Genomic DNA, 72,089 nt, shown 5'->3' on the forward strand with positions numbered 1-72,089 from the left:
GAAAAAAAGTTAAAGAAGCTCCCAAGATTAATACTTTGGTTTATTATTAACCCGTTTAACAATGTTGCCTACTTGAGAAAGAGCCTCTTGTCTTTTAGTAGAGAGCTTGGCCAAAGTGGTTGTGTAAAACTGTGAATGGCTCCAATGACAATTACAGAGAAATCAATTCATTTTTAGCAATAATTTTAATAACACAAAATCAATCATTGTATTTCTATTCACAATTTCACATTCAGAAATTTAAAGCAGCAATAGAATAACAAATTCATTTTTAGCAATAATTTCAATAACACAAAATCAATTATTTGATTTTCATTCACAATTTCATATTCAGAAATTAAAAAAAGCAACAACAAAGTAACAAATTCATTTTTAGTAATAATTTCAACAACACAATCAATTATTTAATTTTCATTCATAATTTCACATTCAAAAATTAGAAAAAAAAAGTAGCAACAGAGTAACAAAAAAATTTATTCAACAATTATTACTACAAAAAAAAGATTAATACCTAGGGCTAGAAGCTGGATCCTGGAAGGCTGAAACAGGACAGAGATGGCGGTGGTGTGGAAGTGGCTGGGGACAGTGGCTGGGAAGACAGTGGCCAACAGGTGGTGTGAAACAGAGCTGGTGCTGACGGGAAGTGGCTGCGCAACAGAGGCAGGAGGTGAGACCAGTAACACCCTAACTTTTAGCACCTCATGATCGTACTAAAAGCTCAGGCATTACTTACCTCTAAACCTTTTTATTCTATACTATTTTTATTTAATATTGAGCCTTCGCGAATTCGATATATGTGTTTCTTCTAAAAAATAAGCAAAAATATATAGTAATAGTGGATATGTGGTTGTAAGTGTGTATCTCAATTATCATCATGGTTCTGAAAATCGGATCGGACCGACCGGTCAAACTGGTTCAACCGAGAACCGACAGTAATAACGATCCGGTCCAGTGCTTATAACCGCTTGGAAAAGAACTGTTTGAAAACCGTTGAACCGGCCGGGAACCAGTCGGTTGGACCAGACCTGTAACCGGCTGATGAGCGGATAATTTATACGCTTTTTGGCATTGTTTTTAGGTAGTTTTTAGTAAGTTCAAGCTACTTTTAGGGATGTTTTCATTAGTTTTTATGCTAAATTCACATTTCTGGACTTTACTATGAGTTTGTGTGTTTTTCTGTGATTTCAGGTAATTTCTGGCTGAAATTGAGGGACTTGAGCAAAACTCTGAAAAAGGCTGACAAAAAGGACTGCTGATGCTGTTGGAATCTGACCTCCCTGCACTCAAAATGAATTTTCTAGAGCTACAGAACTTCAAATGGCGCGCTCTCAACGGCGTTGGAAAGTAGACATCCAGAGCTTTCCAGCAATATATAATAGTCCATACTTTATTCGGAAATTGACGATGTAACTTGGCGTTGAACGCCAAGTACATGCTGCTGTCTGGAGTTAAACGCCAGAAAAACGTCATGATCCGGAGTTGAACGCCCAAAACACGTCATAACTTGGAGTTCAACTCCAAGAAAAGCCTCAGCTCGTGGATAGATCAAGCTCAGCCCAAGCATACACCAAGTGGGCCCCGGAAGTGGATTTATGCATCAATTACTTACTCATGTAAACCCTAGGAGCTAGTTTATTATAAATAGAACTTTTTACTATCATAATCTCATCCTGGATTGTATTTTGAATCCTGTGATCACGTTTAGGGGGCTGGCCATTCGGCCATGCCTGAACCTTTCACTTATGTATTTTCAACAGTGGAGTTTTTGCACACCATAGATTAAGGGTGTGGAGCTCTGCTGTACCTCAAGTTTCAATACAATTACTATTACTTTCTATTCAATTCTCTTTTATTCTTATTCCAAGATATACGTTGCACAACACTTTGATAAATATGATGATCCGTGACACTCATCATCATTCTCACCTATGAACGCACGTGACTGACACCCACTTCCGTTCTACTTTAGGCCGGGCGCATATCTCTTAGATTCCCCAACAGAATCTTCGTGGTATAAGCTAGATAGATGGCGGCATTCACGGGAATCCGGAAAGTCTAACCTTGTCTGTGGTATTTCGAGTAGGATTCTGGTATTGAATGACTGTGACGAGCTTCAAACTCCTGAAGGCTGAGCGTTAGTGACAAACGCAAAAGAATCAATGGATTCTACTCCAACCTGATTGAGAACCGACAGATGATTAGCCGTGCTGTGACAGAGCATTTGGACCATTTTCACTGAGAGGATGGGATGTAGCTATCAGCAAGGGTGATGCCTCCAGACGATTAGCCGTGCAGTGATAGTGCATAGGACCATTTTCCCGAGAGGATTGAAAGTAGCCATTGATGATAGTGATGCCCTACATACAGCTTGCAATGGAAAGGAGTAAGAAGGATTGGAAGAGAAAGTAGTGAAGTAGAGTTTCAAGTGGAGCACAACATCTCCATACGCTTATCTGAAATTCCCATTCTTGATTTACATAAGTATTTCTATCCCTTTTATTTTCTTTTTATATTTGATTTTCTAAATTCCATAATTTTATCCTCCTAACTGAGATTTACAAGATGACCATAGCTTGCTTCATACCAACAATCTCTGTGGGATCGACCCTTACTCGCGTAAGGTTTATTACTTGGACGACCCAGTACACTTGCTGGTTAGTTGAACAGAGTTGTGACCACACATAGCAGAGAGCCACAAGAATAATTCCATATAAAATAAAGAATACAATATTGTGAGTATCACAATTTCGTCCACCACCGGCCGATTCATAAAAAATAACGCTGTTTTGTTTATTTGTAAAAAAAAAAAAACCCATAACCATTCGCGAACAACCCCCTTTCTTCCCCCAATCATTTGTGCAAGCCCTGGCCTATCTGAAGCAAAAGAAAACCCTAACCGTTCATTGCGCCGCCATTTGCCAGTCATCTCCGCGGCCCTCTTTCTCCTTCTCCGCAGTATCTCCCCCTTCTAGCTCGGCATGTCATCCATTCCCAGGTGACATCGCTGGTCGAGGCCTCCAGCTAGTGCGACGTGGTGTCGCCGTGGTGTCTTCGTCTTTCTGCTGTCAGTGGAAGGTTAGTGAAACTGTGATTTACTGATTTCTGTTGAATCTGTTACTCTGTTTCGGGGTTTTGAGGTTGAATTTGTGATTTTTGATTTCTTGGGTCTTTGTAATACTGCTGATTTATGATTTCTGTTATTTGTTATGGCACTGTGATTTCGTGATCACTGATCAATGTTTGTCACCATCTGTTGTAGTCAGGAGTTTGTCTCCTCGAGTCTTCGTGCATCGCAATTAGGGGAGTCCTCCAAGTCCTTCCCGACAGTGACCTTCATCACATTAACATGTTCATCTGAAATGTTTGTTTTACGGTTTTAAATGGCAAAGTGATGCGAAAAGTGGGTATGGAGGTTATGGGGTTGGGAGCCCTAAAGTTCACTGGATTCCTTAGAGAACAATGCAACAGAATAACATGAGTTTTCAATCAATGTACACTGTTCGAATGCTGAAACAAGTACTAAACTACTAAAATCATTTCTTTTTGTTTTTGCTTGAATTTTAGAAGAAAGAGCAATGTAATGTATTCCTATTTATGATTCCATAAGACCAAGATTAAATTAACAATTCAGGTGGAGTTGAGTTTTGTTTGAGTAATTAAATGTACGAAACAGGAATAGGATTGCTAATTTCTTTTGTGACTTTCATAGTTCTTTTTCCCTTGTTGTGCTGCTGCTGTTGTTATGCTGCTGTTTTATTATGGCACTGTGATTCTGCGATCACTGATCAGTGTTTTGAATTTGGAATTTCTGATTAGTGACTTGTTAAGCTGCTGTTGTTGTTATGCTGCTGTTTTGTTATGGCACTGTGATTGTGTGATCACTGATCAGTGTGTTGAATTTGAAATTTGTGATGAATGACTTGTTAAGCTGCTGTTGTTGTTATGCTGCTGTTTTGTTATGGCACTATTGTTGTTATGCTGCTGTTTTGTAATGGTTGTTGCTGAATGCTAAAAATGAAAATCAAATCAAATGCTGGTTGTTGCTGAATGAGTAGGGTAGCTACTTGCCAATGCCATATATAAATAAACTGATGAATGATGATGATGGTAGTGGAAGGAGAGTCAAAGTGTATAGGTAGTTGGTGATATGTTATGCTTTCTTATTCAATGACTACTTGTTATGTTGATACCTCAACTTGGAAACAACACTAGATCTCGTTTATGGCTTGCTTATCAAGAAAAATCTATTACTAAGAGAGCTCTCTTACAACAGATAAACACAACACTGCCTAAGATTAAACCGAAAAGGTCATCTTGCAAGGTTCAGGTTCATATTCAGTTAGCATAATACCACATAATACATTTTCTAACTGAACTAGCTCAACATTCTTTTGAAATTGATAATCTTTTGTCTCCTGACATTTCTAAATTAGAATCTGAGGTGTTAAGTGATCCTGTTAACCCTCAAAGTCAAAATTTAATATTTAGATATTTCTTTTTACTATTTAACTTTTGAGTTTGTATTTTGATAAGATCATATGAATTTGGTTGATGATTTTTTGTGTAATATTTTAAATTTGGAAGATATTTTAGGATGTTTATTTATAATTTATTTATTATTTTATTCTAAAATATTTTTTCTGGTTGAACCACCGGTTGGACCAGTGAACCAGTGACTAGAGCGGTTTGATAACTGGTCCAATTTTCAAAACCTTGATTATCATATGAGAAACAGTGACACTGGAGTGATATTTGAGTGTGATAATCTCATTCTGTTGCTCACTCTGCGAGTAAGTTTTTTGTCCGAGCTAAAGAGTCAGATATTGAGGAGCGTTTGTATTAGCGGGAGAAAAGAGATCAGAAGGGCATAGGTTGCTAGTACCGATAGAAAATGGAGTTTTTCGGTTTCGTCTATTTTGTCTCCATGGCAACGCGCATGTGCACCTCATGTTTGACATTAATGGGAGAATCATAGTAAAACACACAATAAGAAAGACACTGAGAACCGTCAAAATTACTGTCAAATTTAGCATCGACAATTACTGGCGAATTTTACGTTGGATACAAGGTAGTTTATATTTTTCGAAAATATTTACCGTCGAATTTTACATTTTGACACTAATTTTAACTGTGATTAGTGATCCAAAATATAATTTTGTTAGCACCACAGATACCAATAAATTTACCATCAATTTAGCCGACCGTAAATGAATTTAATGACAACTCTACCTATTTTAAATATCTCTAATAATGAGATATCAAAGCAACACTACTCCATTCAAACTCAAATCTCAAAGAGAGCTTGTGTTGATGCTCTTATGTGTTTTGGTGGTGCTTTGAGCCTTCAAACCATCTCTTATGTATAGAGAAGCCGAAACAATCTAAGCCACACACAAGAGCACTTGGTCATTAAAAATTATTATAAGCAAACATTAGTGGAGATGGATTTTTTCCTATATCCGGCCGACCGGCCCCACTCGGCTCTTTCTACTTAGATACTATCCATTCTATTTTTGTTTGTGAGTTCTAAATTATTGTATCCTAACCCACTTTCTTAAGTACATGCTCCGTCTCTATCATTCCTATAATAATTAAATAAAATTTTAAAATTTACATATATATTCATACAACGACATACGCATTATACACATTATTTTCTCACTGAAAGTAATTATTCCTAAATATCTGATCTGATAAATTTTAAGAGAGATGCAACGACACTCTTAATGCCAATTAATTCATAACCAGTGCGCAAACTAGAGCATCTACTATTTTAATATAATGTGTATTAATAATTGTAGAAAGCCTTAGATTCCTCATTCAATTTGTTGTATGGTTTGTTCATTATATTAAAGATATTAGTTATCAGGTATGTGTAATTACTTCTCTCAAAATTTTTAAGTTTGTATTATGTGATAATGATGCATACTAAGCTAACGGTAATCAATATCTACAATAAAATAATTAAACATAAATAATTTAATAATTTATTTTCAAAATTTATTATTAAATATTAAAAAATATTTTAATAAAGTATTTTTTACATTGAGAAGGTTCACAAATATTTTTTATAGTTAATAATTAAAAAGTAGTTCATAATTATTTTTTGTACTAACCTTCTATGTCAAAACAATGATCTTATCTAATTTTAATATTTAATAATTTTTAATATCAATAAAAATTTTGCTTTAATTTATCGATCAGGATTCTTTAAATTTTTTCTTAACATTTCTTCCCATTCCAAAGAGGATGACAGAATCAAATTGGGTCAGTCTCAAACTTTAAATTTGGTAACCTCCAAATCTAGAGTTCTTCATATTTGAAAGAGACAAATAGTAAAGAAGAGATAGAGAAAAACAAAATAAAAGGAGAATAAGGAAAAGAGGAGGGATAAAGTATATTTTGACTTTGAAATTTGTTAAAAATTTAAAAAAATATTTTTAAATTTTATTTTATTTTAATTTTGTCTAAAAAAATTTCAATTAGCATCAAATATATTCTCAACAGTTAAATTTTTAAAAGGGTAAAGTATATTTTTTGTCTTTAAAGTTTGATAAAATTTTCAAAAATACTCTTAAGTTTTATTTTGTTTCAATTTTATCCCAAAAGATTTCGATTTGTATCAAATATACTCTTAACGACTAATTTTTCAAAAAGTTTAAGACCAATTCAACAACAATTTCATAAGAACAACCCTTAACACAAGCAAATCAAGTATAATTTTCATACATTATTGTTAGATTGGTCTTAAATGTTTTGAAAATTTAGCCATCGAATGTATATTTAATGTAAATCGAAACTTTTTGAGACAAAATTGAAACCAAATAAAACTTAAAAAGTATACTTTATCCTTTTTAAAAAAATTAAGACCAATCTAATAATAATGCATAAAAATTATGCTTGATTTACTTATATTGAGAGTTGTTCTTATAAAATTATTTTTGAACTAGTCTTTAATTTATTAAAAAATTAATCATTAAGAGTTTATTTGATACAAATAAAAAAATTTTAAGATAAAATTAAAACAAAATAAAATTTAAAGCGATTTTTAAAACTTTAACCAAATTTCAAAAATAAAAAAATACTTCACCTAAAAAAAATAAAAGGAGAGGGCAAAACTGAGGGCGGAGGAAATGACAATCGCCGCCATCTCGAACGATCAAGGCATGGAGGAAGAGGGAGGGTTTTGTCACCAATGAAGAAGAAGATAGGTGGAGGAGGAGCGCCACGTCATTTCCAAACACGGGTCCAATCCCCACTTTGACGACATCACCACCACAATCAACAAACAACAATAGCACTATGCCTTCATAACTATAATTACAACAATTTCTGAATTAATTTTTTTTAATTTTGATCTGAATCTGAATTCAAGGGAGGTATGGAATTCAAGACGAGGGAGAAAGAAAAGAGGTGGATGTATGGGATCACGGTGAGGTGGAAATTGAGAGTAAATGCAAAAGAAAATATTCTAGAGACCGAAGCAAGATGGATTAGAAATATAAAAAGATTTTGTTAAGTAGAGAATATTTTTGTGAATAATGTGAACAATGAACTTTAAAATTGAACTAATAAAATAAAAATACACTACGCTCTTAAATTAATTACCTAAATTTTAATATTAGAATAACCATCCGCACACCTAATGAATTAAACATCCGATATATCTATTGTTTACATTGTTTAGTATTTTTATTATTTACCTATACTTTTCAAAATTTAATATATTTTTTATATAAAAAAAAATAAAAAATTAATAATTAGATATTTTTATTAACAAAATTAATTTTTATGAATATAATGTTAGTTAAATTTTTGTAATTAATTTTAGCAGTGTTCGAATTTTTTGTAATTAGAAATAATTATTTTGTCGATTTCTATAATTTTATCAAATTTTTAATTAAGTATTTATATTTTTTTAATTAGATTCTTATACCATATCCGATTTTGTAATTAAATTCATATTGTGATAAAAATATTAAAATTAACAGAATATTCTGTTAAACTATAAGAAATATTCAGCCAAATATTAGGTATATTCATTTTGTTTAACAGAATATTTTGTTAATTCTAACATTTTTATTATAATAGAAATTTAATTATAAAATTTAATATATTATGACAATAAAAAAATAATGTAAAAATTTAATAAAATTATAAGAATTTTAGAATAATTAAACCCTCAAATTATTTCTGACAAGTTGTAGTCTTAAAATATCTATGAACATGGATAATGTTAAAATAAATTATAAAATATGATGTGAGAAGTTAGTTGAATACAAATGTGTCAATATGTTGAAGTTATTGCCGAAGAAGTTGTTGGTTGGGGCATTGGATTTTTGGTAGGAGATTTCTCAAGGTAGTGGGAAATTGGATCGTTGGATGTGTATTTAGATAGTCTAGTTGATTTTGTTGGTTCTGTTTTTTGCGTGGTTCTCTGTTTGTAGGACCATGTGTTTAGCACTTGATAAATACATTTAATATTACACGTCAGTTTTAGTTGTAAGTAGATTTTTCATATCAAAATATATTGACTTCATTTTGGTATTACCTCAGTTATATGTTATCTCTATCTTTCAAGAACGTCAAACAAATAAACCAAATTAATTAATATGGTTTAACTATACAATAGAAAATATGAGAATTTAATTAGTAACTCTATTTTAATTTTGAAAGTTAGCTCAGATACTTAAAGTTGTCTCACAATCATTATCAAAACTATATCCTCAATTGATATGAAATTTATAATATGTCATGAAATAGTATCGTATTGATAATGAAAAAAAAATTAATAAACATATTAATAAAATAATAAAATAATATTTTAATTTTCTTTAATTAAATTTGTAACATTTATTATTTGGTATATATTCATTATCTTGATTCAAAGATAATTAGAATATTATTATTTTATCATTTTACTAATATTTTTATTTTAGATGAACTTATAAATCGATTAATAATTATGTCTCTAACATATCATTGATGCGAGAATTTTTTTTTAGATTTGTATAAATTTAACATAGATTTTTTTTAATTTGTCTTATACTGTATTTTTTTAAATCAACAAATATTAGACTTTAATACTATATTATAAAACTATTTTTCTAAAAAATAATATAAATAATTATATTTCTATGTATAAAATTTAGTAGATTACACCATAAAAAATTATAATCTAAACTAAAATCCCAATTGATCAAAACAAGCTATACATGAAGATTATTCTTGAAATTACAATATAATTGGATTTTGGCCTATTGTATATATCAAAAATGTTATTTGTATATACACCAAAAATAATTACTAAAATTAATTATATATAAATATATATCTTGTTTAAATTATTTTTAAAATATTTTATATTATATACATCTCCACAAATGACATATTAAGGTTTAAAAATTCAAACAAAAAAACCATCATTGGATCTCATCTCTACATATCTAACTACATCTAAGAAATTTTTTTTTCTAATAAGACAAAAGAAGATGAATATTCTTTCACAAAGGTTACCATAGCCCATAGGTGCTCTTGAATTATTAGTATGACGTCATAAATGATAGTGACACATAATCATACTATACCAAAGATTATATGTTTTGGGGTGGTTTTAATAAATCAATTTGAGGTAGGTCAACATAATTATATAAATGATGATATATCCAAAAGAGAAATTGAAATGATCCTCATCAGTTGCCAAAAATGACCAATAATCCTTTGTTCTTCCACAACACAGATTTTTGGGATCAAGATTCATCATACACTGCCTCCTTTGGGTTCCAACCAATGAAGGACAATGATTGTGTTGGTTTTGATGAACCATTTGAAGATTCTTTATCGTTTGACATGGTTGACTTCTCATCATCATCATCATCGGAATCAAAAACCCTAAAGAAGGAGAAGAAACACGAAGAACAAGAAGAGGAAGATGGTAAAAGAAGAGGAAGAAGAAGTTACATAGGAGTTCGAAAGAGGCCATGGGGAAAATTCGCAGCGGAAATTCGAGACACAACAAGGAATGGAAGAAGGGTTTGGCTTGGAACATTCGAGAGTGCTGAAGATGCTGCTTTGGCTTATGATCAAGCTGCATTCTCCATGAGAGGCTACTCTGCTCTTCTCAACTTTTCTTTCCAGAGGGTCAAAGATTCTTTGCAAGGAATCATCATGGATAATTCTGATTCCAACAACAAACACAAACCCTTTTCTTCTTCTTCACCTGCACTTGCACTCAAAGAGAGGAACTCCCTCCAAAGAAAATTGGCATCATGGTCCTCAAAGGCTAATAACAAGAACATCAAGAACAAAAACAAGGATTCATCATCATCATCATCATCATCTAAGGAATCTTCATCAACTACTACTACTACTAATAATAATAACAACAATAGTGGTGGTGTCATGGTTTTAGAAGATTTGGGAGTTGAATATCTTGAGTATCTACTAAGCATTTCAGAATCTCATCATCATCATCAAAACACAACAAGCCCTAGCTACTCCATACTACCACAAAAATGAAGTCTGTCTCATTCGCCAGGTGTGGTCGGCTACAATATCCAATCATATTTTAGTGTCTTTTATTTCACTCAATTTTCTTTTGTTTTTTCTCCTTTTTTTTGACAATTAGTATCTTATTTAATCTACTAAATTAGTAAAAATCTTAGAATAATTCAAAAATATTATAATATTTACAAGCTGGTATATTAAGTTCTAAAATATTAGAACAATTTTTGTTCTGTTATAAAATTTTATTATATATTGGATAAATTACGACTATAGCAATAAGTTAATTATAAAAAATTTCTAACAACTAAATAAAATAGACAATTTTTTATAATATTAAACAGATAAAAAAAATCAGAACTTGTTTTATGTAGTATTCATTAATTGTTACCAAAATTAATGAATACTAGATAAAGCAAGTTCTGAAACTATATTTTTGAATAAATAAATATAGAATTAGGGCATGCATGCCCAAAATTAGTTCCCTTCTATAATAGGTCCTTTCTTTCTTTGTTGATCCACTTAAGAAAGAAATGTTGTCAAATTATTGTTATAAGTTATATAAGAAACCTACCATTTGCTCTTCATCTTTATTAGTTGAACTCAAATTGTTCTCCAAAATTGGGTGGTTCCTCCTCTATATAGTTTGCTTTTGCATACATATAACTATCATGGTCTTAATAAACTGCAATTCACAGCAACAAATACAACCAAATTAGCCATAGTATTATTGTAGTGGTAACTGAGACAACTTTATTTTTTTGTAATTTTTTAATTAGGGTTGTAACTACAATCAAAGTCATCTAATATATTCTTGCTGAAGTGTATGTTCTTCATCTTACACAGACTTAGTTTGCTTTGAAAAAAAACTCAAGTCATTAGTCAACAAATGGTTTCAGCATGAAATTAAATCAACACAGAAAATACCAAAACTAACCTTCATCCCAAATAGAACACAGAAAAACAACAATATATGAAAAGTAACTCAAATTATATATTGCATGATATAGCATTTAGTAATTGGTTATGAGGCATATTGCATTATAAGCATTCAACAAGTATAATTAATTACTTACAAAGGCCTTAGGTTGAAGATGATGATGCTTCTACAAAAAACAATTCTCAACTTATAATGATTTATATACTTGCACAGAAAAATACCATACATTCAAAATTTTTGTCTAAGTTGTATCACATGTGATTATTTTTTGGAATTTAGAGATTATTGTAAGCATTTCAGAGTCTAATCAAAACACAACAAGCCCTAGCTATAACTGCATATACAATGATTAAACCATGTTATTGTGTTTGTGTTTCACTAAATTTTCTTTTCCTAATTTTTTGACACTATCAAAAATTCTGAACTGCAACAACAATTACAAGATTCAGTAACAAGTACTATCACTATTTTCATACCAGGATAATCACAATCCTGATTGCAACCAATTTAAAACCATCATGGTACAAACTATTAGAATTGAAATTAAATAGGTCTAACTCAGCTCTAAAAACTAGTTCATAGAACAAGAAGTGTTTTATATAATTATAAATTCTCTAAAAACCTTATGCTTAAGAGAACTTATAATACACTCTTTTTCGCTTAAAAATGATCATAAAAAACATGAACATTTACAAGTGAATAATCTAATAACATTAAATTGGATAAACTCTCACCAACACATTTATCAGCAATTACCAATAACCACACAGTCTTAAAACATGCACAACATATATATAAAGGATAAGAAAAATCCATGCTTTAAGAATAAGATATACAAATTAATATGAAAAAGTTTAGGGAGCTAACTACAACATAAGCCAATAATTCAAACTAATTCTTTTTATTTCTAGTTTCGTAAAAATTAGTATAATAAATTCTTTTTTTATAACAGACCTGTTTTTCAACTAATTGACTCTAGTTGGCTAGAGTTAATTCTCTAACAGAACCGTTATAATATCAAACACTTTCACAGTCACATATATACATATCAGCATAGAGTTAAGTAAGCAAATCAATAGAGCTTATAGTAGTTTAGTACCTTATGTATTTTATATTCCATCTCATCATATCTGGATTATCCCCTTCTTCACATCCTGTTTGTAATTAATCAAAAGGAAATGAGAGGATTTCACAGCCACAATAACCGAAAAAGCATTCAATATATGTGCAATATCAATCTCAGTAAATGATAGAAAACAACACACATCACTAATGACATTAACTTCATTAACCTATGCATGCAAAGAAAGCATTCTTTAGTTTCTTACTTTTGGGATAATAATGAGAAAAAGAGTGTTGGTTATGCTAGAATTCATTTTGAGATACAAAAATTATGGTAGCGTTTGGTAAAGAGACAGAGACTGAAAGACTGAGACTGAGAGACGGAGACTAAGAGACATAGACCGAAATAAATTTCAGTATTCTGTTTGGTGCAAAGTGAGAGATAGAAATTGAAACAAAAATAAAACTCTAATTTAATTTGTACAAAGAATAAAATTAGAATTAATTAATTGAAATAAGGATATTTTAGGTATAAAATGTTATTAAAATTTCAGTCTCCATCTTTAAAAATTTCAGTCTCCTGTGTTCCTACTTTTTGGAGGTATTGAAATACTAAAATTTTAGAGACAGAAACAGAAATTTTAGTACTAATTTCTGAGCCAACAAACATTATACTCTGTCTCATTCTTTCAGTTTCTGTCCCAATACCTCAAAACAAACACTACCTATTAGAACTCAGATATCCCAAAAACTAATTTGTGAGGTGAGAGATACTCACACTTCTAATTTTTTTTAGATGTCCTATCTTTCATGGACTTAAAACTTGTAATACATCTCAACAATATTGGATGGATTAAACCTTAACATCATATTAGAATTAAGATTAAGTGACACTAATTTAATTTTAAAAGTTAGTTCATAAAGTGAGAGATATCTCATATTTATAAATTATTTAAAGACCTTATTATATTCTTGAGAGATGTAAGACTTATAATAAAAGTATTTCATATATACTAAAATTCAATCATTAAATCAATTATTATAAATTTGTGTATATTTATATATATTTATTCAAACATTCTTTTAGCTATATAATCAATCACCAAAATAATTAAACATTCCATAATAAAAATATTCAACCGACAATAAATGAATAATTAAACTTGTTTATAATAATATATTAAATATGATTTCTACACATAATGGCTAACTAGTGACTAATTTTATGTATATATAACATAATTAATTCAGATAATATCTAGATGTGTTGTATAGTACACAATGAAAAGTACATATTAATAAACGAAGAATACAATCTAATCATAACTACAAAATCAATTCAATATCAAATTAAATCAACATAAAATCATAACAAAATATACTTTATCTCATGGCGATAGAATGTATTTCAAGGTTAATTAGGAACATGTGAATACTTAATTAAGAGACACTAGCTAGATTTATTTGATTATGAATTATGGGGGCTTTGAAATATAAGAGGTATACTTTGTAGTTTGGATATGAAGTAATCATTAATGGAGTATTCCATGAAAAAAATACTAATTCATCAATAACACAAGTTTTTTCATTTTATTTAACCACACCTCCATAATTTTTATTGAAAGTTTTGATAACATAAAATAACAAAGCAAAAACTTCACATAAACACAAATTAAATCAATAAATGCTTAATTGATGCCATGAACTAATTATTAACACCTACACATAGATGTAGCAAGCAAAGACATCATCACATTCAACACTGTTACCAATATACCTAAACGATTCAAATCAAATATATTCTCTAATTAAGAGCATCACCAATTTAATGATGATTAATTAATAATTAATCAATTAATTAACCATAGTTAATAATCGAGCACCATATATCCCATTTCCAGTACATGAATACAGAAAGAAAGACAATGCTATTTATTGATCCTTAAGCTTCCTCAAAACTTGAGTAGTGAGCTTGTTTAATTTATTAGGCCAAATTAAATTAAAAGGGTTGTGTATGATTATTGTTCTTCAAGAAATTAAATACTGCATAGCTATTACTCAAAATCCAAAATCTTAGAAATTAGACAACAATTAAAAAAACAACAATTCTTCTTGTCGGAGTCATAAACTTACATAACAAAAAAAAAACAAATAGAGAATTGGAATTTGAAAATCCAAATTCTAGTTCATATAACAAAATTGAAGTGAATTTACATATATACATAATAATTTATAAAATTATTAGGCACCATATATCTATCTAAAAATCATCATCCCTCTCCGGATTTGGATCCTCTAAAGTTTGAATTTCACTTTAGAGAGTAAAGTGTGATCTCTCACCATTGATTTCATATGTGGGACCAAGAATAAATATGAAAGAGAAACTATTTAAGGGTAGAAGATTACACTTTACTCTCTAAAGTGAAATTCAAACTTTAGAGGATCCAAATCCTCTGTCTCCACCCATAAATATCATACATTTTAATATATTTTAAGATCTATTATTCTTGTAAATGCCGTTTAATGCATGGAATTTGTACGGATTAATTCTCATTTGAATCAAATTCCAATAGGAGAATAATAATCCCCTCAGCTCACACACCGAAAAACACAATAAAGCCTTAATTTCCTTTCATTAATTATTAGTATATATATATAATACGAAACACTAAAATGACTTTGATTCTAAAATCACCCCATATATATATGATATAATAATAATAATATAATTCTCCACGGAAAATTAAAGGAAGAAAGAAAATCAAACCTACCTCATAATAATGTAATCCACCATTATTGCCGAGCAACTAATCTTGAAGAAGTAATAAAGGTACTTGGCAACACAAGTTAATTTGATTGTAGTGTTCATATCTACTATCTTATGAGTAGAAATGAAAAAAGGGAACTGAAGAGTGAAGAAGAAGAAGAAGAAGAGGGGTTTAATGTGCGAAACATAGGGTTTAACAAACATAGATCTAATTGAGAGAGAGAGAGAGAGAGAAAGAGAGTGAGAGTGTCAAAATCTATGACCACAAACGAACCGTATAATAATAATAATAATAATAATAATATGATTATTTATATGAGAATATGAAAACGAAATGATGCCTAATATACCACACACACCTAACTACTTTATCAATTATTATTATATTATTATATCTGCTATGGGGTTATTCAAATTTTTTTAAAATTAGTTTCCTTTTATTTTAAGGATTAATAATAAGAGTTTAAGTTATGTGATAAAAATAAAATGTGAAACTTTTTCTTAGTTTTAAAGTTCTAATATGAAAATCTAACATAATATGTGCTGAAAAATTATATTTTAGAGTTTCATCACTAGTCGTAGAAAATTATTTTAAACAAGAGGATGTTATGTCTTTTAAAAGGATTTGAATTTTCTAAAATTTGAATTTTATTTTAGAAAAAAAAGTATGACCTTCTATTCTTAAATAATTTCTCTTTTATATTTATTTTTGGTTCTACACATATTTAAGATTTAAGAATAGAAGTCATATTTTACTTTCTAAAATAAAATTCAACTTTAGAGGATCTAAATCCCCTTTAAAAATAAATAGTTTTGAGGGAAAATAAAGTTTATTTATTAAATACTGAAATTAAATGAGTGCTGTATCGAATTTTAAATTTAATAAATCAATTTTGTCAGTTTCATTTTTTAAATTTGAGCTAATTGGGTTAAGATTTCAATAGAAATTGAAGAGAATACGACAACGAAAGTAAAGGAAAGGGAAGCAAATGATCCACGTGTACAACCTGATAACTGTTTATTTATTTATTTATTTTCTTTAAGAGTTTGAAAACGTGAGTCAAAATATCGATATTATTTGTCCATCAAAAAAGAATTATTGATATTATTTTGAAAATGTTTATTTCAAACCGGAGTATCTAAATTATTATTAATTATTGATTAAACGATATAAACAGAATTTATTAATCAACTGTGTACTTTAGTCTTTAGCGTCCAATATTTACTATTTTTAAATTACTCGTCACTAATGAGTTTAAGAAATATATGGAAAGAAAACTCAATAAGTTTTTAAAAATTTGAAAAATGAAAAAATCAGTGATGTTTAATTTAATTTTAATTTATACACAAAAAATAAAACATTAATTCTTAAAATTTACCGATAAATTTTTAACAATGCATAAATAGACATATTCTACCAATTTTGATTAAATAATTATGAATTTAACTTTTATTCAATTTATTAAAAACTTAAAAGTTACATTTTTCATAGCTTTTAGTAAAATATATTTTTAAAACACATTTAAATTAATTTAATAGTACAGTTATTATATTATAGTAATTAAATAAAAACTGAAATTAAGATTTTAGTCCTAGATCTAAAGCAACTAGGTAAGGGTGACTCGATTCACTTTATAGGATTTTTTATGGACCAAAAAAAAAGAACTCACAGATCAATCATTTATACATAATATATATTGAGATATAAAATATATAAAATAATATATATATTTATATATAAATATATAGTGATTAATTTTTAGTGTATAATTTTTTTTTTAAGAATTGAAATCGAGACCATATGTTCAAATTGGAAAAACTAACTAATTTTCAAAATCCTCCAGGAGCAGGTGAGATTCTCAAGCTTCAAAATAAAGGCATTCTGTTATATGAACGAGTGGAGCAAAATTGCGAGGCATTCTGTTATAAAGGGTGATTTAGATACAATAGAACTATAATTATTTAGGTGTGGATTCAGCAAAAGGATTAATCTTTTTATTTATCTTGATGGCAATGCGAAATGGATAAATAAAGAGTTTTACTTTGTAGCTTATATATCGTGTTATTGCTGTGTGTTTTTTTTTAATTACAATATTAGTGTGAAACATATTTTGTTAAAAAACTGTGTTTATATAACCCTTTCTTAATTCAACTATACAATATGACGTTAAAGGTTGCTAATCATCAAGTGTTTTATTATCTGGATATATAATATTATCGAATGGACAATTTTAGTGTTAGATGTTATATATACTATGGGTGAATTCTATATTAAAATAATGATTGAAAAGAAAAACGAAATATAAATATTTTGATATATTTTGAATGGTAAAAATTCAATTACAGTTAATTTTACGTAAAATTGATAGTTGAGAGTTGTTAAATAATTTAATTGATTTATCTAAATTTTCATCTAACGATTTTTAATTATCAATTTCACATAAAGTTAACTGCACCTGAATTTTTACTATTTTAAATATGTTTGTATTCAATTTTCTCTCTTTATTTGGGTCAAGATTTAGTACAAATATCAAAAAAATAAATAAGTACTCATTTATTAAAAAGTCACGCAATTTTAAGCTCCTGACAATTTGAACATGGGAATTTAAGAACTTCAATTTTTTCACTCCTTTAAGATGAATCAAATGTGCGTAGGCTAAATTCAATTATTAAAATTAATTATTAATATAAATATATATTAAAAATAAATTAAATAATATATATTTATATATAAATATATAATAATTAATTTTAATAACTAGTTTTAATAATTAATCTTAATATATAAATAATATTTTTTTTAATATTCATCAGTTTTCTTACAAGGACATCGTTGAACCCACTCCTAAATGTGGGTTTCAAACATGGAATCACAATTTTGCATCATTGATAATATAACAAATTGTAAGAGTCTTCTGTAAAACTAAAGAAATTCGAGATTTCAAATTCCATACATTATAACTCAAATAATTAATAAATCAAACACCTAAATTCAATTCCTATATTACATAACATAAATTAACCATGCTAAGTATTCATTAAATTTAACGACTAAAATTAACCACAAATATAAAGTATACATTAAAAATAAGTTATATTACACATGTATTGATACATAAATACATAATAACTAAATTTAGTTATTAATTTTAATATATAAATAACATTTTAAAAAAAATAATTCACAAGCCATATAATTTGCAATTATGCTTATTCATAATTATTCTGATTACTGTATTTTTCACATAAAAAATACGGTAAATAAAAAAAATTTTTATATCTTTTATATAGAATCATTCATTACTTGAATCCTACAATTCTATTATATAAATTTAAGTAGTCTCTATTCTAAACATACAACAATTTAAATTAATATCAATTATATAAGTCTCAATTATATTAGACATTAAATTGAATTAAAATTTAATTGAGTTTAATCACAGTAAAGTTATTAGCTAAAGATACATACCTATATGGAGAGAAATCTACTGAACAAAAAATGATCATCAACGCAATTACTGAGTCCAACAATCTGGCATCCAATTAATTATATACGCATTAGTCATCTTTAAAAATTAAAATAACTAAATAATTAATAAATTATAATTTTTTAGATTCTAAAAAATCACACATACAAGATTTTCTTCTCAAATAACATTTATGGTAAACATATATAAAGTAAAAAGTAAAAGTAAACTTTTACTCAAAACCTTTTTTTTTTTTGACATTATATGGGTTGGGTCACAACCAGGACTAACCTTTTTAATCTAAGTTTTGATGGTGACTTATATATACATAATTTAATTTTCATGTATGTTAATATACAAATTTTTTTTAACAGACAATCAATCAATTAGATCATCAGTAAAAGTAAGTAATTATTAAATTTATTATTTAAAAATTTATTTAAATATATAAATCTGATTAAATGATATTAATATATTAAAATTAAACTCTTATATACATCTTGTGTACAAGAAATAAAATTAGAAGGGTTATAAATTTTTATGTTGAAAATTCTGCAGTTCAATATGTTCTAACAAATTTTAATATCCTTGGCCTTTAACTATGTTGAATGTCCTAGTCTATGTACTGTATTAGAAATTGTTTAGACGAGTTTTTAAATTGATTTTTTTAATTATATTTAAAAAAATTAAAAATAAAAGTAATTTGATCTTTGAATATTTTATTATGTAAAAGTATTTTTTATTTATTAGTTATATTTTAGTATATATAAAATTATTTTTTGTTTATTTATTATGTTAAAATATTTTTTTTAAATATTTTTTATTTTATTGTTATAAAATAATAACTAAATAAATGGACAACAAAAATAAATAAATAAATAAATAGTGCGCTTTATTGACATGGTTCTTCTGAGTTCTGACCTCATGGGATTTTAATATAATAAATTAAAATTAAAGTACTTTTGAGAAAACGCCAAATTCTCATTGGAATCCGTTCATTGGTTACAAGTCAGCAGGATTCATCAAATCCTTAACTTGGTTACACCTAAATTTTATAACTTTTGAGAAAATATCCATAACTTACAAAAAAAAATTATTACTTTTATTACAAAAAATCTAAAAAGATAAAAAAGTTGAATAATATAAAAAAAACAAGATGAGGGCGATAATAATAATAATAATAATGACTTTTTTAGAAAAAGAGATTATTTAATATTTGAGTAAATAAATAAATTATTTTGTATAACAAGAAAAAATCGTAGTTCTTCCATTAAATAAATAAGTAAAAAATATTAAAAATGAATATTTTTAATAAGAAAATTAAAAATTACTTAATATTAACTTAAATACAAAATAAATATAAAAATATTAATTACTTAATATTTTTCAATAAATAAATAATAGCAACTGATTTTTAAAAAAATGTGTTTAAATTTATCTGTTGACACAGCCACTAATTTATCAAAATAATCTTTATCTATACTTTTTTTATTAACAATAATAACTAAATATTCCATAAAAATGTCACAACAATATTTTTTTAAACATTTAATTGAGTGTAGAAAATAGGTCCTATTAACAAGTTTAAATTAGTGATCACAAATAAATTTAAATAAAGTATTACTTTTTTTATAACTTAATTATTATAAATGTTTTTCTAATGTGCGTGTACCATATATACTCATATTGAAAAGGCATACGGAGGAGGATTAAGCACCAAGTTTTTGGTCAACCGCTGTTTACTCTTGTTTAATAATGCAAGATTTCATTAATTTAATATAATATATATATAATATATTATGTGCTGAGATCATTAATTAATAATTAATAATTAGTTGTACTTCTTAACTCTGTACTCTTTTCTGGTAGAATGAAATAATTCCTATTTTAGAAACTACATATGCTTTTTATGGAACCCACGGCTGCTAACCAAGCATGGTATGCCCAAAACTAAACAGCATCATATTACAATATTTTATGGGAGCCCAATAAAATTTTATTTAATTTCTAATATGCATATTAGACACTTAAAACATAATAATAATAATAGAGGGACATGAAATGATAATTAGTACTTACATGTGTATATATATAAATTTCTGCTCTCCTCCTTCATGAGTGCAAGTTTTCTTCTTGAACCTTAACAAGTAAAAAATAAAAAATAAATAAAAAAATAAAATAAAAATAAATGATATAGTAAGTTATATAAAGAAGGAAGGATGAAAATAAACAAAATAAAATAATTTATAATCCAACCTTTTGTATTGTGATGATGTTCTTCAATTCCCATGCATGATAACTCACCAAGTGGAAAATAACAAAACTATTAGAGAGGAAATGAAGTGAAGTATAACTCACCAAGTGATACACACACATTTTCACCACTCAATTTCTTAATATAGCACCCACACTAAGACAAAAATGCAAGTTCAATTGACAAGTTTTTTTTATAAACATATAATAATAATAGTTAAAGTAGTAGCAGGTGTATCTAGTCACAAATACAAATGTGTGTAAGACTTGTGAAAAGTAACTGACAATAGGTGCATGCATTCATCCATGAACATTATTCCAAAGCTCAAATGCATTGATACATAGTAATAATTAGAGGCTGCTATGCTTCCATATATGTCCACATACATACACTTCTCTCAATCTCTCATAGCTAATAGTAGCGGATTAATTAGAATATAATTAATTAATTAATTAATTATAATGTTTAATTAAAGAGGTCTAGTTATGAATAGGTTGCACTTGTTAGTGAAGAAACATTGAACATTGTAAAGTTTGATAGTAGCATGCATGCATGTATCCATAAAATGAAACTCTCATTCATATAATGAATTGAGTGATATCATCATTTCATCTTTCTATTATGATACATTGGTTGAATTCTATTGCGCATAATAATAAAAATTTACAACTTGGGGCAATAGTACTATAGTAAGATTCGTGAATCTATCTTTTCAAAAATATTTTTGAACAATAATTTAATATGAAGAGCGCAAAGTTACTACTTTTAAATATTAAATATTAAATATAAATATACCAATTGGATGAAGTTCTTATTTCCTGGTTGGAGTTCATGCGCTGGAAAACCCAAGAAACACGGAGTTTGCTGACGTGGCAAGGAATAATGTTTTATAATAATAATACTGAAAAATTGCTGTGTATCTTTCAATATTTAATTATTTATCGTACAGCGACTCCTCTCCTCAGTCCTAGCTAGTACTTCATTAAATTCTTTTATATATATATTATACTCCAAATATTTTAATTTCACGTTAAACCTATAACTTTTGATTAATTGACTCATATATTTTTATCGAATAATTTAAATTTTTAAAATAAATAATTTTATAATATCTTTTTTGAAATATTGAATAATAAAATATTATTTTAATACTTCACGTTTTAATTATATTTAAATTTTATTTTAACGTTTAAAATATTTTATTTTTAATATTTTATTTTTATTTTTCGATTAACATTAAATTTTTTCCTTACAAAAATATCATTTTTCTTTCCATTATTATCATCTTATTTTTTAAGATTAAATTTTGATATAATTTTTTACAAATATTATTGAATAATAAGACTATGCAGCTCGTATAGCTAATTAGTTGTATCTTCAAATTAGTAGAATTGTTACGTAAGTTCATTAGAGTCTGAAGTTTGTAGAGGCTGCTAACTCATAACATTAAGTTAGTTAGAAAAGTGCTAAATAATTGTAGTCTAGCTTTTCTAGTATCTATAAAATATGAACTAATTATTTGCAAGTAAATGAGATTAACCATAATTACAACTTCATTTTTGAATCTTTCTCAAGTTTTCACTCTGCACTTCCACTCTTTTCTCATTCCCCATTCAAATTATGCAGCACAATAACAGATTTTGTTATGGTGCAGTGAACGTGGATGTGCAAACGATGACACTTTAGTAGATCTTGCTCCTCCATTGTAAGGTAGAGAGATCGTAGAATTGAGAATCTGCAATTGTGTTCAACTTTGACAAATTAGTAGATAATTTGGTTGATCCAAAACAAGGTCCATGTCAAAATATGAAAACTCAAGTTTTCTTAGCCTCCGATCTTCAAAATTTGGCTCAATTGATGAACCAGCTAGCAACGATGCAAGGGCGCTTAATCTGCAAAACCAAGCACGAATTTGATGCAAGATCGTGCATCTCTGTATTACCTTTATCTGAGTGAAAATTCAGGTATTTCACTCACTCTAAATTCTCTAACTACACTGAATTACCACTAATGGTCCCGATCGGTTTGGATTTCACTGAAGACGAAGAACAAGCTCAGTTTTATAGATGGATCTTTGCCAAAATTCGAGAAATCTGATTGCACGTTTGAAACTTGGGATAGATGCAACACCTTTGTTCTGTCTTGGTTGCATGCTTTTCTAAGTAGTGAGATTTTACAAAGTGTAACGTGGTATAATGTGACATCAGAGTTGTGAAAAGATCTTAAGCACAGATTTTACGAAGGATATTTGTTCAGAATCGTTGAATTGAAAGAAGAAATGTACTCAGCAAGACAAGAAGATTTGTCAATCGCTTCATTTTTTTACAAAGATGAAGGGACTATGGGAAGAATTAGAAGAGTTTCAACCGATTCCATCATGCAATTGTACAGGACATGCACGTGTGGATTAGAGATTACGAGAGGATACAGAAAGCAGTCACAAGTGGTTAGGTTCTTGAGAGGCTTGAATGACGAGTTCGAAAATGTGAGATCACAAATCATCTTAATGAGACCCCTCCGTGATAATACTGTTTTTTCATTATTATTGCAACAAGAAAGGCAAATGTCAAGTTCAGATCATGTTAAAAGTAAGATGTTGGTAAATGTTGTAATTGACAGCAACTTCAACACTAATAGAGGCAACATGAGCGTTCGAGGAAGAGGGAGAGGGCGTGGAGGCAGAGGTCGTGGCTTAGGAGGAAGAAGAACGATCAAGAAGTTCTCTCATTGTGGCAAAACTGGCCACTTAGTTGACACATGCTATCACATGCATGATTTTCCTCCACACTACCAGCAAGATTCAAGCTCAAGAACCATAAATCATGTCACCACTAATAATGAAATTGAGAAAATCAGTAACTCTACTTCAGAAAATAATAGATTAAGTTCTTTATTTTCCAAAGAGCAAAAACAAGCTCTCATTGTTTTATTCCATGATCGTGAAGAGGATCTTGTTCATAACTTAGAACTGGCAATTGAGGCACAAGCCCCATCCCAAGGTATATATCACATTCTTTTCTTAGCCAAACATAAATTGAAATCAAATGATTGAATTCTGGATAGTGGTGCTATTGCACATATCTCTTTTTTATTGAAATTCTTTAATAATTATTATAAAATAAATCCAATTATGCTTCAATTACCAAATGGTTCAAAGATTGTTTCTACCATTTGTGGAACAGTCTCTTTTTCAAGCAATATAAACCTCACAGATGTCTTTTACGCTCCATCCTTTTTTTTCAACATAATTTCAATTTCCAAAGCCACAAAACACTTACCATATAAATTCTTGTTTGACGAGTTGCATTGTGAGATACAGGATCGGAAGAGCTTGAAGATGATTGGAATTGCTGAAGTCAAGGCTGGATTGTATATACTGGAATTCAAAACTCACATTGATTTGGATTTGCATTCCTTTACTAATAAATATGTACCTGTACTCACAGCAAATTCCGTTTTTAGAGATATTTAACACAATAGGTTAGGACACATCTTTTCTGAGAGATTAGACATAATAAAAAAAGCTTATGATTTTTTCATTTCTGATAATGAAAGCATTTCTTGTGCACCTTGTCATTTTGCAAAACAGAAATGTATTCCTTTTCTTACGAGCATTAATAAATTTGAGAATTATTTTGATTCGATGCATGTTGACATTTGGAAACCTTTAGCAATTCAATCTATCAAATGCCATAAATATTTTCTCATTATAGAAGATGATTATAGTAGATTTACTTGAGCTTATTTTATCTTCGATTTGCTTTGAAACTTCATCACAATCATTGAAACTCAATTTCAAAAGAAAGTGAAATGCATAAGATCAGATAATGATAAAGAATTTATCATGCATAATTTTTACAACTCAAAAGATATTTTACATCAAACCACCTGTGTGGAATCCCCACAACAAAATGGTATAGTAGAGAGGAAGCACTAGGATATCTTAAACGTGACAAGAGCTTTTCTATTTAAAAGTAATGTTCCTAAAAATTTTGGCATTTAGCTACTGCTCATGTCATTCATATCATTAATAGAATTTCTAGCTCCCATCTAAATTTAAAAATTTTCTATCAAGTCATGTTTAATAAACTCCCTTGCATCAAACATTTTAAAATTTTTGGCTGTTTGGCATTTGCCTCAACTTTAGCTGCTCATAGAACCTAAATAGAAAAGAGAGCCAAACAAGCTGTATTTTTGGATTTTAAGTCTGGCACTAAAGGGTATCTCCTTATGGATTTACAAACTAATGAATTTTGTTTTATATCATGAAATGTCATTTTCTATGAAAGAAATTTTCCTTTTCACACTAAAGATGCCCCTGACTCTTTATTCACTAACAATTTATCTACTAATAATGCTCAAATTTCAAATAATCATGCTTTACTCTCTGACGACACATTCATATCAGCACATACACCCATTATGCCTATTACAAATAATACACCACCTCATGTTACAGGATCTGCTATTAGCACACCAAATCATGTTTCACATACACCTCACTCACAGTCACATCTCACCACCTCATACACACCTCATGATGCACACGCTAATCATACTCAAACTTTCGTCTTCTTCCTCTTCTCATACATCCACTGTCTCACCAACTTTAGCTCCTAGAAGATCATTGTAAGATTAGAAAATTACCAGCATCTTTGTCTGATTTTCAATGTTTTCAAACTAGTACAGCAACTCAGAATGAGTCCCAATCCTCTTTCAAGGCAAGATATCCACTCTCTCAATACATGCTCTATGATAATTTCTCACCTGCACATAAAATTTTTTCTTTAGCTATTGATTCTATCATTGAACCTCAAAGTTATGAACAAGCAATTCAATATGATTATTGAAAAGAGGCAATCAGATCAGAACTCAAGCTCTTGAAGCAAATAAAACTTGGACTATTACATCCTTACCAAAAGGAAAGAGAGCAATGGAGTGCAAATGGATTTTTAAAACCAAACTCAAAGTAGATGGGACAGTGAAAAGACACAAAACAAGGCTCGTTGCAAAAGGTTATACTTAAATTCCTGGATTGATTTCTTTGACACATTCGGTCCTGTGGTAAAATGTCTACTCTTTGAGTTTTGTTGGCACTTGCAGCATCTAAGGGTTGGTTTCTCCACCAATTTAATGTCGACACTGCCTTTTTACATGGTGATCTCCTTGAGACAGTTTATATGAAGGTTTCTCCAGGTTTATTAGCTCTCCTAAACAATGTTTGTAAGCTTGAAAGATCTCTTTAAGGGCTCAAACAAGCTAGTCGTCAATGAAACCACAAATTATGCTCAGTTCTCAAATCTTTAGGGTACACTCAATCCAAAGAAAATACATCCCTCTTTACCAAAGGCACCAGAGATGATTTCACTTGCATTCTTGTGTATATGGATGATATAATTTTATCTGACAATAATAAGAATGAAATCAATCGGATGAAAAGGTGTTGCATGATGCATTCAACATCAAGGACATAGGTAAACTTAAGTGCTTTTGGGTTTTGAAATCACACGGAGCAAAAAGGGAATTGTCATGAATCAGCATAAATATACTACTGATCTACTCCATGAATTTGGAATGACAAATGCCAAGCCTGCGACTACTCCAGTGAACTACACAACTCCACTGTCCAAATTTTCAAGCACAGCATTAACTGACTTGACTCCTTACCCCATGTTTGTTGGGAGGCTGCTATACCTCATAAATACAAGATCAGACATTTCATTCGCCATCAATAAGTTGAGCCAGTACTTGGACTGCACTACAACAGATAATTCAAAGCAGCCCTGTGCATTTTAAGATATATAAATCATACACCAGCTAGTGGAATAAAGTTCTCTACCGCCTCATCAGATTTGACACTCACAGGATACTTAGATTCAGACTGGGGGACATGTCCAAACATAAGGAGATCCGTCTTTGGATTTTGCTTCTTTTTGGATTCATCTCTTGTGTCATGAAAAAGTAGGAAGCAAACTACAGTTGCTAGATCATCAGCGAAAGTGGAGTATAGAGCTATGGCTTTGACAACATGTGAGGGAAAGTGGCTGAACTACATACTTCGAGACTTTCATACCTCACTGAGCAAACCGGTCACTCTTTACTGCGACAACTAATCCGCAATGCATATAGTCGCCAACCCTGTATTTCACGAAAGAACAAAGCATATCGAAATAAATTGTCATACGGTGATAGATAGAGTACAAGATGGTTCACTAAAGTTACTGTCAATTTCCAGTGGAGAGTAGATAGTAGACGTGCTCACAAAGAGATTAGCTCCAGAACCATTTGCATCATTCTATCGCAAGCTTGGATTGGTTGATATATGCAGTCCATGCTTGAGGGAGGTTCTTGGATGATAAAGCTATGCAGCTCATATAGCTAATTAGTTGTATCTTTAAAGTAGTAGAATTATTACCTAAGTTTGTTAGAGGCTACCAACTCATAGTATTTAGTTAGTTAGAAGAGTGCTAAATTAGTGTGGTTTAGTTTTTCTAGTATCTACAAATACAGAACTAGTCATTTGCAAGTAAATGAGATTAACCATAATCACAATTCTATTTTTGAATCTCTCTCAAGTTCACTCTACACTTTCACTCTTTTTTTATTTTTCGGTTCAAATTCTACAGCATAATAGCAGATTTCATCAAGTATGATTAATAAAAGAAGACATTTTTATCTTTAATGTTTAGTGCTTTCTCTATATTTGGGTCATTTTTGTGATTTTTTTTGTCGGTTATGAAAAATATTTTTAAAAAATATAAAAATTTTAGAAATCAAATTTTGATTAATGTTTTTACTAGGAGTGCACATGGGGTTGGGTGAAATCGGGTTTGCCTTGACCCAGATCCGACCCTAAATAATTATCGGATTTATTTTTGAGACTCTTATCCAGCCCTAAACCTGGTGAAATCACACTATTTTTGGGCCACACTAAAACCGGGTCACAACCAGGTGAAATTCGGGTCTTGATAAATTTTATGTCAAAAAATTATGATGCATTCATCTATAAAGAAGAAAAAAACATACTTGTTACAAAGAAGTTGATAACCATACTTGAATTTGAATTTATCTATAGATTCTAATTTCATATTTTTTTTATCTATTGTCTTTTTTAACAAATGTGATTAAAAATAAAACAATAAGCTTAATAATTAATATAGCATAATATTGGAATTAATTAAAAACATATATACTTTTTTTAGTCCCCCTAAAGTATACATGGATCGGGTGAAGTCGGATTCGTCTTAATCTGGACCCAATCGTAAATAATTATTGGGTCTATTTTTGAGATCCTTGTCCAACTCTAGACCCGATGAAATTATATCAAAGAAACTCTAAAATATTCGAGTCCAAGACGAATCTTCGAACTTGACCGAATCATGTGCATCCCTAATGTTTACATATATTTTTAAACAATTATTTAAATATTTTAACAAAATTTTAGATCAAATACATAAATAATTTAACAAATACAAAAAGTTTACTATTTACAAAAAATGATAAATTTAAAAATGACTTTCATTAGAAATTTACTCATTCAAAAATACTTTTATTAGTAGTGGCTCGTTAAAGTGTTCCTGGGAGTGTTTGTCCATTTCCACCGAATCTAAAACTTAATAGTGTTCGTTGGAAATAGTAGCAAATTTAGGGAGCAGGTTGCAAGTAGAGCTAGTTACGACAATTCAACTGTAAATCATTTTCACAAAGACAGATACAATGAACATGTCCAAACATCGCAAAGATCACTTGAATTTGGTACACATGGTACTAACTTAGTGTCGTTATAATAATGAATCAAATAGTTTTTATTTATCTATTTTTGATTGTTCTGTTTATAATTATATTATATATATATACACTACATAGGATCTACTGAGAATTTGGTCAAGGCCTGTTAATTTTTCTTGGTCAAGTCATGCTATTTAATAATAATTATTAGTACCCACTTTTCATTATTATTACTATTTTATTCCTTGCTTCCATGTAAATGGACCAATAGCCGCCACTATCCATTGATGATGCAAACGTATATACCCATGAACCTAGACAAAATTATTTTTAATTAATTTTTTTGTCATTAAATATTTTTTATTTATATAATACTACTGTATGTATTATTATGTTATAAAAGAATTTAACTATATCTAAATATTATTAGAATACATGTTAATATTAGCGATATATAAAATTTTTTGTTAAAACACTAAAAGGTTAAGTTAATTATTATTATGTTTAATTTCAATTCATTTATTATTTTAGAAAATTTTAAAATTTGTAAATTAAGTTAATTATTACTAATACCGGATATATACTCGTTTAATTTGGATTATAACTTAATCCCAATTGCCACGTGTATTTTGCAGATGCTAATAATATTCCAAGATGCATGAATATTGTTGCACTTTTTCACTTTTTCAGATGCTAATAATTCCTAGATGCATGAATATTGTTGGACTTTTCCACTTTTTGGGTTGAATATTTCAAATTTGTTGGTACCATGTATCTTATAAGGGTCAAGACTCAAGACCAAGTGGCATTAATAACTAATACACATCCTGATATTACTGGTGCTGTCATAGTTGGAACTTGGAAGGAGGTAGCTGAAAAAGTGAGTTCAAGAAGTAACTGCTTAAAAGGTTACAAAAAATTTATAATTAACAGTAAAAGTTAAAAACCATTTTCGAACTTCTTTATAATTAATTTTTGAAATTAGCTTCAAATTTCAAATGTACTCAGTTATCAACAAAAAAAAAAACTTATAATAAAATTAATTAATTAATTAATTTCCAAAATAAATTTAACTAATTTTATTTAAAAATATGTTTTTTTTTGTGATTCTAAAAAATAGAACTATTTTTATTAGGAGTATATTTCTTAGTTGCCTTCGGACAAAATTTTGGCAGTGAATGGACAATATTTTGATAGCGGTTCCCACTTATAGTAATATGGGTTATTGATCTGTAAAGCCAATTTTTTTAAAATAATACTCAATTTAGTTCTTAAAATTTGAGTTTAGATTTAATTTGATTTTTAAAATTTTAATAAACTTAAATTGGACTCTAAAATTGGTAATTGTAACTTGCATTAGCCTTTGAGTTGATTTTCGTTAATGACATGTTAATTTGATACATTAACTTATTGCGATTTGAATTTCTCACTCAGATTCTATATGATCAAGATCTATTAGAGCTTTTAGAAATTTGATTGCTGTTCCAGAGTTCCAAAATTTTCAAATTGAACTTGTTATTATAATTTTTGTGAGGATGTTAAAAATCTGTCAAATTTATAGGAGGTTCAATCACATGAAATTTAAGCAAAAAAATCTAAATCTTAGTAAATTAATGTACAAAATCAACATATCATTCACAGATTAATACTATTGTAATATTTGATGTTCAAATTGAATTAATTATAATTTTAAAAATCAAACCTCAAATTTCAGAAATTAAATTAAATATTATCTCCAAATTTTTGTTTATGCATATTTGTATGAAACCAAAGCAACATTCATTAGTTTAGACAAGGCTATCAAACGGATTAATTAGTCCAGTCCGTTTAAATTAGATCAGTTTGTCGTCTGAATTCACAAATTAAATGGATCGAGTCTATTATATATCAAGTAATTTTCGATTTCAATTTTTTTGGTTCGGCCTGTTTAATACCAAATTAACGAGTTATATAGACTGACTTATTTAACGTTTCATCTTTACAAGTCCAATTTTAAAAGCAAAAATACATTCATTTAATTCTTCAAACTATTATAGATCCAATAGACAGATATAGTCAGTTGCAATTCATGAAATTGATTAAAACGAGCAAGCAGATATTATTATCGACATTTGAAGTAAGTTAGAAAAAAAAAAGAAAAATAAAATGCATGAAATATCTAGACTGAATCACCAAAATAAAAGAAAAAAAGGTTAACAACAATGAAGATTTTTGAAAAATATTACAAATAAGAATAAAACACAATTTTTTATAAGAATTAGAGTAGTAGAAAAATCACATAAACTAGAAAATAGAGGAAAGCTAACACACTAGTATTTTTAACGTGAAAATTTTTTTAATGTGAGAAGTAAAAATCATGAGTCACTAAAACTAGAAAATAGTTTTACTATGATGAAAAATAGAGTACAAAAGAGTCACAAATCACTGTATAAAATTTGCATACAACAAGCCAAACAACTCAAGCATTAAAACTTACAAAACAAAAACAAGAAGATGAAAATACCATAAAATAGAGCTGTCGTGCGTGGCCACAATATCTCCAGCTACAGACATTGACCTGAAGATTCGAACGGTAAAAACAAAGAACCAGGTGTCTAAAACACTCTGTCCAAATTTAAGCTGGATCCCATGGTTAACGAATCTGCAGCGACTAGTTTACAGAGACAACTTTGTATATGTACAAAAATAACTTTCTCTCCTCTTTTTTCTCTAGTATTTGGCGTTCTCTTACAAATAAGGCCCCTCTTCTTCAACCCTAACCCACCTCAACCACTTCAAGAGAACCATGGGCTCAAATACTAACATTTGGACTTTTTTTCCACATAGAAAGGGAACTCAAAAACCCAACAAATGTGATGTTCTAAAAGCGTGCTAAGTTTAATGCAAAGAACTCGGCATACTTTATGTAGTGTTTCACTCAATATTCTAAAAATCGGACTGGACCAGCCAGTCAAACCGGTTCAACTAAGAACCAGCGTGAAAATGGATCCGGTCCTCCTCTTAAAACTGCCAGTCTCAGAAACTATTGAACCAGTTGGTTGGACCGAACCGAGAACCGACCGGTTCTTGTGAAGCGGCGTCGTTTTTGTTATTTAAAAAAAATACCCCACCCCATGCGAGTCCCTCACCCAGTTAACCCCCCCAACACTCCTCCTTCGATACACACTCACCAACAAGCCCTAAGGTTCCCCAAAGTCCCAAACCAAAAACCCAGCTTCGTCAACGGAACCACCGCTGCCATTCGCAATTGTCGACGTCTCTACAGCCTCCTCCTTCCTCTGTCCTAAACCCATACGGTCAGACCTTCTCTTCTAGCTTAGCACATCGTCCGTTCCCCAGATGAATTTGTTGTTTGAGACTTCCAACTGCTGCACCGTCGTGTCGCCGTTATGTCTTCATCATCTCGTCGTCGTCCTACTGTCAGTGCAAGGTTAGTGACACTGTTTAGCGATTTTCTTTTATGCTCTATTGAGTCTGTTTCAGTGTTTTGATTTTGAATGTCTCTGATCAGTGATTTGTGATTTCTAAATCTAAAATTAATTAAATCATTGATTTTGTATTGTTGAAATTATTGATTAAAATGGATTTATTTTGCTGCTGTTGCCATTTTTTAATTTTTGAGTATGATGTTTTTTAATTTTTGAAATATTTATTGATTTCAGGGTTTATGGTAATTATTTGTTGCTGGTATTTAATTTTTGTTGCTGATTCTTTTTTATTTTTGGTTCTGTTAAGTTCTGCTTTTGGTATTTGGTAATGGTGTTTATGATTGGGTTTATCATTCGACTATTCGAGAGCTGCTGTCTTTTACTGTGTTGTTGCCTTATTGATTTTAGTTATGGTCTTATGGATGATTATTTGATTTCTAGCTGTATTGCTGCTATTTTTAATTTTGATTTATTGATTTCAGTTATGGATGGAAGTATTACTCAAGAAGTAGTTGCTGATAACAATGCATCTGTGAGTAATAATTTTCCTGCCAATCCTCCTAATTCGAATGATGCTGCTAATCCTAATCCTCCTAGTTCTAACAATAGCCCATCACAAGGTTCTTCTAATTTACAAAAAAAAATAAAATATATTTAGCTTGGAAATATGTTGCTTTACAAGTAGTGAATGAAAAACCATAATATCAATGTTTGTTTTGTCTACAAGTTTTTAACGGATGTGGAATTCACAGAATGAAAAAATATTTGGCAAAGATTACTGGAGACGTGAAAAAGTGTCTAAAGTTCTATATGATATGGAAAAACAGATGGAAAGCTTATTGAAAGAAATTCAGAGCAACAAAAGCAAAAGAAAAAGAAAAATAAATTTCAGTGAAGAGGGTGGTGATGAGATAGAGGATGCAATTGATGAAGCAATAACTCAAGAAGAATAGCAGCGTAATTCGAGTCAGCAAGTGGTTGGAGGCGATCCAAAAAGGAAAGCCAAAGTGATTCCTCCTATGTTTGCACCAAGAACAACTCTAAGTACTCAACCAAGTCTTAAAAGTGTTTTACAAAATAAAGAGGTGATACACGAGGTTGATAAACAGTTTGCTCGGTGGCTTTTGGATTGTAGAATTTCCTTTAATGCAGTGATGTCGCCATTTTTTCAAGATATGCTTGATGGTGTTGTTGGTATTGGACCTGCTTATAAGGGTCCTTCTTAGATAAATTAAGGGTTCACTTGTTGGTTGATCTTAAAAGAGAATATCAAATGCTAGTTGATAGTTATAGGAGTGCATGGAGAGAAATCGGATGTACCCTCACGGCTGATGGTTGGACAAATCAAAGACAAAGAACATTGATTAATTTCTTGCTGTATTGTTCTAAAGATTTGTACTTTGTGAAATCTATAGATGCTTCAAGCATGGTAAAAAAATGCTTCAATATTGTGTCAATTGTTTTCTGAGGTGATTGAATGGATTGGCCCTAATGATATTGTGCATGTTGTGACTGATAATGCGACCAATTATGTTGCTACTGGTAGGCTTATCAATAAGAAATATGAGAATATCTATTGATCACCATGTGCTGCTCATTGCCTTAATCTTATTCTAAAAGATATAAGCAGTATGACGCATATTTCTAACCTTGCATCAGTGCTTCAAAGATTACAGTATTTATGTATAATCATATAGTTTTCTTATCTTGGCTTAGAAAAATACCTACTTGAAAAGAAATTGTACGCCTTGGTGCAACTCGTTTTGCAACTGTCTTGATCATATTGAAGAGCATCTTTGATCATAAAGCAAATTTGCAAGAATTGGTTGTAGATTCATTCTTTATTAGGCATAAATTAGGAAGGAGTGCTAATGGTAGGGCTGTGAGTGCTATTATTTTGGATAGCAAATTTTGGGATGATTGTTTTACTGTATGTAAAATTGTGGGCCCTTTGATTAAATTGCTGAAGATTGTTGATGTTATGTTAAACCATCTTTGAGATGTGTATATGAAGGAATGATAAGCACAGAAGATGCAATTAAAGAGATGTTTAAGTAAAACAAGACTGCATATCAACCATACACAGATATTATCAACTCAAGATGGGACAAGCATTTGAAGAAAGATATTCATGCTGCAGCTTACTTCCTGAATATTGCTTTCTTTTTTGGTGAAAATTATAAAGAAGCACCTGATGTTATGCGAGATTTACTTGATCTTGTTACCTTGTATTGCAAGTGTAACAACTTAGATTCAGTTGAGGCAATGAAAGAAATACATTTATATAGAGATCGAAATGAAAGCTTCAATAGACCAGAAGCTATTCGAGCTGCAACAAAACTTAAGCCTGGTAAGAATATTTGTTTAATAGTAACTTGTTTTATGCTTTTATTTTCTTTATTGATATCTATTAATATGTTATAGTTTTATAATTGGTAGATGAATGGTGGAGGTTGTTCGGTAGTTTTGCTCCATGTTTACAAAAGATAGTTGTTCACATTCTTAGCCAAGCATCTGCTTCTTCTGGGTGTGAGAGGAATTGGAGTCTTTTTGAACATATTCATACAAAAAGAAGAAATAAGTTGGAGCATGATAGACTGAATGACATTATTTATGTTACTTATAATTTGCGTCTTAAATCCAGGTAATATATGTTTCGTGCAATATCATATTATTTCATGTGTACTTTATGATAACAAATGTGTAAATTATTAATTTTTCATATATTGTATTTAATTTTTTACGAAGGAAAAACAAAAGAGAAAGCAAAAGATACAATATAATCCAATTGATTATGAAAGCATCAATTTAGTTGACTTTTCGGTGACAAAAGAGGTTGTAGAGAAAGAGCTTGATCTTCTTAGTAATTTGGATGACTTATTGCGTGAATATTATAGTTTATTTGTTGATGATTTGTTAAAATATTTCTAGTTTTTAATATAATGATAACATGCATATTTTATTAGGTGATTTTGATGCTGATTTATATCAAAGTGGCGGTGGTAGTAGTGATTTTTATGCTGCATCTCTTGATTCATATATTCAAGAGGGTGGAAATGAAGATGAAGATGATCCCATCGAAGCAAATATGCAACAAGTTCTTGCAGATTTTCATGATTGATAAATCTTCATGATATTTAGATATTTCTTTTTACTATTTAACTTTTGAGATTGTATTTTGATAAGATTATATGGATTTGGTTGAATACATTTCATGTAATATTTTAAATTTGAAAGATATTTTAAGATTTATATTAAACTATAATTATATTTTTGGATATTTATTTATAATTTATTTATTATTTTATTCTAAAACAGTTTTTTCGATTAAACTACGGTTGAATCGGTTGGACCAATAAACCAATAATCAGTGACTAGAACGGTTCAATAATCAGTCCAGTTTTTTGAACCTTGGTTTCACTTCCATTTATTTGTCCATGAAACACTACATGAAGAATGTAGTATTTTATTTTATCTCAATTTGCAAGTATTCTATTCATAAAAAAATATATTACATAATTGTTTATTGTAATCTGAGTAAATTAGTTGTGACACCTAACTTACTCTATATATTTATGTTAATAGATTTTCTTTTTACATTATAACATCTCATATTGAATTGTCTATCACTAATACCACAAGATGATAAATCAATTTTTATACAGTATTAGTATTAATTGATGTTGATGAGCGGATAATTTATATGCTTTTTGGCATTGTTTTTATATAGTTTTTAGTAAGTTCAAGCTACTTTTAGGGATGTTTTCATTAGTTTTTATGTTAAATTTACATTTCTGGACTTTACTATGAGTTTGTGTGTTTTTCTGTGATTTCAGGTAAATTCTGACTGAAATTGAGGGATTTGAGCAAAACTCTGAAAAAGGCTGACAAAAGGACTGCTGATGCTGTTGGATTCTAACCTCCCTGCACTCGAAATGGATTTTCTGGAGCTACAGAACTCCAAATGGCGCGCTCTCAACGGCGTTGGAAAGTAGACATCCAGGGCTTTCCAGCAATATATAATAGTCCATACTTTATTCGAAGAATGACGACGTAACTTGGCGTTAAACGCCAAGTTCATGCTGCTGTCTGGAGTTAAACGCCAGAAAAACGTCATGATCCGGAGTTGAACGCCCAAAACACGTCATAACTCAAAGTTCAACGCCAAGAAATGCCTTAGCTCGTGGATTTATCAAGCTCAGCCCAAACACACACCAAGTGGGCCCCGGAAGTGGATTTATGCATCAATTACTTACTCATGTAAACCCTAGTAGCTAGTCTAGTATATATAGGACATTTATCTATTGTATTAGACATCTTTGGTCTCAGTTTTGTTTTATTCTTCATCTTAGGAGATCATTGATCACGTTTTAGGGGGCTGGCCATTCGGCCATGCCTGGACCTCTTTCACTTATGTATTTTCAACGGTGGAGTTTCTGCACACCATAGATTAAGGGTGTGGAGCTCTGCTGTACCTCAAAGATTAATGAAGTTCTACTCTCTTTTATTCAAATCTCTTCTATTCTTATTCCAAGATATTCATTTGTACCCAAGAACATGATGAATGTGATGAGTTAGATAACCCTCATCATCATTCTCACTGATGAACGCGCGTGATTGACAACCACTTCCGTTCTACATGCAAAGAAGCTTGAATGTGTATCTCTTAGATTCCCCAACAGAATCTTCGTGGTATAAGCTAGATAGATGGCGGCATTTATGAGGATCCGGAAAGTCCAACCTTGTCTGTGGTGTTCCGAGTAGGATCCTGGGAATCCGGAAAGTCTACCTTGTCTGTGGTGTCCGAGTAGGATTCCGGTAATGAATGACTGTGACGTGCTTCAAACTTGTAACCTGCTGGGCGTAGTGACAACGCAAAAGAATCAATGGATTCTATTCCAGTAGGGGAGAGAACCAACCGGTGATTGGCCGTACTGTGACAGAGTGCGTGAGCATTAGCTTTCACTGCGAGGATGGGATGTAGCCATCAACCATGGGTGATGCCTCCAGACTGGTTAGCTGTGCGAGTGACAGCCGCATAGGATATTTCCCCGAGAGGATTGAAAGTAGCCACAGCTGATGGTGAACCCCTATACAAAGCTTGCCATGGAAAGGAGTAAGAAGGATTGAGTAGAAGGAATAGGAGAGCAGGCGTCCGTGAGCTCTACAGCACCTCCATTCCGCTTATCTGAAATTCCTACCAATGAATCTACATAAGTATTTCTATCCCTTTTATTATTCCCTTTTATTTACAATCCAATAATCACACTTGCCCTTTAATCCGCCTAACTGAGATTTGTAAGGTGACCATAGCTTGCTTCATACCAACAATCTCTGTGGATTCGACCCTTACTCACGTAAGGTTATTACTTGGACGACCCAGTACACTTGCTGGTTAGTTGAACGGAGTTGTGAAGAAAATAAACAGTGCCATAAGAGTATACATCCTTTATAAACAAATAACAAGTGATCACAATTTCGTCCACCAAGTTTTTGGCGCCGTTGCCGGGGATTGTTCGAGTATGGACAACTAACGGTTCATCTTGTTGCTCAGATTAGGTACTTTTCTTTTCAAAAATCTTTTTCAAAAATTTTTCTTTTATTTTTCGTTTTTCAAAACTTTATTTTCGAAAATAATTAGTAAAAATACAAAAAAATTAGAAAATCATAAAAATCAAAAATATTTTGTGTTTCTTGTTTGAGTCTTGTGTTAATTTTTAAGTTTGGTGTCAATTGCATGCTTTTAAAAATTTTTTTGCATTTTTCGAAAATTTCATGCATTCATAGTGTTCTTCATGATCTTCAAGTTGTTCTTGATAAGTCTTCTTGTTTGATCTTGATGATTTTTTGTTTTATATCATTTCTTGTTTTTCATGTGCATTTTTGCATTCCTATTTTCCATGCATTAAAAATTTCTAAGTTTGGTGTCTTGCATGTTTTCTTTGCATTAAAAATTTTTCAAAATTATGTTCTTGATGTTCATCATGATCTTCAAAGTGTTCTTGGTGTTCATCTTGACATTCATAGTGTTCTTGCATGCATCTTATGTCTTGATCCAAAATTTTCATGTTTTGGGTCATTTTTGTGTTTTTCTTTAAAAAAATTTAAAAATCAAAAATATCTTTTCCTTATTTTCCTCCAAATTTTCGAAATTTTGGGTTGACTTGGTCAAAAAAAATTTTCAAAATTAGTTGTTTCTTACAAGTCAAGTCAAAATTTCAAATTTTAAAAATCTTATCTTTTCAAAATCTTTTTCAAAAACCATATCTTTTTCATTTTTTTATAAATTTCGAAAATTTTAAAATCTTTTTCAAAATATTTTCAAAATCTTTTTCTTATCTTTATATCAAATTTTCGAAAATTAGCTAACAATTAATGTGATTGGTTCAAAAATTTGAAGTTTGTTACTTTCTTGTTAAGAAAGGTTCAATCTTTAAGTTCTAGAATCTTATCTTGTAGTTTCTTGTTAGTTAAGTCATTTTAAAAATTAAATCTTTTTTTTTTCAAAATATCTTTTTATTAAAATTTTTTTTATCTTATCTTTTATCTTATCTTTTTCAAAAATTTTATCTTTTTCAAAATTTGATTTCAAAATATCTTATCTAACTTACTATCTTCTTATCTTTTTCAATTTTGATTTCAAATCTTTTTCAATCAACTAACTAACTTGTTGTTTGTTTCTTATCTTTTTCAAAACTACCTAACTACTTTTCCCTCCTCTATTTTCGAAAATATCTCTTCCCTTTTTCAAAAATTCTTTTTAATTAATTAATTGTTTCATGTTTAAATTTTAATTATAATTTATTTCTAATTTTCGAAAATCACTAACCATCTTTTCAAATTTATTTTCGAATTCTTCCTTCTCTTCTCCTCTTCTATTTAATTAATTAATTACTAACACTTCTCTTCACCTCTCTTCCTCCATAAATCCGAAACCTTCCATCCCCATTCTTCTACCCCTTTCTTCTTCTACTAACATAAAGGAATCTCTATACTGTGACATAGAGGATTCCTCTTTCTATTCTTGTTCTCTTCTCTTTTTATATGAGCAGGAACAGGGATAAAGGCACTCTTGTTGAAGTTGATCCAGAACCTGAAAGGACTCTGAAGAGAAAATTAAGAGAAGCTAAATTACAACAATCCAGAAGAGACCTTCTTGAAATTTTCGAACAAGAGAAAGAGATGGCAGACGAAAATAATAATAATAATGCAAGGAGAATGCTTGGTGACTTCACAAAACCAACGTCCAAGTTTGATGGAAGAAGCATCTCCATTCCTGCCATTGGAGCCAATAACTTTGAGCTTAAGCCTCAACTAGTTGCTTTAATGCAACAAAACTGCAAGTTTTATGGACTTCCATCTGAAGATCCTTACCAGTTTTTAACTGAGTTCTTGCAGATCTGTGACACTGTAAAGACAAATGGAGTTAATCCTGAAGTCTACAGACTCTTGCTTTTCCCTTTTGCTGTAAGAGACAGAGCTAGAGTATGGTTGGATTCACAACCCAAGGATAGCCTGGACTCATGGGATAAGCTTGTCATTGCATTCTTAGATAAGTTCTTTCCTCCTCAAAAGCTGAGCAAGCTGAGAGTGGATGTTCAAACCTTCAAACAAAAAGATGGTGAATCCCTCTATGAAGCTTGGGAAAGATACAAGCAGCTGACCAAGAGATGTCCATCTGACATGTTTTCAGAATGGACCATATTAGATATATTTTATTATGGTCTCTCTGAATTTTCGAAAATGTCATTGGACCATTCAGCAGGTGGATCTATTCACCTGAAGAAAACGCCTGAAGAGGCTCAAGAACTCATTGACATGGTTGCAAACAACCAGTTCATGTACACTTCTGAGAGGAATTCGGTCAACAATGGCATACCTCAGAAGAAAGGAGTTCTTGAAATTGATGCTCTGAATGCCATATTGGCTCAGAACAAAGTGTTGACTCAACAGGTCAACATGATCTCTCAAAATCTGAATGGACTGCAACATGCATCCAACAGTACTAGAGAGGCAGCTTCTGAAGAAGCTTATGATCCTGAGAACCCTGCCATGGCAGAGGTTAATTACTTAGGTGAACCTTATGGAAACACCTATAACTCATCATGGAGAAATCATCCAAATTTCTCCTGGAAGGATCAACAAAAACCTCAACAAGGTTTTAACAATGGTGGACGCAATAGGCTGAATAATAGTAAGCCATATCCATCATCTTCTCAGCAACAGACAGAGAATTCTGAACAAAACAATTCTAATTTAGCCAATATAGTCTCTGATCTGTCAAAGGCCACTTTCAGTTTCATGAATGAAACAAGATCCTCCATTAGGAATTTGGAGGCACAAGTAGGCCAGCTGAGTAAGAAGGTTATTGAAACTCCTCCCAGTATTCTCCCAAGCAATACAGAAGAAAATCCAAAAGGAGAGTGCAAGGCCATTGATTTAATCAAAGTGGCCGAATGCACAAGGGAGGAGGAGGACGAAAATCCTAGGGAGGAAGACCTCCTGGGACGTTCCTCAAGCAAGAAGGAGCTTCCTATTAAGGATCCTGAGGAATCTGAGGCTCATCTAGAGACCATAGAGATTCCTTTAAATCTCCTTCTGCCATTCATGAGCTCTGAAGAATATTCATCCTCTGAAGAGAATGTAGATGTGACTGGAGAGCAAGTTGCTCAATACTTAGGAGCTATCATGAAGCTGAATGCCAAGCTGTTTGGTAATGAGACTTGGGAAAGTGAACCTCCCTTGCTTATTAGTGAACTAGATACTTAGATTCAGAGAACTCTACCTCAAAAGAAGCAAGATCCTGGCAAGTTCCTAATACCTTGTACCATTGGCACCATGAGCTTTGAAAAAGCTCTATGTGATCTGGGGTCAGGAATAAAGCTTATGCCACTCTCTGTAATGGAGAAGCTGGGAATCATAGAGGTACAACCTGCCTTGTTCTCATTACAATTGGCAGATAAGTCCATAAGACAAGCTTATGGAATAGTAGAGGACGTGCTAGTAAAGGTTGAAGGCCTTTACATCCCTACTGATTTCATAATCCTAGACACTAGGAAGGAAGATGATGAATGCATCATCCTAGGAAGACCTTTCCTAGCCACAGCAGGAGTTGTGATAGATGTCAACAGAGGTGAGTTAGTCCTTCAATTGAATGGGGACTACCTTGTGTTTCAGGCACATGGCCATCCCTCTGTGACAAAAGAGAGTAAGCATGAAGAGCTTCTCTCAGTTCAGAGTCAAGAAGAGCCCACACAGTCAAACTCTAAGTTTGGTGTTGTGAGGCCACAACCAAACTCTAAGTTTGGTGTCCAAACCCCATATCCAAACTCGAAGTTTGGTGTTGGGAATATCACACTTAAGTTGACCTGATCACCTTGTGGCTCCATGAGAGCCACTGTCAAGCTATTGACATTAAAGAAGCGCTTGTTGGGAGGCAACCCAATTTTATTTATCTAAATTTATTTTATTTTGTTTTGTTGTTATTTTTGTGTTGAATTAGGTACATGATCATGAGAAGTCACGAAAAAAATCAAAAAAAATTAAAAACAGAGTCAAAAACAGAAGAAAAAAATTTTCACCCTGGAGGACGCACGGGCTGGCGTTCAACGCCCAGAAGGTGCATCTGACCGGCGTTCAACGCCAGAACAGAGCACCATTCTGGCGCTGAACGCCCAAAACAAGCTACATCCTGGCGTTTAACGCCAGGATGCGCACATAGAGGACAATCTGGCGCTGAACGCCAGAAACAAGCTTGAAACTGGCGTTCAACGCCAGAAACAAGCATCACATGGGCGTTTAACGCCCAGAACGTGCATCAAAGGGCGTTTAAACGCCAGAATGATGCATGGAGGCATGTTACATGCCTATATGGTGAAGGAATGGTATTTGTTTTCACCTCAGGATCTGTGGACCCCACAGGATCCTCACCTCAGGATCTGTGGACCCCACAGGATCCCCACATAACATATTCCCACCTTACTTCCCAATCCTAGTTTTTGTGATGTGATTCCCGATGTCACAATTCCCAACATCTTCTTCATCAATCACCTCAATTCCTCCTCCCAATTACCTCATTCACCATTCACATCAACCTCCTCTTCCCCATACACCCCACCTACCTCCATAAAAATTCAAATTCAATTTCCCACCCATTCCCACCCAAATTGGCCGAACCTATACCCTCCCCTCTCCCTATAAATACCCTTCTTTTCTTTTACATTTTCACACAACACAAACCCACATTCTCCCACATAGCCGAACCCTCTCTTCTCCCTCTCTACCATATTTTCTTCTTCTTCTTCTACTCTTCTTTTCTTTTCTTGCTCGAGGACGAGCAAATTTTAAGTTTGGTGTGGTAAAAAGCCTAAGCTTTTTGATTTTCATTCACCATCAATGGCACCTAAGACCGGAGTTTCCTCAAGAAAAGGAAAAGGGAAAGCAAAAGCTTCTTCCTCCGAGTCATGGGAGAAGGAGAGATTCATCTCCAAGAGCCATCAAGACCACTTCTATGAGGTTGTGGCAAAGAAGAAAGTGATCCCTGAGGTCCCTTTGAAGCTCAAGAAGAATGAGTATCCGGAAATCCGACACGAAATCCAAAGAAGAGGTTGGGAAGTCCTAGCCAACCCCATGCAACAAGTCGGATTATTGATGGTTCAAGAGTTCTATGCTAATGCATGGATCACTAGGAACCATGACCAAAGTATGAACCCAAGCCCAAAGAATTATCTCACAATGGTTAGGGGGAAATACTTGGATTTTAGTCCGGAAAATGTGAGGTTGGCGTTTCACTTACCCATGATGCAAGGTGATGAACGCCCCTACACAAGAAGGGTCAACTTTAACCAAAGGTTGGACCAAGTCCTTATGGACATATGTGTGGAAGGCGCCCAATGGAGAGTAGACTCCAAAGGCAAGCCAGTCCAACTAAGAAGACTGGACCTCAAGCCTGTAGCTAGAGGATGGTTGGAGTTCATTCAAAGATCCATCATCCCTACAAGCAACCGATCTGAAGTTACTATGGATCGGGCCATCATGGTTCATAGCATCATGATTGGAGAGGAGATGGAAGTTCATGAAGTTATCTCCAATGAACTCTACAAAATAGCTGACAAGCCTTCATACATGGCACGGCTAGCCTTCCCCCACCTTATATGCCATCTATGTTACTCAGCTGGAGTTATCATAGAAGGAGATGTCTCCATTGAAGAAGACAAGCCCATCACCAAGAAAAAGATGGAGCAAACAGGAGAAGTTCCTCACGGCCCTCAAGGAGAACATGAAGAAGTCCATCATCAACAAATGCCTCAAGGAATGCACTTTCCTCCCAACAACTATTGGGAGCAACTCAACACCTCCTTAGAAGATTTGAGCCATAATGTGGAACAATTAAGGGTGGAACATCATGAGCACTCCATCATTCTCCAAGAAATAAGAGAAGATCAAAGAGCAATGAGGGAGGAGCAACAAAGGCAAGGAAGGGACATAGAAGAGTTGAAGAACATTATGGGTCCTTCAAGAAGAAGACGCCACTAAGGTGGATTCATTCCTTGTTCTTTATCTTCTTTCTGTTTTCGGTTTTTAATGCTATATTTATCTATGTTTTTGTGTCTCTACTTCATGATCATTAGTATGTAAACCATGCCTTAAAGCTATGAAATAAAATCCATTAGTCCTTCACCTCTCTTAAAAGAAAAATGTTTTAATTCAAAAGAACAAGAAGTACATAATTTTCGAAATTATTAGTGAATTTAGTTTAATTATATTGATGTGGTGGCAATAATTTTTGTTTTCTGAATGAATGATTGAACAGTGCATATGTCTTTTGATCTTGTTGTTTATGAGTGTTTAAAATTGTTGGTTCTTGAAAGAATGAGGAACAAAGAGAAATGTTATTGATGATCTGAAAAACATCATGAAATTGATTCTTGAAGCAAGAAAAAGCAGTGAAAAAAAAAAGAGAAGAGAAGAGGCAAAAATTCTAAAGCAAGGATCCAAGGCTTTGAGCATCAATGGATAGGAGGGCCCAAGGAAATTAAATCCGGGCCTAAGCGGCTAAATCAAGCTGTCCCTAACCATGTGCTTGTGTCACGAAGGTCCAAGTGAAAAGCTTGAGACTGAGTGGTTAAAGTCGTGATCCAAAGCAAAGAGTGTGCTTAAGAGCTCTGGGCACCACTAATTGGGGACTTTAGCAAAGCTAAGTCACAATCTGAAAAGGTTCACCCAGTTATGTGTCTGTGGCATTTGTGTATCCGGTGGTAATACTGGAAGACAAAGTGCTTAGGGCCACAGCCAAGACTCATGAGTAGCTGTGTTCAAGAATCAACATGCTTAACTAAGAAAGTCAATAACACTATCCCAAATTCTAAATTCCCCCAGAGACGCCAATACCTCTAAACTACAAAGGAAAAAGTGAGATGCCAAAACTGTTCAGAAGCAAAAAGCTACAAGTCCCGCTCATGTAATTAAATTAATATTCATTGATATTTTGGACTTTATAGTATATTCTCTTCTTTTTATCCTATTTGATTTTCAGTTGCTTGGGGACAAGCAACAATTTAAGTTTGGTGTTGTGATGAGCGGATAATTTATACGCTTTTTGGCATTGTTTTTATATAGTTTTTAGTAAGTTCAAGCTACTTTTAGGGATGTTTTCATTAGTTTTTATGTTAAATTCACATTTCTGGACTTTACTATGAGTTTGTGTGTTTTTCTGTGATTTCAGGTAAATTCTGACTGAAATTGAGGGATTTGAGCAAAACTCTGAAAAAGGCTGACAAAAGGACTGCTGATGCTGTTGGATTCTGACCTCCCTGCACTCGAAATGGATTTTCTGGAGCTACAGAACTCCAAATGGCGCGCTCTCAATGGCGTTGGAAAGTAGACATCCAGGGCTTTCCAGCAATATATAATAGTCCATACTTTATTCGAAGAATGACGACGTAACTTGGCGTTAAACGCCAAGTTCATGCTGGTGTCTGGAGTTAAACGCCAGAAAAACGTCATGATCCGGAGTTGAACGCCCAAAACACGTCATAACTCAAAGTTCAACGCCAAGAAATGCCTTAGCTCGTGGATTTATCAAGCTCAGCCCAAACACACACCAAGTGGGCCCCGGAAGTGGATTTATGCATCAATTACTTACTCATGTAAACCCTAGTAGCTAGTCTAGTATATATAGGACATTTATCTATTGTATTAGACATCTTTGGTCTCAGTTTTGTTTTATTCTTCATCTTAGGAGATCATTGATCACGTTTTAGGGGGCTGGCCATTCGGCCATGCCTGGACCTCTTTCACTTATGTATTTTCAATGGTGGAGTTTCTGCACACCATAGATTAAGGGTGTGGAGCTCTGCTGTACCTCAAAGATTAATGAAGTTCTACTTTTTTTTATTCAAATCTCTTCTATTCTTATTCCAAGATATTCATTCGTACCCAAGAACATGATGAATGTGATGAGTTAGATAACCCTCATCATCATTCTCACTGATGAACGCGCGTGATTGACAACCACTTCCGTTCTACATGCAAAGAAGCTTGAATGTGTATCTCTTAGATTCCCCAACAGAATCTTCGTGGTATAAGCTAGATAGATGACGGCATTTATGAGGATCCGGAAAGTCCAACCTTGTCTGTGGTGTTCCGAGTAGGATCCTGGGAATCCGGAAAGTCTACCTTGTCTGTGGTGTCCGAGTAGGATTCCGGTAATGAATGACTGTGACGTGCTTCAAACTTGTAACCTGCTGGGCGTAGTGACAACGCAAAAGAATCAATGGATTCTATTCCAGTAGGGGAGAGAACCAACCGGTGATTGGCCGTACTGTGACAGAGTGCGTGAGCATTAGCTTTCACTGCGAGGATGGGATGTAGCCATCAACCATGGGTGATGCCTCCAGACTGGTTAGCTGTGCGAGTGACAGCCGCATAGGATATTTCCCCGAGAGGATTGAAAGTAGCCACAGCTGATGGTGAACCCCTATACAAAGCTTGCCATGGAAAGGAGTAAGAAGGATTGAGTAGAAGGAATAGGAGAGCAGGCGTCCGTGAGCTCTACAGCACCTCCATTCCGCTTATCTGAAATTCCTACCAATGAATCTACATAAGTATTTCTATCCCTTTTATTATTCCCTTTTATTTACAATCCAATAATCACACTTACCCTTTAATCCGCCTAACTGAGATTTGTAAGGTGACCATAGCTTGCTTCATACCAACAATCTCTGTGGATTCGACCCTTACTCACGTAAGGTTATTACTTGGACGACCCAGTACACTTGCTGGTTAGTTGAACGGAGTTGTGAAGAAAATAAACAGTGCCATAAGAGTATACATCCTTTATAAACAAATAACAAGTGATCACAATTTCGTCCACCAGATGTACTGTATAAAAAAATTAATTCAAAAATTTAAATAATAAATTATAATGTTTTTTGCTATAAATACCTACTTCAATTCTTTATATTTTGTGCACTGATATTTTTCATTTCATTTTTTCATCATCTTAAACTTGAAGCCTCCTTGTCTCTTTCCTTTTTTATGTTTTTCGATTCCCCTTTTCTTTTCTTTTTTGTAGTTTTAGCTCTTGAGCATCAAAAGAAAGTTCTTAACATTAAAAAAATTTTAAAAAATGAATTTTACAAGTAGCACTACATTAATATATTTTAATGGTTTAATTACTCTATTGGTCCTTATAGTTTTACAAAATTTTCAATTAGGTTCTTATACTTTTTTTTTCTTTTAATTGGGTCTCTGTACCAATTTTTTTTTCAATTAGGTCCCTCTTGGTAGTAATTGGCTTAATTGTATAGGGACTCAACTAAAAAAATTGGTACAGGGACTCAAATAAAAGAAAAAAAAAGTGTAGGGACTCAATTGAAAAAAAAATGGTGCAGGGACTCAATTAAAAAGAAAAAAAAAGTATAGGGACCTAATTGAAAATTTTGCGAAACTATAGGGACCAACAGAATAATTAAACCTATTTTAATGGGTCTGTTATAAATTGTGATGATGAAAATATGATTTTTAGATGCAAAAATCTAATCTTCTTAAGTATTCGTGAAATCATCTTGTTTGAAGCATTGAAAATGTTAATTTGTCAGTATCTAAATGTTGAAAGGAGAGTAGTCAATGTAAGGTTTAGACTTTCATTATGTTTTAACAATGGAAATATTAGTTCTCAAAAAGTTATAAAAAGACAATGATGTGCGAACAATGTTATGTAGTTTTAGTCATTTTCAAACAAATTTTTTATACTTGAGCTATATATTGATTTTGAAGATGTAAGTGACAGTAGAAGCAGTTCTTACTCGATAAGATATATCTGTTATTAATATTGTTAATGTTTAAATTATTATTATTATTGTTATTGTCGTTGTTGTTACGTATAAAGAATGTTCTACACTTGCCTCGAATTGAGGACCTGTGCATTAGAAATGTATCCTAGTAATAATAAAAATTAAGATATACAATTTTAATATAATATGATTATTAGTATTAACCCTTTCTTTGTTTTGTTAACGAAGATGCATGAAGAGTCTAAGCATCATGAATTTGAAAGAGTAGGACTAGATTTTGAAAATGATGATGACTCTGATGATTATACATCAGAAGAAGATTGTCAAAATGAATGGTTCCATAATGATGGAGAAGACGAGAATGATGGGGTGCCGAACTGCACATTGCCTAACACTAAATATCAATATGATTATTTAGCATTTATGCGTGTACTAGACCTTGATGCTTTGCATGCACCTGAGCTTTCTGAGGATTTAAACATTGATCATTTCATTGTGAATGATGATAAATTGGTTCTTGGTAAGATGTTCATGAATAAAGAAGTTGTGATTGCTAGACTTAAGGCATATAATATAAAAAGATTGGTAGATTACATTATGAAAAAGTCACCCACAACTACTTATTATTGTAGGTGTTAACAGTTTGGAGAATTTTGCCAGTGGCTTATTAGGGTGTCATACAAAAAAAATAAGTTTTTTTGGGAGGTTAAAAATTAAAATGCACCTCATAAATATACGCAATCTAAGTTGTCCCAAGACCATTCTAAACTTGATTCAAGCATGGTAACTGCACACATAGAGCCTATGATAACAACTAACCCGTCGATGAAAGTCAAGCTCATAATTACAGAAATTTAAAGCCATTTCAATTACACACCCACTAATCGCAAAGTCTGGCTTCTAAAACAACACGTCGTTGAAAAAGTTTATGATAATTGGGAGACCTCTTACCAAGAATTACCGGTGTGACTTGGAGCATTGTGTAAAGTGGATAAAGGTGCACGTGTGGAGTTTAATGGTGTTGAAACTTACAATGGAAATGAGATAATTTCAAATGTCTGCCTATTTAACCGTGTGTTTTGAACTTTCGGCCCATGCAGGAAGGCCTTCAAATATTGCAAACAACTGGTCCAAGTTGACGGTACACACTTATATGGTAAATACAAGAGGACTTTGCTAATTGTGGTTGTTCAATATGAAAATCAGAACATAGTGCCAATTGCTTGTGTAATTGTTGAGAATAAAACTGCAGATTCTTGGTACTTTTTCCTATATTATCTTTGCAAGTATGTTGTCACCGAAGATGGAGTTGCCATCATATCTGATCAACATGAGTCCATTAAAGAAGCAATTAGAAGAGTAACGGACGATGGGAGCCACGAAGAGCCTTTCTAAGGTATTGCATTAGGCATATTGTAGCTAACTTCTTGCATAAGTTTAAGAAGAAGGATTTGGACTAGCTCATCATAAGTGTAGGTATGTTACGATATTTCAGACTTGATAATATTTATATAATTTATTAATAAAACATTTTTTGCTTAAGTTTGTGTTTCCTTTAGGGTATGCAAAGAATGAGCGTTAGTATAATATACAATATCAGAAGCTGAAACAAAATGGCAAATACTTCAAAGAATGGGTTGATGAGATTAAGCCTGATCGATGGAGCCAGGCCTTTGACAGGGGTCGCCGTTATGGGCACATGATCTCAAATTTAGTAGAATGTACTAACTCTGTGTTAAAGGGTGCACAAAATCTACCCATCACCATCTTTGTTAGATCAACATACAATCGATTTACAGAGTTGTTTAGAAGAAGAGAAAGGGAGGCATACACCCCTTCTAACTTGAGATCTCTTACACGAAAAAAAGTTATGGCATCTTTTACACGGAACAAACATTAAGATCATGCTTAATATAACGAAAATACGTAAGATGTATTTAAGATGTCTTCCTGAACTTATGGTCTGTAAATACCACTGTCATCATGAGATGGATTCCACATGCCAAGATTAAGAGTCAAATCTGGTCACGTGTTAGAAGACTCTCCTTCAAAGTGAAAACAGAAGTTAGAGCGACCCGAAGATGATGTGCTTACGTCAACAAATTGCCATAAAACATCAGGTGCAAGGTCCGACCAATTGTTTGTCACCTATCTTTGAAGATGACCACTATCTACGAAGTTCTTAAAGCTTGCGGTTGAGGATACTATTGAGCCCCATGTTGATGGTGATGGTAGTCAAATGACAAAAACTCCCACGCTGATTGAATGTGTGAAACAGTAGTAAAATGTTGCCGTAGCTCAGGAACTTGATCAAGTCTTGGTTGTGCAAGTACACATGTGGCTCGTGGTGACGATACCAATCGATATATACTCAGAAGGTTTGTAGTGAGGAGTAGGATCTCCAACCATCGATGATCGCGTGTCCCAAGCCATAATCTAGACAGAATGAATGTCAATCCAATTCTCATAGTTATGACGCTTTAAGTCTCTATTGTGGCTAGCTTTGAGATCCACTTGGTCTTCAGGCTCACGTGTAAACCAACCAAATTGATGAATTACCCAGTCAGTCTAATGCCACTCGACAATTTCAAAGCAAATTACTAGGCAACCATAAGTAGAACACCGCTCAATGGCAAGCATAATATCGCCACAGGCGCATCATGGTAAAGTCGTAATTTAAACTGTCATATCAAAGCAACACCAGATTACATAACACCATATGACCCACACTGTATAATAAAGTAAATTTACTTTTAATCTTACCTTATTCATGGAATGTGGTCTATGCAAGTTCTAATTGCAACTATGTTATGGAGTTCCCAATGTCGAGGATGCTCCCATCCCACCCAATTGTGTAAAATACGTTAAGTCGGTATTTCAATATAAAAATATAATTTAAAAGATAAATAATATTATTATCATACCAACCTTTGTGCTAATGGAAATGAAAAAGGTGAATGAGGCACTAGGTATTGCCACGTAAGCCTAAGCCATGCCCATGATTGCAGCAAAATAGTGCAACCACGGATTTAATTTATCTTGTCGCGTGAAGCTCGACAAACTGGTGAGGCATGCATCCTAACTTAAATTCTCACAGTAGTCTAAATCTATTATTAATGAAAGATACTTTTCATGGACTAAGTTTCCTTACTTGTCTGATAATAGACGAACACCCAACATCAGTAGTATATAAATTCGAGCCTTAAAATACGTCGAAAAGACGTGAATTTTATTTTGTGACCAAAAAAATTTGAATCCTCGACTTTAACTCCAAAATTATCAAAGTACAATTGTTCACACCGATCAACATTTAAACTAGTAACTTCAGAGACAAACTCCCCATTTACTCATAAACCAAGGTGTAGTACAATATCTTCTAATGTCACAATGCACTCTACACAAGGAAAATGAAACTTGTAACACTCGGGTCTCCATCTCTTGAGCAGTGAAACAATAAGAGCGTAATTTGTGTTATATTCTAGAATGTTGGTAACGTATAACATTCTTGCTCTCATCAACTGTAAACGTACATCTTGATCTAAGTCTAATTTAACCTGACTAATGAGGAGTCTAAGATCAAAACACAATATAAATGCAATTTTTTTTATTTTAAAAGTGAAATACTTTACAAATTTATAATTATTCTATGTTAAAGACACTTTAAATACTTTAAACGTGTAACTTGCATGAAAATAACCTTTTTGTTGGTTTATTAAAAAGATATAATTAATATATTTAAAAGAATTAATAAATTAGATATATTATTTATTCAATATATTATTCACCTTTTTAATTTTAATATGATGCTCGGTATGATGTATACCCTAGACACTCGTTATTGGGGTCTAGTGTGTTTCACCAGGATGTGGGGGCTGCGTAGAAGAAATCGGACAGTCCGATTTAGGGGAGAGTAATCGGACGGTCCGATTACTGGCTTGGAGGGTACACAAATCGGACCGCCCGATTTACGTACCGATGGCCACGCGTCGCACATGCAGATACCAGCCAGTAGACCCCTTTTCAATGCAGTAAAAACCCAGCTATCCATCTCAAATACCCCACTTCGTTCATCCCTCACCCTCCAACCTTCAATCCCTTTCAAACCCCACATTCTTCTTTTCTTTTCTTCCATTAAAACTCCAGCAGAAATCAAGAAGTGCAAAGAGAGACAAACATTAATAATATTAAAGAGACTAAGAGTAAAAGATGCTAATAATCTAGAATTATACATTGTTAATTATCTTGATCATTTTAATTATGTAAATTTTTTTACTAAATTAATTATTTTAATGTAAAGAGCAATAATTAAGTTAATTGTTATTATAAACATGTTATTTGAATATTTAATTAATGTATGTTGTTAGTTAGTTAAAATGTTGAAGTTGTTTAAGTATAATTAGTGAAGTAAGTAACGTAGATTATTTGGCTGATTGAAGTATATTATTATTATTATTATTATTATTATTATTTCTGGTGACCGTTAGTTTAGGTTTAGTTTATTAATTTAGCCTAGTTTAGGTAGTTAATTACGTTAGGAACAGTAAATTATAAGTTAGTTAATAGAATAGATTATGTATGATTACTAAAAATAATGTGTGCCCGTACAGTGATAATAATAATAATATATATAACAAAAATGAGGAAACAGTTATATAAATATAAACTAATCATTAATAATTATTATTATAAACCAAATAGGATTTAGATATTAGAATATATATTTTTAATGTCCTCGAATAATAATAATTAGATTTAATTTTAAATTTATTTAAGTTTATCATTCTAGTTATGATGTTATAACTAAACGAATGGAAATTATTATTAAAAAATAAATAGGATTTAGATATTAGAAAATATAGTTTTAATGGATGTAATGATAATAAATAGATGTATATTTAAGATTTATTTAAGGTTTATTAATTATTATATTGTTTATGTGATGATGAGAATGGAAAAATGTTAAATATTGTATGCTAATTAATTATGGTTATATTTGATTAATATGATATATGTCTATGTTTTGTAGAGTTTACGGATATTAATATGTGATCATTATTTGCCACCGAATTCATATAATTCAATTGTGGAGGGGCATTTGTGGGAGACCGGGTTTTATCATGTTTTCCATATCGGAGTTATCCAATGTCAGTCGGCATTGGTTAATGCTCTGCTCAAGAGATGATGGCTCGAGACTCATACATTCCATTTTTCAATTGGTGAGTGTGCCGTGACATTGGAGGATGTGGCGATAATTTTTGGCCTTTCGACAAATGGTCTTCCAGTTACAGGACTGACTCTGAGTAGTTATGAGGCATTAGAGGTTGAATAGGTCTCCATCATTTTGGTGTTGCACCCAGGAAGACAGATTGTGGAGGAAGCTTCGTAAAGTTGACCTGGTTTCGGAGACTGAAGGATCATTTAGTCTTAGATAATGATATTCAAGTTCAGAGGTACGTAAAGTGCCACATAATGTTATTATTTGGGGTCATTCTGTTTGGGGACAAGTCTGGGGCAGCAGTGCATTGGAAATTTCTGCCGTTGCTTCGTAACTTTGGCGGGATCATTTCGTGCTCCTTTCAAAATCGAATTGATGTACTCTACCAGATTGGTTGTCATATGACCCCATCGGTAATTACCATCAAATGCCAATGCATACTGTTCACGTGGGATCCGATCTAGCCAGTTACTGTACGCCTCATTGTGTTCGCGCAATCGCTGATAACGTATCTCGTACTCGTAAACTGTCCTCGAATATCCTATGATACACAAAAGGCTTCCTTGTAAAATCATGCATTGTAACAGAATCTAAGACAATAACAAATTTGTCGTATTCAAATTTACCTATGTTGACGATAAGCTTTTGTAAGTATGGAGCCTTGAACTTTCTTAGGAAATTCGACTCTATATACCTGATACAAAACATGTGGAAAGCTCTAGAAGGAGACCAGGCTCCGTTACTCCGAGCAATAGCTGAGTTGATGGACTCATGTCGATCGGAGATAAGGCTAACACCGTCACGTGTCACCACATGCTGTCGCAAGTTACTGAGAAAAAAGTGCCACACCTCAGATGTCTCTCCCTCCACTATCGCAAATGCAATGAGCACGATATTGTTGTTGCCGTCCTGAGAAACTGCAACCAACAAACAACCTTTATAATTTCCACACAAATGAGTTCCGTCTACCTGCACTATTGGCTTGTAATGTCTGAATGCTCTGATATAAGGGTAATAACTCCAGAAGACTCGATGTAAGACATGGATGCTAGGAACTAAGTCATCACCCTGGTACGCAGGCATTATTTCAAAGTGAACGATCGCCGATGGCTCTTTGTGACACATGGCCTCAAATCATATGGGCAAAGCTTCATATGAAGCTTCCCAACCGCCAAAAATTGACTCCACTACCTTTTGCTTTACTAACCATGTTTTGCGATAACTTACGGTGTAGTTAAACTTCGACTGTACTTCTGCAATGACTGATTTCACCTTTATAGATGGGTCAACTTCTACTAAGGGCTTAATTGCTTCTGCAATTGTGTTAGAACCCAATTTCAAATTATCTTGAGAAATGGTTGTTCTAGTACATGTGTGACTACCATTATACCTCCTTATCTCCCAGCAGTACTTTTTGCAATTTTACTAACCCTGATCAGCCAGTCACAACAAGTGTCGTATTGTGTACATTTAGCATAGAATGTTGTTAGTTCTGACACTTACATGGTGCGGTATTTTACAACCCACAAACTAACCAGCAAGTGCACCGGGTCGTACCAAGTAATACCTTACGTGAGTAAGGATCGATCCCACGAGGATTAATGGATTAAGCAACAGTTATTGAGTGATAAACTTAGTTAGGCAAGCAGAAAATGGTTTTGAGATATTCAAAAAGCATTAAATAGTACTTTAAAAATTTCAGAAAGCAAGCAGCAATGAGTTGGGAATAAAATATTTGAGAAAGCAGTTAAGGTTTTAGAGTTATCTAATTTCCGGATTAACTTTTATTACTAATTAATTTAATCATGCAAGATTTAATTTCATGGCAAACTATACGTGACTAGACCCTAATTTCTTAGACCTTCCTAGTCTCCTCTAAAATTCATTAATTACCAATTCCTTGGTCAATTAACTTCAATTAGAGGGTGATGATCAATTTCTAGTTTATATGTCAAAAGAATCCTAATTATCCACAAATAAGGGGATTATATGTCACGTATCCTATTAAATACAAACAATTAAAAATTCAGTATAATATGTTTTCAAGCTGTTGTTCAAGTAAAGAGCTTTTTCAAGTTATACAAAAACTCAATTAGAACATGGGTCATACTTCCATTCCACCCATATTCATAAAATAAAGAACGAAAACAATTATTGAAATATAAATAAAGATATGAATTAAATTAAAAAGATCAAACGAATCAATCCATGAAAATAGACAGAGCTCCTAACCTTAACAATGAAGGATTAGTTGCTCATGGTTCAGAGAAGAAAAATAAGGGTTCTAGTAAAAATGTGTTCTGTCCTGTCTAAATGTACAAAGTTCCTATTTATAACTAATCCTAATAAATTTAAAATCTAATTATCTAAAACTAAAAAAATAATATCCTTTCCTCAAAAAAATAAGATTTGAATTTAAATTTGAATTAATTAACAAGTCTTCAGCTGATTGGTGGGGATCACTTGATTTGTCCATTCTACAACTTCTAATCTGTGTTTTCTGGACTGGAAACTGGGTCAAAACGCGGCCCAAAATTCACGCCAGCGATTTCTGTAATTTTTACAGACCGCGTTAGTCACGCGTACGTGTCAGTCACGCGTACGCGTCGCTGGTCTTCTTCGCAAGTCACGCAGACGCGTCGGTCACACGAATGCGTCGCTGAGCAAATCTTCAAATCACGCGTACGCGTCGCCATGTATACTTCCAGATCACACGCACGTGTCAGGCACGCGTGCACGTCGCTCCTCGCAGCTATCTCCTTTGATTCTTGTGCTGTAGATACTCCATCAAATTTCGCCGAATGCTACCTAAAATAAACAGTATTGCACAAAACTCAAAATAGCATCTATAGTGGCTAAAATATAATTAATTCTTAATTAAACTCAACAAATTAGATGCAAATTCACTAGGAAAAGATAGATAAGATGCTCACGCATCACAACACCAAACTTAAACTGTTGCTTGTCCTTAAGCAACCAAAACTAATATAAGCTTATGATGTGAATTTGCATGAGAATGAGAGTTCGATTAAGCTCGTGTCTCTTCTTATAGTGGGGTTTACAACTGCAATCCTGAATAGGTTTGGCATCTCACTCTCCTTTGAATAAGAAGAATGTTAATGTCATTCGGAATTAGAATCCAGATAATATTATGAAGTCTCTGATCTTTTATATTTCAGTTTAATCCTTGAACACAGCAAAATTTACTTTAATTTATTTTCCTTTGGTGCTTTGCACCTTGAGCCTAGCCGTGACTTTAAATGTTTTGTCTCAAGGATTACTTGACACAGAAACACCACAAGCACTTAACTGGGGGACTCTCTTTGAGTCCTGATATTTCTTTTAGTTACTCCCAGACAATGGTGCTCAAAGCCTTTGGCATACTCTGTTAAACGCACTTGGTCTCTACTCTAAGTGTTTTGTCTCAAGGATTACTTGACACAATCACACCACAAGCATATGACTAGGGAAACAACTCTTTGAGCTTTTAATCATGTCTGACCTCTCTAGTCATTGATGCTCAGAGCCTTTGACCTTGCTTTTATTTATTAATTATTATAAAAAAAATTTCTTTTGCTTCAAGGATTAAATTTTTGTTTATTTCAGAGAAGTCATAATAATTCTCTCGATTCCTGTTCCTTATACATTAACATCCCTTGATTCAAATTCAAATATGCACTGTTCATATCATGCATTCAAAAATCATAGAAAATACCACCACATTTAAGTAAATAGGACTATTCTTAAAATTAACTCAATTTTTCATGCAATACATCACTTCTTTTTCTTTTCTTTTTAGATTCAAGTTCAGCGAGTGGTACATGAAACATCTTTTCAGCATTAAAGCAATTAAAAGAAAACTAAACTAGTCCTAGGATTCTAACTAATAAAGGATCATGCAACAGATAAAGTAAAATAGTAGAAAACCGGAACATAACATAGAAAAAGAAAGGAGGAATAAAAATGAAAAGAACTCAACCACCTTAGTTATCCTAGCGGTCGCTTTATTCTTTAGGTTGTGTTCCTCAGTGAAGATGATTTGCCTCCCTTTTGTGCCAGAAAAAACCAATAAGCGCAGCGTCAACACCAAACTTAAAGGTTTGCTTGTCCTCAAGCAAAGAAGAACTGAAAATAGAAGAAACAAATATTATGAGGAGAGAAAGAGAAGATGATAAAAGAATAAGAGAGAATAAGGATTGGGGGAGAGAGAGAAAGAAAATTGGGCGGTGCAAGCGACGCGTACACCTACGTCACGCGTACGCGTGGGTCACGCATTCTTCATACTGACGCGTTAGCGTCAGACACGCATCCGCGTGTCCTAGATTTTGTGCGATTCGCGCGAAGCCAGCCGTGCGCCCGCGCGACTTTCTGTTCACATGGCTTGGGAGCCAATTTTTCATACGACGCGTTCGCGTCATGCATGCGCTCGCGTGGATGGCCATATGTGCAACTGACGCGAACGCGTCAGTCGCGTGTCTGCGTGCCCAAATTTGTGATTTTAGCATACTTCCTGCCCCAAGCCAGCACAACTCTCTGCCCAAACACTCTTTTACGTTGAATTTGCAGGTCACGCATTCGCGTCGGTGACGCGCCCGCGTGAATGGCGAAAATCACAAACGACGCGAACGCGTGGTGTACGCGGACGCGTGGAATCGTTTGTGCGAAAGGCTCCATTCTAGCGCCACTCCTGCGCAACTCTCTGTCCAATTTATTTTTCACACACATCCATCTGACGTCTACGCGTCGATGACGCTTGCGCGTCGTGTGCTTTCTCTTTTTTTTTAGCTTGAGGTGTTCGGTTCCTGGAGTAACATAGCTGCATGATTAGAAAATTAGTAAGAACTAAAATTAAAATAAATAAGAAAACTACTACTACGAAAAATAAAAATAGCTAAGGATACGAAATTATCGGGTTGCCTCCCGACAAGCGCTTCTTTATCGTCACTAGCTTAACGGTCAGCTCCTCTAAGGAGGAGGGTCATAAGGGCTCAGCTCTTCACCCCTTACTTTGAACTTCTTTCCTGTGTCTCCATAACGTAGCTCAATATGCTCGAGAGAGAGAATTCTGATTACTGTATAAACCCATGCTGGATTGCTGGTCAACACCACCTTCATTCATAGGGAGAAACCTTCAGTGGGGATCTTTTTGTTTCTCCATCCTCTGGGTATTTTCTTCTTTTTGGGAACCTCCTCCTTGGTAGATGATGCATTCGCAACACCAAACTTAGGTTTGATGTCAGGAGGAATTTTATTGATTGTTATCAAGGGAGGTTTGAGCTGCAGATTCTGCTGTGTATCATCAGGGGGCTTTTGAAGGGTTGGATCAATAAGCTCAGCCTGCATGCACCTCTCTTCTTCACCTGTTGGATGTATATCTTTAAAGACATGAAAGACCAGTTGATCATTATGCACTCTAAGCACTAATTCGCCACTTCTACATCAATTAGAGCTCTTCCAGTGGCTAGGAATGTTCTTTCTAAAATTATAGAGGCATTCTCATCCTCTCCTGTGTTAAGAATCACAAAGTCTGTTGGGAGGAAGAATTTACCCACTTTGACCAGGATATTCTCCACTAATCCATATGCAGGCTTTGATAAACCCCATTTGTAGGGTTTATCTTGTATTGATTTTAGGGGATTTTATAACCTTTTACCCACATTTATCCATTGAAATAGCATGGTTTTATAACTTCTCCTTTAATTGTGCTTAAGAGTGAAAACATGCTTTTTAGGACTTAAAATAGCTAAATCTAATTCTCCTTGATTCCATTAGATGCCTTGATATGTTTGTTAAGTGATTTAAGGTTTAGGAGGCAAAGATTGGATCAAGGGAATGAAGAAAGAAGCATGAAAAGTTGGAGACCTCATGAAGAAATGAAAGAACCGGAAAGCTGTCAAGCCGACCTCTTCGCACTTAATCGACCATAACCTGAGCTACAGAGGTCTAAATGATGCGGTTCTAGTTGGGTTAGAAAGCTAACATCCGGGGCTTCGAAACAATATAAGATTTGCGATAGTTGCATCGCGCATAGGGGCGCGCACGCACACGGTATGCGGACGCGCCGATGGTGGCACATGACCCACTTAATGCAACATGTGGCCAGCGATTTTAGAAGCCTTGTAGGCCCAATCCAACTCATTTCTGATGCTATTTAAGCCAAGGATTGAAGAGAAATCAACTAACTTTTAATCATTAGCTTAGTTTAGTAGTTAGAAGTAGTTTCTAGAGAGAGAAGCTCTCACTTCTCTCTAGAATTAGGATTAGGATTTGGTTTAGTTCTTAGATCTAGATTTAGATTCATCTTCTTCTACTTCTATCTTCTCAATTCCTTGTAGTTACATTCATTCTTCTTCCACTCTTTTGTTGTAATTTTCTTTATGTTGTTCTTATATTTTGTTGTAGATCTAGTATTGTTCCTTCTACATTCTTCCAATTCAATAAGAGGTAATTCATACTAAATGTGTTTTCTTTGCTTTTCTATTATTGATCTCTTGTTTTTGTAGTTGTAGATTCCTTTAATTCTTGCATTTAATAATGATTACTTCTATTGCACTTTATGTGTTTGTTGAAATGTCTCTTTTAGTTTTAGTGTAGATTTTGTTCCTCTTGGCCTAGGTAGAGTAATTAGTGACACTTGAGTTATCTAATTCCTTTGTTGATTGGTAATTGGAGAGATTGCTAATTGGTTTGGAGTGCACTAAAGCTAGTCTTTCCTTGGGAGTTGGCTAGGACTTGTGGCTCAAGTCAATTCATCCACTTGACTTTCCTCCATGGTTAGAGGTTAACCAAGTGGGAGCAATGAACAATTCTCATCACAATTGAGGAGGATAACTAGGATAGGACTTCTAGTTCTCACATCTTGCCAAGAGCTTTGTTAGTTGTTAGTTTATTTCTTTTGCCATTTATATTTCTTGTCTAAAATCTCAAAAACCCCAAATAACTCACAACCAATAACAAGACACTTTATTGTAATTCCTAGGGAGAACGACCCGAGGTCCAATACTTCGGTTTATAAATTTAGGGGTTTGTTTTAGTGACAAACAACTTTTTGTATGAAAGGATTAGTGATTGGTTTAGAAACTATACTTGCAACGAGAATTCATTTGTGAATTCTAAACCGTCAAAAATCCATTCATCAAAATGGCGCCGTTGCCGGGGAATTTGTAATGGTGTTGCGTTATTGGTTATTGTATATATGTGAATATTGTGAATAGCTTGATTTTTTGATTGCTTGTTAGTTTTTGCTAGTCTTAGTATTTTGTTTCATTATTTCTTATTAGTTTTTGTTTCTTATTTGCTCTTGCTATCATGAATTCTCACCTTGGCTATGAGTTTGGTTATAAACATGTTGTAGGAAATGAGGACTATAATGAAGATGTGTATCAAGGATGGGACACTCAAAGGTGGGAGGAGCCATATGCTTGTGATCAATCCTCTTGGCAACAACCCCCACCAATGCACTATGAAGAAGAGCCATTCTATGATGCATATCAATCCAATGGCTATGGTGAATCACCTTGTGACTTTCAAGAACCACCACCATATGCCTATGAACCATATCCTCAACATAACTCTCAACCATACTCACAAGCCCCTTCTTACCAACCACCTTCATATGACCCTAATCCATATCTATCCTACCAACAACCATATGAGCCATATGAACCACATATAGAGCCACCACCACTCCAACATCAATATTTTCAAGAGCCACCCCTTCCACATTATTACCAAGATGAACCACCTCTAATATATGAAAATTTTCAACCACAAGATGAATACTACTTTCCACCACAACCTTCCATGGAAGAATACTCATATCCATTGATCCAAGAGCCACATGATCCTAATCATATTATCCAAGAGGAACAAGAGTCAAGGGATCATCTCAAGGAAGCATTGGATCAATTTCAAGCAACCATGGAGTGTGTTGTGCAACAAGTGGAAAGAGTGGAAAACACTGAACCACCACAACTCTACCAAGAAGAACCACCTTCCTACTATGAACCCTTCCCCTAAAATGATGAATCCTTCCACCAACCCCAATCTCTAATGGATGAAACCCTTGGTGTTCTTGTTCAAGGGCAAGAAGAGATGAAAAGGGACGTGCAAAATTTCATGGTCGCCTTGGATGCGGTAACAAATCAATTAGCCCCCCAATGCTTGAACACTCAAGGAACTCCCATGGCTACATGTGGAGAATCGAATGAAGAACATAGCATGAAGGAGAGATTGAAAACTCCGGTGGGAAATGAGGGAAGTTGCTTTGTAATGGAACAATTGGAGGAAGCTTTAATTGTTAAGGATAAGGAAGAAGTGGTAGAAGACTTAGGAGATGCGGAGCCTCCATGGGAACATAAAGTTGAAGAAAACCCCTACAAGATGATTGAAATTGATGCTAGGGAGGAAAGTGCACACCTTCCAAGGCATATTCCATATGAAGACTTGGATGAGATAGAGAAAGAATTGAGTTCCTTTGGAGATAAAGATCAAACATCAAGTCTTAGTGGTGAAGAATCCTTTGAGCATGAAGAACCTTCTCCGGTTGGATTTGAAAGCGTTGAGGAGGTAAATTTTTTTCACCCTCCCTATTATGGTTTGAGTAAAGGAAAATGTTTAGATAAAATTGTTGAACAAAGAATTGAGATTAAGAGATCTTGTGAAGAGGTGGAAGTCCCTAGAAATAGAAGAACGAGGGTTGGTTATGCTTTGTCAAGATCTTTGGAAGCATCTTTGCCTAGGTTGCCATCTACACCTTTATTTGAGTGGGTGAAATTCATTTCTATTAGTTTTATTATCCCACTTGAATATGGTTTGCTTGAAACGGATGGCCAACTTAGGGAAGTCTGTGGGATGAAGCGTAAGCGGAAAAGGTTTTGTGGTGGGCGTTGCAAATCAAGGCTCATTATGGTTGATGCATCAAACATGAGATATAAAGGTTGGAGTAGTGCTCAAATAGATGGGTCTAGGAGGATTGTTGGACACTTCATAGAGAATTCATCTTGCTTACCACCCGGATGGACTAATAATGATGATCAACCTCAAGACGGGTGTGAAAATAAAGTGTGGGATCCCGGATTAGAAAAAGAGGATCAACATTGGGAGCCCCAAGCTTGTGAAGAACTCCATCAACACTTGGCTCAACCCATAGAAAATCTTGGGGCACAATGGAGAACCAAGCATTGGTGGGAGTTTCAAGATGAATACAAGCACAAGCCACCTTGATGAGGAGCTCCCCATAAGTCCAACTTAAGGACAATAAACAAAAGTGCTAGGTGGGAGACGACCCACCATGGTAAAATCCTTTCATTTTCTCTTTTGTACATATTGGTAGAACTAGTTTAATTTCATGTTTAGATTAGTTGGTTGAGTTTAATTAGTATTTTAACATGTTAAATAAGGTTTTAGGGTGTTTTGGTAGTAGCTTGGAGGTTTGGAATGCTTGGATTGGTGCAAAAACATAGCAAAATTTTTTTGAAAAACAGAACACCATCCACGCGTGCGCGCACATAACGCATACGCGCACCCGAGCATTTTTGACCATCCACGCGGACGCGCACTGTACGCGTACGCGTGGATGAAAAATTTCACCTCCAGCCAAAAAACCCGAGAGTTAGGCCTGCACTGTGCGAACATTGGGCCTAAGGCACAAGTCTATGCACGCGTGCGCGCACTTGGCGCGTACGCGCACATGATCTTAAATTGGCAATGCACGCGCACGCACACTGTGCGCGCGCGCGTCGATTGCACAATCTGCACCCCCGGTACTTTTACCCGAGAGTTGTGCCAGACTTGGGCCGCCATTATGCCTCCGGCCTAACTCGATGCACGCGTGCGCGCACCTGGCGCGTACGCGTCCTTCAACCAATATGCACATCGACGCGTAAGCACGCATGACGCGCACGCGTCGGTTAAAAAAAAGAGTTTTTTTCTCCCCTTCCATTTTCTTTTGCTTATCACATTCGCATACTTCTACTCTTCCCATTTTCATTTAGTTTTTGTAGCATGTTTTCGTTTTTTTTAGTCATTTTAATAATGGTGTTGCATCTTCCTACTCAATTGTTAAGGATTCATTGCATTACTTTGGTGCTTCTTGACTTGTTTCATATTGTTGGGTGATGTTTCTCTTCAAATCAATGCTCAATCTTTTATGCACTTGTGTTCTTTGTGCATTGATATGACCTTATATTGTCTTTCATGGCCCACTCTCTCTTGTTCGAACTTGATGCTCATCATGCTCTTCATGCTTTGACCTTACTCTTGCATCAAGTATCATTGATATGCCATTTTCTCTTATTGTTTCCTCCTCTACATGTTGTAGCTACCATGTAGTGTGAGAACCATACCTTTATTTGGCATTAGCCCCCGCCTATATTCTATTTGCTTTGATATCTTTGTTATAAGCTTAACTTTCTTTCTTTTTCTTTCCTTTTAGGTTGGCCACCAAGAAGGGGGAAAGGAAAAGCTTTTAAATGGGGCAACAAACAAGTCATCCGCACAACCTTTTGAAGGAGCTCATCAATTGTAGCAACCCGTCCACATTGCTCTTCTATGCATGCACCGAAGACGGTGCAATCTTAAAGTGTGGGGAGGTCGTTCGACCGATCTCCATGGGTAACAATTTCCTTGTCCAACACCAATTCTTAGTTTTCTTTGTTAGATTAGTTATTGCATTGCATGATAGGTTGCATTTTAGTTAGAATTCATACATATTTTTACTACTTCTTTCTTATTAGGACTACTTGGTTAAAGTGATGAATTCTCTTCCGAGAAACTATTTTAGGGCACCCTACCATTTTGAAAAATTTTTGTTGAATTTGCTTGAAAGAATGTATTTTGGAACATGGTTTTTGAGCTAAGAACACAAGCTTGCGAGATTCGAGCCTAATGGTGTGGTTACATCTTATAACCACTTATTCTTCCTTCTTGTGTGCATTATTCTCTTCCTATGATTGAAATCTTTGATTTGTTTGATTCTTTATGTCCATTATTTTGTGTATTCATGCATTTATATGATTGATGCCATCATTTCATTAGCTCACTTACCCAAATGGCCTTACTCTTTATCTTCCTTTGTTAGCCAACTTTGAGCCTACGCTTAACCCACTTGTTCTTTGATTTAGCACATTACAAGCCTTAAAGCGGAAAACAATGAATGTCCTTTATTTGGATCTTTGATTGGCTTAGGCTAGTGAGTGTGAGTGTCATTCAAGAGTGGGAAAACTTTGGGACATTGGTTGGGATAAAAGGGTATTTGTGTTTTGTATTTTTATATTGGGGAATTGGGTACATACTCATGTATTAATTAAATGTATAGACCTTATGCATTGATGTTCTTGTATATAGTTTGAAAGAAAAAGAAAAATGAAAAGAAAAAAAAAAGAAATAAAAGTGAGAAAGAAAAAGAAAAGAAAAGAAAAGAAAAAATGTATATAGAAAAAGAAAGAAAAAAAAGAAAAACAATAAAAAGGGTACAAAATGCCCCAAAGTGAAGCTCAAACAATATAGAATCAATGCATATGGAATGTGAATCAAAAAAAGGAAATGCATGAGTATGTGAAAAAGTGAGGAATGGGTAGTTAGGTTAAAACTTAATTGTATAGGATGTCATAGGTTAGGTGGGAAGTCTAAGCCTATCAAAGATTCAAATTCCAAGCTCACTTAACCAAATATGCATCCTACCTTGACCCTAATCCCATTACAACCTAAAGAAAAGACCTCATGATAATTGTATGCATGCATTGAATAATTGTTAATTGTTAGATGAAAAACAAATCTTGAAAAGCATGATTAGGGGAGAATTGAGAGAATCGACCCGACACACTTGAGCGACTAGAGTGCAAACACTTTCGGTGAGGGTTCGATGCTCAATTCCTTGATTCCCGGCTTTCACGAGCGTTCTTCTTGCAAGTCTATGTGAACTTCATGTTTATACTTCAATTGGTAGGACTCATGAATCGTTATATGATCTTGGCCCTACTTGTGCATACATGCTCTTGGAGGATTGATTTATTTTTAACCAAGTAGGTAAAACCATTTTGCATTTAGTTGCATATAGTTTAGGTTGCATATAGTTTATTTACATGGAATAAATGTTGATACCCTTTGTTTCTCTCTTGGCTTAAGCATGAGGACATGCTTGGTTTAAGTGTGGGGAGGTTGATAAACCCCATTTGTAGGGTTTATCTTGTATTGATTTTAGGGAATTTTATAACCTTTTACCCACATTTATCCATTGAAATAGCATAGCTTTATAACTTCTCCTTTAATTGTGCTTAAGAGTGAAAACATGCTTTTTAGGACTTAAAATAGCTAAATCTAATTCTCCTTGATTCCATTAGATGCCTTGATATGTTTGTTAAGTGATTTAAGGTTTAGGAGGCAAAGATTGGATCAAGGGAATGAAGAAAGAAGCATGAAAAGTTGGAGAACTCATGAAGAAATGAAAGAACCGGAAAGCTGTCAAGCCGACCTCTTCGCACTTAATCGACCATAACCTGAGCTACAGAGGTCCAAATGATGCGGTTCTAGTTGGGTTAGAAAGCTAACATCCGGGGCTTCGAAACGATATAAGATTTGCCATAGTTGCATCGCGCATAGGGGCGCGCACGCGCACGGTATGCGGACACGCCGATGGTGGCACATGACCCACTTAATGCAACATGTGGCCAGCGATTTTAGAAGCCTTGTAGGCCCAATCCAACTCATTTCTGATGCTATTTAAGCCAAGGATTGAAGAGGAATCAACTAACTTTTAATCATTAGCTTAGTTTAGTAGTTAGAAGTAGTTTCTAGAGAGAGAAGCTCTCACTTCTCTCTAGAATTAGGATTAGGATTAGGTTTAGTTCTTAGATCTAGATTTAGATTCATCTTCTTCTACTTCTATCTTCTCAATTCCTTGTAGTTACATTCATTCTTCTTCCACTCTTTTGTTGTAATTTTCTTTATGTTGTTCTTATATTTTGTTGTAGATCTAGTATTGTTCCTTCTACATTCTTCCAATTCAATAAGAGGTAATTCATACTAAATGTGTCTTCTTTGCTTTTCTATTGTTGATCTCTTGTTTTTGTAGTTGTAGATTCCTTTAATTCTTGCATTTAATAATGATTACTTCTATTGCACTTTATGTGTTTGTTGAAATGTCTCTTTTAGTTTTAGTGTAGATTTTGTTCCTCTTGGCCTAGGTAGAGTAATTAGTGACACTTGAGTTATCTAATTCCTTTGTTGATTGGTAATTGGAGAGATTGCTAATTGGTTTGGAGTGCACTAAAGCTAGTCTTTCCTTGGGAGTTGGCTAGGACTTGTGGCTCAAGTCAATTCATCCACTTGACTTTCCTCCATGGTTAGAGGTTAACCAAGTGGGAGCAATGAACAATTCTCATCACAATTGAGGAGGATAACTAGGATAGGACTTCTAGTTCTCACATCTTGCCAAGAGCTTTGTTAGTTGTTAGTTTATTTCTTTTGCCATTTATATTTCTTGTCTAAAATCTCAAAAACCCCAAAATAACTCACAACCAATAACAAGACACTTTATTGTAATTCCTAGGGAGAACGACCCGAGGTCCAATACTTCGGTTTATAAATTTAGGGGTTTGTTTTAGTGACAAACAACTTTTTGTATGAAAGGATTAGTGATTGGTTTAGAAACTATACTTGCAACGAGAATTCATTTGTGAATTCTAAACCGTCAAAAATCCATTCATCAGGCTTCATAGATTTATCTGCCGTCTACAATGCTATCTTTGTGGGTTGTGCCTCTTGGATTTGCAGCTTCTTTATCACAGATAAGGGCATTAGATTTATGCTTGCCCCCAGATCACATAGTGCTTTCTCAAAGGTAGTGCTCCCAATGGTGCATGAAATTTGAAAGCTCCCTGGATCTGGCATCTTCCTTGGCAGGTTATTCTGAATGATAGCACTACATTTCTTAGTCAAGACTACTGTCTCATCTCCCTTTAAACGCTTTTTCTTTGACAACAGCTCCTTCATGAACTTGACATAGATAGACATTTGCTCCAAAACCTCGGCAAAAAGAATATTAATTTGTAACTTTTTGAAGATTTCCAAGAACTTTGAGAACTGCTTGTCCTTGGTCTCCTTTTGAAGTCTCTGAGGATATGGCATTTTAGGCTTGTACTCAAGAGCCTTTGGCAAAGTAGGATAAGTGTCAAGAGAATCCGGGAATGGGTTGTCCGCACGCTTTGGAGGGGCGTGCTCCAATTCTCCCTTCTTCTCCTCTGGAGCTTCCTTTTCAACTAGCTTTTCATTGACCTTGGTCTCAGAGCCAGCTACTTTACCACTTCTCAATTGAATAACCTTGCAATCTTCTCCTGGGTTCACCACTGTATCACCTTGAAATGCACTTGCAGACCTCTCAAGTATTTGCTTGCTCAGTTGGCCCACTAGCACCTCTAAATTTCTAATGGAGGCTTTGGTTTCCTGCATAACTTGTGCTTCTGTACTTGCCACTTGTCCACTTATCACGGAGATAGCCTTGTATTCCTCTCTTGGATTTGGAATTGTGTTACTAGGAAGGCTATTCGTGGTCCTCTGATCAATTTCATTAACTCTGGTGGCTATTTGACCCATTTGAATCTCCAGGTTCTTGATGGATGCTCTGGTTTCCTGTATAAAACCTGTCAATATTGCTTCCAGATCATTGTTCTGTTGAAAACCGCCCTAAGAATTATTGTTGAAGTTCTGAGGTCTTTGAGGTTGATCCCTCCATCCAAAATTTGGGTGATTCCTCCATCCCTGGTTGTATGTCTTAGAATATGGATCATTGTTGGGATTTCTAGGACCACTCCCCATGTAATTAACCTGTTAAAAAGAGGATTGAGCATAATCATAGTTGTCATTCTGCACTAAATGTTGATAGCTGAGACTTGCATGCCACCCATTTGTTGAGTAAGCAGATTTATTTGCTGAGACATAAGCTTGTTCTGAGCAAGAATAGCATTAAGAGCTTCCACTTCCATGACACCCTTCTTCTGAGGAGTCTCAGAGTTCACAGGATTCCTATTAGATGAGTATAAATATTGGTTACTAGCAACCAATTCAATAAGCTCAATAGTCTCCTCTGGTGTCTTCGTCTTGTGCAATGAACCTCCTGCAGAATTATCTAGGCACATCTTGGACATTTCACCCAAGCCTTCATAAAAGATGTCTAGTTGAGTCCATTTGGAGAACATGTCCGGAGGGCATTGCCTAGTCAATAGCTTGTATCTCTTCCAAGCTTCATACAGAGTCTCACCATCCTTCTGCCTGAAGGTCTAAACCTCCATCCTAAGCTTAGTCAGCTTCTTTGGTGGGAAAAATTTTGTGAGAAACTCAGTAACCACCTTGTTCCAAGTATCCAAACTCTCCTTGGGTTGAGAATCCAACCATAGCTTTGCTCCATCCCTCAGAGCAAATGGGAAGAGCATGAGTTTGTACACATCTGGGTTTACTCCATTTGTCTTCACAGTATCACAAATTTGTAGAAAACTAGTGGGTCTTCGTGGGGAAGACCATGATACTGGCAGTTTTGTTGCACTAGAGTGACCAGTTGGGGCTTCAACTCAAAGTTGTTCGCAGTAATAGGAGGCACCACGATGCTCTTTCCATAGAGATCTACAGTAGGAGAAGAGTAAGAGCCAAGCACTCTCCTTTGTTGCTCATTTTTATTCGGGTTTGCCGCATTGGTATTCTCAGTATTAGTCGGATCCATAGTGGATTCTGCAGCCTTGTAAAGTCTTGCTTGTTGTAAATGCCGCCTGAAAGTCCTTTCAGGTTCAGGATCAAAGCCTAAGAGATGTTCTTTGTCTCTGTTCCTACGCATAAACAAACAGAAAACAAGAAAGAGTGGGAATCTCTACGTCAGAGTGCAGAGAATTCCCAGTTAGGTAACTTGTGTAAAGAGATAAAAATATTGAATGAAATAAATAGAAGAAAAATAATAAATAGTTAACACCAAACTTAATTTCAGAAATTAAAAAAAATATTGGTGCTATTTATTTATTAAAAATATTTTCGAAATTTTTATTTTTATTTAATTAATTATTTATTTTTTTCTAAAAAATATTTTTTTGAAAAATGGATTTTAATAAAATTAAAAATAAAATGCCTAATCTAAGTAATCAAACAACTGATAGTTGTTAATCACTATCAATCCCCGGTAACGGCGCCAAAAACTTAGTGCGGTATTTTACAACCCACAAACTAACCGTCAAGTGCACCGGGTCGTACCAAGTAATACCTTACGTGAGTAAGGGTCGATCCCACGAGGATTGATGGATTAAGCAACAGTTATTGAGTGATAAACTTAGTTAGGCAAGCAGAAAATAGTTTTGAGATATTCAAAAAGCATTAAACAGTACTTTAAAATTTTCAGAAAGCAAGCAGCAATGAATTGGGAATAAAATATTTGAGAAAGCAGTTAAGGTTTCAGAGTTATCTAATTTCCAGATTAACTTTTATTACTAATTAATTTAATCATGCAAGATTTAATTTCATGGCAAACAATATGTGACTAGACCCTAATTCCTTAGACCTTCTTAGTCTCCTCTAAAATTCATTAATTACCAATTCCTTGGTCAATTAATTCCAATTAGAGGGTGATGATCAATTTCTAGTTTATATGTCAAAAGAATCCTAATTATCCACAAATAAGGGGATTATATGTCACGTATCCCGTTAAATACAAACAATTAAAAATTCAGTATAATATGTTTTCAAGCTGTTGTTCAAGTAAAGAGTTTTTCCAATTTTTACAAGAGCTCAATTAGAACATGGGTCATACTTCCGTTCCACCCATATTCATAAAATAAAGAACGAAAATAATTATTGAAATATAAATCAAGACATGAATTAAATTAAAAAGATCAAACGAATCAATCCATGAAAATAGACAGAGCTCCTAACCTTAACAATGAAGGATTAGTTGCTCATGGTCCAGAGAAGAAAAATAAGGGTTCTAGTAAAAATGTGTTCTGTCTTGTCTAAATGTACAGAGTTCCTATTTATAACTAATCCTAATAAATTTAAAATCTAATTATCTAAAACTAAAAAAATAATATCCTTTCCTCAAAAAAATAAGATTTGAATTTAAATTCGAATCAATTAACAAGTCTTCAGCTGATGGGTGGGGACCACTTGATTTATCCATTCTGCAGCTTCTAATCTGTGTTTTCTGGGCTGGAAACTGGGTCAAAACGCGGCCCAAAATCCACGCCAGCGATTTCTGTAATTTCTGCAAATCGCGCACGTCACGCGTACGTGTCGCTGGTCTTCTTTGCAAGTCACATAGACGCGTCGGTCACGCGAACGTGTTGCTGAGCAAATCTTCAAATCACGCGTACGCGTCACCATGTATACTTCCAGATCACGTGCACGCGTCAGGCACGCGCACGCGTCGCTCCTCGCAGCTATCTCCTTTGATTCTTGTGCTGTAGATACTCCGTCAAATTCCGCCGAATGCTACCTAAAATAAACAGTATTGTACAAAACTCAAAATAGCATCCATAGTGGCTAAAATATAATTAATTCTTAATTAAACTCAACAAATTAGATGCAAATTCACTAGGAAAAGATAGACAAGATGCTCACGCATCAGTACACCCGATAATCTACGCCTTGACAGATTATATAATCTTTCATCGCCTTAATCACTGCCTCCCTAAAACTGAATTCCATCTCCACGATGAATTCACCATCCGCTACAACAGGAGCTCTGCTACATTCACACCACAAAATATGTATTTTGATTAATAATTATAAATTACACATATAAATATAAATAAGTAATAAAATAAATATAAATATAAAATCTATCAATATTTGTCGTTTTCCAAAATATAAATATAAATAAGTAATAATAATTTATAAACCACAATATATAACAAATTATAAAATATACATAAACAATTAATAAAAAATAAAAAAACAACCAAATAATTAAATGCTAATTACTAAATAAAAAAAACCTTACACAATCAATTACCATTTCTAATGATCACATGTTGGTCATGCTACCTAATCAATCTGTCATATTAATCTATTATACATTGTATCAAAATTACATACTTGCATTCATATACTGAGAAAATTTCAGTGTATGCATAGCCTCCAAATCCAGCGAACGCATGAAAATAGGCTTTACAACGGATGCTGGTTTACTAGTGCATTTGCCATCTCTACCACATCTGCTTGCATATTGCCATCAGCCTGATCTTCGTCTCCACCCAAATCAAGGCATTTATAATTACTTTCGAACTCCTCCTCACTATCACTATTATAATTTTTCAGCTCAATATTTCAGTCTGCTTCAGACCATTCGAACTCAATATATAGCTCGATGAACAATATCTGTGAGCAAGTTTTCATGTACACTGAAAACATATCTTGCATGCTCGCTTTATCAGTTACATATTTGGTTTGAAACTGAATGAACCCACCAAATACAGATATAGGGTACTTGTACAAAATGCACGTTACTCTCCTAGATATTTGAGAATCTATTTTCTCACAAATTACACCTTTTAATTCTTCAAATGACAATGTGAATGGAATAACAATATCCAACGAATTTTCACACACAATTTTCACTCCTTCGATTGTTTGTAACAAAATCTGATCATGATAATAAACTTTTAACAACACTCTATCATCTATTATGATATATTCACATCAAACGCTCTCAAACTTAAAAAAGTTGCTGTTCAAACAATAAAGAAGAAGAAGATCGAAGTTGCTGTCGAAACCCCTCAAACCTTCGTAATGTTGAGTTACACGCACTTCATTATCATATTAAAATTAATGAGCCTATATTATTGCATGGTATCGCCGAGCTTCACTTTGAAAACTCCACTGAATCTCTCTTATTGGCCATTGTAAATCTCCTTCAAGTCACTCATTTTTTGTTTTTTTTTTTATATATATATATTTTCATGATATTGAACCATCTATACTAACTAGTTTGATTTTTTTTAACATCCGTATATTATTGACCCAATGCATACTAACTCAAAACAAGCCTTCCATGTCTAAATTGGCCCTTTACAGCACCATCTCTAGTGAATAAAAAAATAGTCCATGTTGCGAAAAAAGTGTACATTTTTGTCCTTCCCTAATTGCATCCAAATCATTATAGCTTCATTAATGATTGAGGTTCCTTTGCAATTATTAGAAATTTTTTGTGACAATATAAATTCAAACTGTATATTGTACCGATTAAACTATAACCACACTATTAGAATTATTTTAAGGTGTCTTTAAAAGACCACATTATTCTTTCACCACCATAAATAAATTCTTCTTGTACACTCTTTTAAGGATATATTTAAAATCGTATTTGCCTCTCCTTTAGTTGGTTATAATTACCCCTAAATATATGTCCAAGCAGCTATTTTTCTGAAATTTGCATATCCTTTTAATTTCTTCACTGGTT

General features: G+C 33.3%; 1 protein-coding gene and 1 long non-coding RNA gene across 2 annotated transcripts; one reads left to right on the plus strand and one right to left on the minus strand.

Annotated features, from left to right (window-relative positions):
* Positions 1–9,672: 9,672 nt before the first annotated feature.
* On the plus strand, positions 9,673–17,298 carry LOC130960513 (ethylene-response factor C3-like). Its single transcript, XM_057885931.1, has 2 exons — positions 9,673–10,537; positions 17,117–17,298. The coding sequence occupies exon 1, from the start codon at positions 9,706–9,708 to the stop codon at positions 10,516–10,518; it is 813 nt and encodes a 270-aa protein (XP_057741914.1). The 5' UTR covers positions 9,673–9,705; the 3' UTR covers positions 10,519–10,537; positions 17,117–17,298.
* Positions 10,046–21,173, minus strand: LOC130960514 (uncharacterized). The gene is made up of 6 exons (XR_009079141.1): positions 20,996–21,173; positions 20,819–20,878; positions 18,742–18,804; positions 12,543–12,597; positions 11,078–11,188; positions 10,046–10,282 (listed from the first exon to the last, which is right to left on the minus strand). It is a non-coding gene; the product is annotated as an uncharacterized LOC130960514 (long non-coding RNA).
* Positions 21,174–72,089: the final 50,916 nt, after the last annotated feature.

Source organism: Arachis stenosperma, chromosome 2 (assembly GCF_014773155.1).
Source record: "Arachis stenosperma cultivar V10309 chromosome 2, arast.V10309.gnm1.PFL2, whole genome shotgun sequence".
In the NCBI taxonomy this organism is placed as follows: Eukaryota; Viridiplantae; Streptophyta; class Magnoliopsida; order Fabales; family Fabaceae; genus Arachis; species Arachis stenosperma.

Excerpts from the sequence above, each read along its gene's own strand:
- LOC130960513 (XM_057885931.1), top strand. The coding sequence starts at position 9,706 with ATGACCAATAATCCTTTGTTCTTCCACAACACAGATTTTTGGGATCAA.